At 36.4% G+C, this 69,250-nt stretch overlaps 3 protein-coding genes across 8 annotated transcripts; 1 reads left to right on the top strand and 2 right to left on the bottom strand.

Moving 5' to 3' along the window:
• Nucleotides 1-20,090: 20,090 nt before the first annotated feature.
• Nucleotides 20,091-26,098, bottom strand: LOC130746320 (uncharacterized). 6 transcript variants are annotated; one of them, XM_057598904.1, is made up of 6 exons: nt 25,593-26,098; nt 25,066-25,303; nt 23,119-24,978; nt 22,962-23,016; nt 20,878-22,017; nt 20,093-20,800 (listed from the first exon to the last, which is right to left on the bottom strand). In XM_057598904.1, exons 1-3 carry the CDS (start codon nt 25,879-25,881, stop codon nt 24,342-24,344), a joined length of 1,164 nt encoding a protein of 387 aa, XP_057454887.1. In that variant the 5' UTR covers nt 25,882-26,098; the 3' UTR covers nt 20,093-20,800; nt 20,878-22,017; nt 22,962-23,016; nt 23,119-24,341. The 6 variants fall into 6 exon arrangements, with proteins under 6 accessions (XP_057454885.1, XP_057454886.1, XP_057454884.1 ...); XM_057598902.1 differs by having other exon boundaries at nt 20,091-20,800; nt 20,878-21,052; nt 21,775-23,016; nt 25,066-26,098; XM_057598903.1 differs by having other exon boundaries at nt 20,091-20,800; nt 20,878-20,970; nt 21,775-23,016; nt 25,066-26,098.
• An 11,852-nt stretch (nt 26,099-37,950) lies between these two features.
• On the top strand, nt 37,951-39,699 carry LOC130746316 (homeobox-leucine zipper protein ATHB-12-like). The gene is made up of 2 exons (XM_057598897.1): nt 37,951-38,536; nt 38,653-39,699. Exons 1-2 carry the CDS (start codon nt 38,159-38,161, stop codon nt 39,013-39,015), a joined length of 741 nt encoding a protein of 246 aa, XP_057454880.1. The 5' UTR covers nt 37,951-38,158; the 3' UTR covers nt 39,016-39,699.
• A 15,813-nt stretch (nt 39,700-55,512) lies between these two features.
• Nucleotides 55,513-64,986, bottom strand: LOC130744809 (uncharacterized). Its single transcript, XM_057596962.1, has 5 exons — nt 64,944-64,986; nt 63,450-64,084; nt 62,693-63,053; nt 55,809-55,950; nt 55,513-55,621 (listed from the first exon to the last, which is right to left on the bottom strand). The coding sequence occupies exons 1-5, from the start codon at nt 64,984-64,986 to the stop codon at nt 55,513-55,515; spliced, it is 1,290 nt and encodes a 429-aa protein (XP_057452945.1).
• Between the last annotated feature and the right edge of the window lie 4,264 nt (nt 64,987-69,250).

Below are 69,250 nucleotides of genomic sequence, written 5' to 3'. Positions count from 1 at the left end.
CTGTCTGTAGTACCCACAGGATTTTGCAAGTAATCGACAATTGGCTTTCTCCAATCATTAGGTGCCATATTGTCAATGACCAGGATGTTGAGGTCAGAGGGGTTTAGTTTTTCTTTGACCTCGATAAGCTCTTTTAACCTACATTTATCGACCATATATCCTGACGCGATTTGTGCCAATTCATTGGCCTCTGATTGTCTACCCTGGAAACATGACCTAGCCTAGCTTCGTCGAATTTGGCCAACAAATTACTAGCTTTCGTGTAGTACCTAGCTAGATTTTCACTGACACACTTGTATTCCTTGGTAAGTTGCTTTAATTACCAACTCAGAGTCCCCTTTTACGACAACATTCTTTGCCCCAAGGGCTATCAGGATCTCGAGGCCTGATGTTAATGCCTCGTACTCAGCCTCATTGTTTGAGCAGTTACTCTTAATCCTAAACTTGAATTTCGTGGGGATGCCCCTTGGGGATACTATGAACATCCCGATTCCGCTGCCATTCTTATGGCTGGAACCGTCGAAAAATAGCTTCCAAGGTTGGATGCCTACGTAAGTTACGATTTCTCGAGGCAAAGTATGATCTGCCAGGAAGTCAGCAATTGCTTGTCCCTTAACTGCCTTTAGTGGGGCATAAGTTAGTGAATACTCGGTTAGGGCTAAAGCCCATTTACCAATTCGACTATGCAAGATAGGTTTGGATAACATGTGCTTTATTATATCATAATGAGAAAAAACCATTACATCGATTGGCTTTATATAATATTTCAGCTTTACACAAGAGAAGTACAAGCATAAGCACAATTTCTCGATCATGGTGTATCGAGTTTCTGCATCATTTAACACCCTACTTAAGTAAAATATGGCTCTTTCCTTGCTATCTTCATCTTCTTGAGCCAACATGCTTCCAATGGTTCCATCCGTGGCAGAGATGTACAGCTTCATTGGCTTTCCTCTTATAGTGGTGCCATTACAGGTGGGCTGGACAAGTACACTTTGAGTTCATCGAACGCTTTTTGGTGCTCTGCTTCCCAGCGGAACGCATCTTCCTTTTTAAGTCGAAGAAGTGGGGAAAATGACTTGGTCTTCTCGCTGAGGTTGACAATGAATCTCCTTAGGAAGTTAATCTTTCCCAATAATGATTGCAGTTGTTTCTTGCTAGTTGGTGGACTAGTGTCGAGAATGGCTTTAGCTTTGTTCTTGTTGATCTCGATGCCCTTTTTATGCACCACAAAACCCAAAAAATCACCTGCAATAACACCAAAGGCACATTTAAGGGGATTCATCTTCAAGCCATATTTTCTCATCCTCTCAAAGGATTTCCTTAGATGCAACAAATGGTCATCCCTTGATGGGGATTTCACCACAATGTCATCGATGTAAACCTGCATGAAAGTTTCGATAAAATCATGAAAAATGGTATTCATTACCCTTTGGTAGGTTGCGCCAGCGTTTTTCAACCCAAATGGCATAACCACCCACTCGTATGTCCCCAAGGCACCAGGACATCGAAAAGCTGTTTTCGACACGTCCTCTTCTGCTATGAAGATTTGGTTGTAGCCTGAGTAACCATCCAACAAGCTTAAGTATTCATGACCAGCAGCTGAATCCACCATCATCTCAGCAATAGGCATGTGATACTCGTCTTTTGGAGTGGCAGCGTTAAGATCTCGGAAATCGATGCAAACTCTCATCTTTCCATTCTTCTTGATCACTGGAACCACGTTGGCTAACCAGTCCACATATCGAGCTGTTCTGATAAATTTACACCTGAGGAGTCTTTCGATTTCTTCCTTGATTTTCACCAACAAATCTGGATGGAACCTCCTGGGCAATTGCTTGACTGGTTTCTTGTCTTCTTTGATGGGTAACTTCAGTTCCACCAATTCTCGACTGAGGCCAGGCATTTCATCGTAATCCCAAGCGAAACAGTCTTTGAATTCCTTGAGTAATTTCACCATCCTGTCCTTTAGCTCCGGGTCAATAAGAGCACTGATGTATGTTGGCCTTCTTTCTAAGCCATCTCCCAGGTCCACTTCTTCCAGAGGGTCTTGTGCTTCCATTTTCTTGGAAATGTCGACCATTGGCTTTTCGAAACCTAATGGACCGTCATCATAGATGCAATCCAGTCTCAAATCGCGAAGGTCCTCGAATTCGCATTCATCGACACTCTGCTCGTTTTTTCTTATGCACGTGTTATCCTTATTTGCTGTTGCCTCCTCTTGAGGTGTCATTTCGACAGGCAAGATTGAGGCATTGGCTTCGTCAGTAGCCATTTCTTTGGCTATTCTTGCGGCCTCTAAGGCCGTCCTTATTCTGTTCTCGGCTGCGTAAGCCGAAATTCGAGCTAGGCTCGAATTAATCATCTTTAATCTCATTTTGCCACTCAGTTGTGGCATCCTTTTCTTCATCGCTGTGCCATCCACTCATGGCATCAGGTTTGTATGCTTCATTAAGGTTTAAACCCCTGATGGGATCCAACGTCACCGAATACTCCGAGTACGGGTTGAAATATTGAGAGGCCACTGTGTCTAGAGGAGCAATTGTGGCTAAACTTTTCTCGAAATTCTTTTTGCTGACGTAACCTGTCTCCGCTAAGTAGTAGCTCTGATCTGCTTGCACGTTCTCGACGACCCCACCTGATTTCCAAATGGAAATTCGTTGGTGCAGGGTTGAGGGCACTGCCCCCACACCGTGGATCCATTCTCTCCCCAATAGCAGGTTGTAGTTGGCTTTTGAGGGTACCACGATGAACAACGTGGAACGGGCCACCGTTCCTACGGTTATGTTCAACATAATTGCTCCTAAAGAAGAACCTGTCTTCCCTTCGTAGTCGGAAAGGACCATGTCGTGAGGGATTAGGTCTGCTTCAGTTTTGCCCAACTTCTTGAGCATAAACTTAGGCATTAAATTGATTGTGGCCCCTCCGTCGGCAAGAACTTTATTGACTCCTTTTTCGTCGACTTTGGCCCAAACGAATAACGGCTTCAAGTGGCTTTTCATCTGCTCCGTTGGCCTCTGGAAAATAGCTCTTTCGTCCTCGACGGATCCTTTTTGCATCACGTAGTAGCATAAGGGGTTGTCATCTGGCTCTTCCTCGTCGTAGTAGTCTTCTTCATTCTCGGTGACCTCTGAGATTCGGTCGAATTCAGCAGGTAAGATAGACACTATGCAGATGATGTTAAGATCTTCCCCATCGTTGTCGTCGAAATCGTCGAGCATGTCTTCGTCCTCATCCTCGACAGCATCCTTCCCTTTTTCCTTGGCTGGATTTGGTGGCACGGTCGCTCCTTGTTTGATGGCGTGGTCAAGTTGATTAATGATTGACGCCACACTAGGTTCGTTGCGCGGGTTGTCTTCGGGCTTTATGTCCCATAATGAACGGAACTTGCCACCCCTTTCCCTTTCCGCTTTCCTCTTCCTCAGGAAACGTCTGAACTGAGTTCTGGTCATTTGTTCAGGAGCATAATAGTTCCCGGAGCCATAGGAGTAGTTCCGCGACACACGGGAATTGTTGATGTAAGAAGACCCCTGGCCCAAGTCGATTTTCTGCCACTTGGGGTATGGTTTTGGCCTTGGAGGTGCTGGCTTGAACCATTGATTTTTTGGTAACCCAGCATCAGGGACATAAGTCTTGTCCTTGCTTCTTAACTTTTGGCCTTTATGGCCATCGAGTTCTTGATCTCTTTCAAACCACTCCTCGTGGGGATATTTCAACCTTCTAGACACAGGCATTTTGCTCTGGTAATGCCTCATCATCTCAGAATCTTGATAGGCTTTGGCTGCTGACTTGTCGAAAACGGCACTACATCGAGGACAAAGCATGACTTCTTTCTCGCCATCTTTGCTTCGTGACAAAAACTCAACAAGAGTTTCTCCTGCCTTGGGGTAAACCTCCTCTAGGCTCACTTCTTTTGCGACCTCTGGTTCTTCGACAGCCATGTTTTCCTCCTTTGCCTCCTCGAGTGTCAGGCCCAGATTTAGCTTCTCAGAAATGTCGACCATGCCAATGTAGAAAGGTTCCACGTAGTTGGCTTCAGCTACTTGCAGTGGGTCGGAGTCAATCTTCATTTGGCTTTTATCTTTCTCGTCATACTTGAACCTTCCCGAATCCAATGCCCCCTGCACAAGATCCCTGAAACGAACACACTGTGAGGTCCAATGACCAAAAAAGTTGTGATATTTGCAATATTTCTTCCCTTTCCTTTGTTCAGGAGAAGGAAGTTTTTGGTCTTTAGGGACCACAAGCAAACCATCAGACACAAGTATATCATAAATTGCATCACACTTGGCCACATCAAAAGTATAAGTTTTCACAGCAGGAATCGTGTTCTTGGGGTTTTCCTCCCCAAGTTTGTTTTCACGTGGCTTCAATGCTTTACAAACATAAGGATCCCCTGGCTGAAGTTCAGCCAGATTGACATCATTTAAGTCGACGTCTGCAGGGACTTCTCGATAAACACATGGACTTTGACATACTGGATCCGCATCTATGTACGCCACCTTCTCCTTCTTTGGCCACTTAGTAGTCTTGGCCCTTTCCTCAGACTTTTCGGCCTTTAGCAATTCGATGTGCCTCACTCTATCTGCGAGTAAAGACATATCTCGAATATACTGAGTGTCGATTTTCTTTCTAATGGAATACTCTAGACCACCAGCGGCTAAGACAACTAGCTCGTGTTCGGGGACATGGGTGAAACATCGAGATTTAAGCATCCTAAACCTGTTGAGGTAATCATCAATTGACTCTGCTGGCTTTCTTTTGACACTAGCCAAATCTTTCAAACTCACCTTGCACTCTCCCCTAAAGAACTGCTCATGGAAAATCCTTTCCAATTGGGCCCATGTATGGACTGACCTAGGAGCGAGGGTGGTGAACCAGGTAAATGCATTCTTAGTTAGAGAACTTGGGAAGTACTTCATTTTTAAATTTTCATTGATGGCTAAGTCCCCTGCTTCGATTTGGTACCTAGCTATGTGTTCTACAGTGGACTCTCCTGAATCCCCCGAGAACTTAGTGAATTTGGGGACCTTCCAGCCTCGAGGAAGTTCTGATTCGAGAACCTCCTCTGTAAAGGCCGACACAAAATGAGGTCTATTCGCGAAACCTACGTTGAAGCCATGTTGGTTCAACAATTGTTCTACTACGGCAGCAACATTTTGTTGCCCCCCAGCATTCTGGTGTCGAATTCTTTCTAACACATCATCAGCATGTTCTTCCCTGTTCACCATGTACACATTTTGCAACGGTGGCTGCACTGCCTCGTTCCCCCTAAATAAAGGGTTTGCCCCCATATCTTGGTGTTGTGGCACTTGATAGCGCACAGGGGCGGGGTTAGGCAATGGGATTTGGTTAATCCCTGGTGCTGGTTGGATTTCGACTGGTGCCCCCAGGGCTGTCGCCAAACGATCCATCTGACGTGCCAAATGCTGATTATTGGCATTATTATTTTGGAGCACTGGATTAAGTAGTTCACCTATCTGTCGAGATAACATGTTAACCATTTCATGGTTACTATCATCTACTTGCTGCCTAATGGCTTGAAGTGAACCAGTATTCATACCTGTAGATAAATAAATTTGTGAACTAGATCCAGGGATAGGAGGGCTAACTCGACTCCCCAAATTTAGCATTGTTCCATTTGCCCCAAAAGGGGGTATGCTGAATGGAGGAACATTTTCAGGGAACGTCGAATACGTGCCTTGTATGCCTTGCATCATAGACGTAGGCATACCATAAGGCATGTTTTCCCTCGTAACCGTTGGAACAATTTGTGCCTGTACAGATGTAGATACAGGCATTTCTGCAACTGCAGAAATTGCTACATTCTGGGTTGGCATAGTGGTGCCATGCCCCATTCCAGTATACACTTCTTCATTATTGTTACCGCTACTTCCCCCGGGGCTACTCTGATTACCCACGTTAGACCCTTGAGGGGAGGTTCTTCCTCGATTACTTGCCATACTCACAGTCTTACCACTTCTCAGGTGCATATAAAACGTAAATCACAACCAGGGCAAGTAACAAATACCAAGTAGCATGCAGCAAACAAAACACACAAAACGCTTCTGTAAAACTTAGTTTTCACAAAAACTGTCCCACTGGGCGTGCCAATTTGTTTACGTGGATTTTTGGTAAACAAATATCCTCTTAGTTCGACTAAAGGAAGTTTAGATTCAGGGTCCTTTTGAGAAAACGCTTTGCCAAAGTATTGTGTGTGTGTGTGTGTTTTTCGACAAAAACGAATTGGTTTAGACAGAACTGAATTTCATTAAACACGGGTCAATTACAAAGGAGTCACATACATAAAATAACACAAAAACTAACAAGAGATGTGAATCTCGACAAGAAAATGCATAAAGGAACTGGGAATTAAATAAGCTTAAACACGAGAAAACTAAAGCGTTGGTTCTGCAACATACTCCTCCATCATCACGTTGTGCTCCTTGAGTCTCATTGATGTGGACATTTGGAGCTTTTGGTGAATTTTCAGAGTTTGAGTTGGGAACCCTTTTTTCTGCTGCTGCTTCTTCTATTTATAGTGTTGTTCCTGCCCACGTTCTTGGCGGTTTTTCTTGGATGCATGATGGCTTCGTGGGTTTTGAATTTTGGCGCCATGTCCCACGTTTAGCCGGTGGTCTTCGCGCACGTGACTCTATTGCCACGTGGATGGTTTTGAGTCGTGGGCAACCGTTGCTATTCGTGGCATCGTGGGTATATGCACGTGCTTGTAGTTGCTTGTTACTCGGTAACTGCCTCTTCCATTAAGATGATCGAGATTTCTTCATCTGCTGAGTTTGTTGAGATATAGCTCTCACTAACTTGACTTTGAGGGACACCGTGTGCTGAGTTGCCGATTTCGCCATAACCCTTTCTGTCTAGATCCTACCTCCATGGTGTCGAGAGTCGTAGTACTCGTAATTTTTAGCTTAACAAATAGCATTCGGAATATTTATAAAAATGAAATTACAATTTTTAATTTGAAGTTTCTTACATTTGAAAAATTTAAGAGCTAGAGAATATGAGTTTGTGTGGGAAAGTATAGGGATCAATCAATGCATGATGCAATTTATTTTGCTGAAAACTCTGAAACTGCCTTTAAAAAAATACTCTCTCAAACTGAATATCGATTTGGGTGACAACGTTTTAAATAAAGTCCAAAACAGAAATAGAGGAGGCAAATTAAATGAATCAGTGATCTTCAACAAGTTGTGGGCTGCCAAAGCTCCCTCGAATGCGTTAGCTTTAGCAAATAAAGCACTAATAGATAGAGTCCAATCCAAGACAAAGTCTTGCTCAAAGTTATGCTCTTCCTAGCAGTGCCTCGATTGTATGTGGGCTTTGCGAGGAAGCTCCAGAGACAGTTAGTCATCTATTTCTAACTTGTCAAACTTCATGGAAATTATGGTCAAGCATTTGTGACTGGCTGGGCTCTCTTTGTGTGATCTCGTCCAATGCGGAGGAGTCATTTGATTTAGAACATGTGTTGGAGGATATAAAGTGGGGAAAGTATTGAATCTGATATGGATAGCAATTGTGGGGGTAATTTGGCAATTAAGGAATGGTGTTGTGTTCACACTTCACAGTTGTAGATCTTATTCAATACAAAGTTTGGTTGTAGCTCAAGGTGAAAGAGAACCAGTTCTCAGCTTCGATCTGTGAATGGATTACAAACCCGTTAACATGTGTGGGTGGCCCATTGTCGTTCAGGTAGTATGTTTGCTGACTCATGTGCCTGCCCATTGTTTGTTGTCGATGATTATCTCTGGTGGTTCTTTAGTGTGAAGGTTAGGTGGGCGCTGCCCTGTTAATTTATGACTTATATATAGGTAGGCACTTGCTTTTGTAGTCCCAATCTTTGGCTTAGCCGCCAAGTGGATATGATTTCTATTGTCTATTTCCATTGTATTACGAGTTGGGGCACTCCTTGTGCTCCCGTTAATACAATCTTTGACTTATAAAAAAACAAGTCTAACCGCATTGAAGCTATATGGGACTTTAGTGACAACGATCTCATAAAAAAAGACCAAAAGATCCCTCCATGTCGCGTTGTTCGAAGAGTTTCTTCTCTTCTCTCATAGTATACAAATAGGGTCTTATGTCTGGCTTTGTACTAAAAGCCATTAACATCGTATTTTGGTCAAGCAAAATTTCAGTATATTTGCAGCACTCGCTGGATAATTTCATTTTTTAACCTCGAGTCTATTTTTTTTATTGTTAAGCTAAACTCCTCTTCCCCCACGAGCTTTGCTATTTCACTATTACTTTAAGGACTCCTTCTTCCTTGAGATTGTGGAAAACATTTTACCCGAGCCCCATAGGGGGCAACTATATTCACGTCGTGAACCCTAAGATGTGGTAGAGCACACACAACTCAAACTCATATCTACAAGAATACAAGTAAACATGTGATCTACATTTCATACATTGCCTTTATAGAACAATACGTTAATTAGTACACAACAACTGATCACATATGCTTCACCTCAATCGTGAACTTTGTTTTTCCGGTGTCGTTAGGACACAATCGAAATTTAAGGTTGATGGCATGATCCCTTCAAATTCAGTCGAGTGTTCCCTAATTGCTCTCGGCTGGACCCTTATATAAAATGGGCTAATTTGCGACTTCATATGAGGCCATATATCTAAGCTGTTAGTTGGACACAGGTCAACCACTGATAAAAAAACAAATTCAGAGCAATCTTTTCAAGAAATAGGTAGTAAAATTTCATTTTCCTTTTAGGCTAATATATAGAGGCGATCAGAAAAGTCAAAATCAATATATATTAGAAAAGAAGAACTTCCATAGTGACGTGTCAGCACCAGATTAATTTTTAGTGACGTGTCAGCACTAGATTAATTCTCATAAAAATTATTCCACGTGTCAATTTGTTAGAGGATATAATTTTCAATTGATATATGTTTTAATTTTATATTTTCTAACCTAATTAATTGATATTATTTTAGAAGATATAATTTTCAAGTGATATATATTTTAATTTTATATATTCTAAAATAATTGATTGATATTATTTTAAAAGATAAGATTTGGTCTTTTAATTTATTTCAAATTTATTTTTAGAATATATTGATTAATTTTTATTGAATTTTCGAATTTTTAATTAATGCAGGATTTTATGAGTTTTTATTGTGATTTTCTAAATTTTGATAGTTTTTATCTATCCTTATTTATTGTTTATTTTTAATTTTAATTTCATGAAATATTTTATTTTATTTTTGAGTTACTTTTAGAGTATAAATGAATTTTTATGGTATTTTTATTGAATTTTCATATTTTTATTTAATTCAGGATTTTATGAGTTTGTTATTGTGATTTGCTAGATTTTGGTAGTTTTTATCTATCTTTATTTAGTACCTTTTTAAAGTTTAGATTTGATTAGGATTTAGGTTGTTTATTTCTTGATTTTATCTTAATTTATCTTATTATTTATTTAATGTTAATTCTAAGAAAATGGAGTTGATTTGGTGCTGAGGGTACACAAAGCTACCATGGACACGCAGAGATCTGATAGCTGCTATTTTTACCTCTGCCACATGTCGCGATCAGGACAGAGGTATGTCGTAATATGATGTTACGTGAAGAAGAGTTTATCATGTTGTGATTGATGGTTTGTGCCATTTCAGTTCATCATTTGTTCGTAATTCAATCCTGGATTCTTAAATTTCACATATTTTGTGTGTTTTGATCCAAAAGTTTACAAATTTTTGCATAGACCCTTTGACGAATCATTGTTGAAGACGTAATGTTTTGATTCTGATGTAATGTTTTTTCTATTGTTCTTCTTCTGCTTTTGTATTTTTTAAACCAGATTTTAGTATAGTTTGTAGAAATCCATACGTGTGAAACCATTCTAAACCAGATTTTGGTATAATTTATATAAATTTACGAAACTTAGGATAGCCTGAATTTATATTCATTCTCAAAGTTTGCCCGTTTTTATTCTTCATGTTTGAGCTGTGTGTTTAAGCATATTATTTGCACTGTATGTGAATGATGCACAACTTACTATTTTTTTTTAATTATGCACATGTCAGGCAAATTGATGAAAGCATATGTAGAGCTTACATTTAATCTTCATGAGTATGTTTAGCTCATTCTTAAGGTTGGTTCATGTTTTCCTCAAACTCATTAGTTTTGCATATACTAATGTTTTAGTATGTCAATTGAGTGACTTATCTTACTTTGCTCTATATATTTCCTTAAGTTCAATTTAAATTGATTGTTAGTATAAGTTTATTGGTGAAGTAACCACAATTATTTTGGGTGGGAGAATTATTTTGTTTTTTTCACATATATAGATAATTTGTTGGGGTGCGCACATATGGGGCAATACACAATTTTTTGTTTCTCTTGACTGAAATGTGCCTTTGATTTTTTGTTTCACAAGGGTTCCACCCCAAGATTCACAAATACACTAAATACAATTCTTTCACCACAGTCCTTTCAAATGGGTGAAGGAGTGTATTTTATTCTTCAAGACTTCATTTTGGGTTTCTGTTTCAATCTTCTTCATGAATTGATTTTGTTCTTCAACTAATTGTAAGATGTCATATGCTTCAAGGATTCCTGCTTTTCTCTTCTTAATCAAAAGCAAAAAGATTGAGGAAAAGAAAATCTTCTAGGGTGTAGAATATTTACTAATTGGAAAAAAAAATAACACATGTCATTCTCAGATTAATTCTCATAAAAAAAAATACATTTTAAAATTTTAGACTTGATTAGGATTTATATTGTATATTTCTTGATTTTATCTTGATTTATTTTTAGAGTAAAAAAAATATATTTTTAAATTTGATTAGGATTTAGGTGGTTTATTTCTTGATTTTATCTTAATTTATTTATTATTTATTTTTAGAGTATTAATTAATATATTCCAAACTTTTTTTAAAAAAGAGTGAGTTTGAAACCTATAGCTTAAGTTAATTTTTTAATATATTCCTAAATAATAATAATAATAATAATAATAATAATAATAATAATAATAATAATAATAATAATAATAATAATAATGATAACATATGTGTGCAGATATGGGCCGGTTGGGTACTATAGTGCCCATACCCGCACCCATACCCACTATTTTTTGCAGGTAATTATCTATATTCAACCTCATACCCATTTAGCGGTTTTTTACCATACCCATAGTGGGTATTTTTTGCGGGTACCCTATGATTTTGAGACCCATTGTCATCCATAGATTTAGATTTTGGCAAAGATGGATAGCTTCCTGTAATGACATTGAATTGTCTAAAGGCGGGGAGCTTCGAGTTGCTACCCACGTGAGTATGGAGACGAGTACATGTAATTTTTAAAAACGCGGGTATGGAGATTGTACTATATTACCTACCCATTGTCATCCCTACTTAGTTGGAATAAACACAATAATGTTATACTTTATGATATATCTTACACAATCCTGATTTGTGCTACTATCACATTAATTTTTTTTTAAGATTAATATGTTGATAATTCCTTATATCTATGATTTGTGTTATCGTCTTCATATTTACGAAGAATGTGAAACGAGTTCCTCTTGGTCTCAATCGAGCTTAGAAGAGAAGTCTTTATCTCCACTTTACTCATCAATTCTGACTTTTCTATTTCATTCGTTGTTTAATATATTTTTAATAATCAAAGTATTAATTAATGTATCAAATACAATAGACATATTTCCCGTGCAACGCGCGGGTAAAAAACACTAGTTTAATTTAAATTGATAAAACAAAACCATTGACATGAAATTGCTTTTATTAGTAAAGATATGTATAAGTGTAAGGAGTTAGGTGTTGCAATCTCTATTAGCTTGTTCGATGATTCTCAAGCAAAGTCAACACAAAAAAAAAGTCCTTTTCTAAGTCAAGTGGTTCATAAACTGATAAAAGTTCTGGGACGCTTGTTTCAATCTTCATTACTTCATTTTGGCTTGCTCGTCTAATTTACGTGTTTCTGCAGGTACTTCCTACCTACTTTATTTCCCCTTATTTTCCTCGATTAAAAGTTGTGTAAAACACAGGTTTTCGAAAGATTAACTATCTATTGGTCAATCTCAATAGGCACACAGCATTTAAACACGGTACCCTTGATGATACTCTGCTACTAAATCAATTCAATTGAAAGAAACATTGTGAACGTTGAAAAAAATCGCTTTCAATATTTTTAATTCACTTTTTTTGTATCTGATTTGCGTTCTGTTTTTAATATTTTCCAAATTTTGTTGTTGCTTGCTAAATACTTCCCACTACTATATTATTATCGCCCTTATAATTATTCATGCTGATTCATCTTGCGAAGACACCACGTGTTTCATAGGCTAGTAGACAAGGATCCTGGTGATAATTGAAAATGCTATATATTTAGTCATAGGGCCGCCAGGCTTCTATAACTAAAGTCAATGCAAATCATATGTGAATGATTTGTTTATGTAAAAAAGAAAAACGTTAGTTAACCTAACCTCTTTATTCAATTAAAGTATAATTCGTATCCTTTTCTGATACTTATTGCTAAGATAACGTGAATAGAAAGAAACTAAAAATAGATAATAATGACACTGAAAATTATTATATCTGTACCCACTAATTTTATATTTATAGTTTTTTTCTCACAACATATGTATATTGGTAATTTGGAGGCATTAAAATTCAAATTACATATAGTTAACTTATACATGCAAATAGATATCGACAAAACAAAAATCTCATATGATTCACCCTAAATCCAAATTAGTTAGTGAAATCACCATAGCATCTAATTTATACAAAGTAGGCTAGGAAAACGCTTAATAGTACCCCCCACACCCCACCCACCCCACCACTCCACAAGATAGACAACAAGCAAGAAACCAAAAGCATTGTCCACTCCATATATACATAAGATTCTTAAAATTTATTAAGTCAGAGTAAATTTAACTTCAGCAAGAATATAATTTATGCAAAAGGTTACTAAAAGTTGTGAACACATAAATATAATCTATCTTTTTGTAGAAAAATAGTCAAGTATAAAAATCAATGCTTTGTTTTCGTTGCTTTTACAATGAAGAGGAAATCACTTTACATTTTAGTGTGGCATACTATTAAATAAAGAAGGAGGTTAAAAATAGGCTATTAGAGAAGTTTTATATTACTAATGTGGTGGTAACTCTAACTTAAATGAGAGAATGTTAAGAACTCAAGTGTGAGTAGGAGCATCATGTTGGTTAAATATGAGTAAGATAAAAACTTTATAAGAGATGTGACTCATGAATCCGATGCCTTAAAATTTTAGGTTAAGGCGTGGTGTCGGATTCTTTTGGTGTCTTGTATCCTTGGCCCATTGGCTTCTCTATCTCCCCATCAAGTCGTATCAGATTCGATGGTTGGTATAACCACGGTGAGACTCCTTGTATCGAAATTCTTACTAGCGGTGTGACTAGATGGCGTTTCCCGTTGATGTGGTGAAGCGAACGACGGTGCAAGTGTGAATAGCTTTCGCGGAGGGGGAGCATAGTAATGAACAAAATGTTAGAATATAATATAAAATCATTTATTTGACCCTTACCCAACAACTTAACCTTTTAGGATAATGGTTGTTTGACATGATATCAGGGCCTTTATGACCAAGCAGCCCAAAGTTCGACCCATGCCGCCCCAATCCTTCTAAGTTTAATTTCAGCACATGGTAGATGAGCATGTGCACTGCCCACACTTCAAGCCCAAAGGGCTCTTGCGTGAGGGGGCGTGTTAGAATATAATATAAAATCATTCATTAGACCCTTACCCAAAAGCTTAAGGTGTTGGGTATGTAAGACTCAAATTAATGGTTTTATATTATATCCTTTTGGGATAGCTGTTTGCTTTACACAAAAAATAATGTTTATATAGTTTAACAATAAAATTTGGACATATAGAGTTTGATATGAGTTGTAACTGAAGCATTTAACCCTAGTGAAACTATTGTGAATAACTTCAGAGATTATGTCTACACCTGAGCATCCCTCAAGGTTTAGGGTTCTGTTTCTACTAGACTAATTGCTATGCCAAATGTAGTCTATCCTTTTCTTTTATCCTAACTAATCAATACGTCTTTCATTTGAATTCTCTCTCCTTTCCACAAAGATTGTTGTTTAAGGTTGTGACACAAAGAGTAAGATGAAGATTATTGATAATATAATGTTACTAAAGCACCCTTATTCAATTGGTTTTTTTGAAAGAAAAAAAAAAGAATATTATTGAAAGAGAGAAGGAAACCCCTAAAAAAAGGGCCAAGCTATACAAACCCTTATTCAATTGTAATAGTTCCATGTACAACTATTAAATTTATACTTAGATAGAGAAGAATGTAGTTGATAGAGATCACTTGTGGTTGGTTGATATGAAATGTGATAAGTGAGAGAAAAATTATTAAATGAAGGTATAAATTGAAAAAAAAAAAACTAGCAAAAAATGGGCCTTTATGAACATGGTACAATTAAATTATACTTAGATAGAGAAGAACAATATGCAATTGAAAGCGCATGCCTAAAACAATAATATTTCTAGAACAGAGGGAGTATAAATCTTCTGACTCGATCAAGCGCGATCAGTGGAACTCGAGGCCCGAGCTGATTGTGCTTGGCCTACCATACTTAGTGTCGGGCGTATCGAGTGCCAGCTGGAGGTTAAATCCGAATCACCTCAACTAGGACTGTTTATGGTTCGGTTCTTTGCTTGAACCGAACCGAACCTGAACCAAAATTTTGTTTCGAGAGAACCGAACCGATATAGTATGGTTCAAACCGAACCGAACCGGTTTCAAATTTCGGTTAACCAATTCGGTAAAACATGCATATTTATAGATGGTTCGAACCGAACCGATATACTATGGTTCGAACCGAACCGAACCTGAACTGGTAGTTGATATTTTGGTTCGGTTACCGAACCGATTTTTCAATTTAGGTTCGAGTTCGGTTTGGTTCTTAAAGGTTCGGTTCTTGAACGGTTCGGTTTTCGGTTCGGTTCTTGGTTAGCTTCGGTTCTCAGAGAACCATGAACTGTCCTAACCTCAACCATCTCATCGCTGACCCTGGACACTAATTACAAAGGGCTAGGAATAAGACTCCAGGTTTAATCCATGTTTACTATATAGGAACCCTTGACCGTTGGATCTCTAGAGACAACAGGAACCTCAGAAGGATCCCACGGTGTGAGAACACCCAAAACCTAGGCACTCATGACTTCACCTAGAGCCACCCTAGCCCCTCTGACAGGTATATAAGGCTCCCTCGCTAAGAGCCTCCCCAAGGTATTCATCATTCTGACACTCAGTGACGGATTCAGAAATTTAATGTGGTGAGGGCAATATATACATGTAAATTCGTAAAAAAAAATTAACATATACTATTAAAAAAGTTATGGATTTTTTTACCAAAGCGGACACAAGTGAAAGCATTTTTCACCAAAGAGGTAATCAAAAACCAGACTTTTACTACTCAAGTGAGGGCATTTAACAATGTGAGACACAAGTGAGGGCATTATTTACCAAATAAACCATAAAAAATCACATACATTTTCTACTCAAATTTTTTTCTAATGATTTTTTCAAAAGCCAAGTGAGGGCATATGCCCTCATGCACTCCAACGTGCATCCGTCCCTGCTGACACTTAAAGTTTTCTCAACTATCTTCCCTGAATTAACTTAGATATCAGAATGTTTTCGCAGGGACACCACCCGAGCTCAACTAAGGTGCTCGAGCTCAAAATCCCTCCGTTCATCCCGTCCAAGGTGTCGCACCCCCCTCTCTCCATAGCTCAGCGTTCCATCGTTTCCTTCTCCTTCCACCCCTCCCCAGATGTTTTGGTCGTTCCCCTAATCTAGTGGAAGCAACCAATACCTGGTCATAAATTATCAAATATAAAATGTGAAACTTGATTATCTCAAGATGGAAAACTTTAAACAGTTTAAAGACATGAAGAATCCACGGCTGAAGCGTCCAAACATAAAACTGTTGCAGAACATGAAAAATTGAACTGGAAGAAAACTAGAGTCCAATTGAACTTTAGATGAAAATGATGCGATAATGTACTATATAGGAGATAAAGAATTGGAATTGTTTGTTTGGTTGCATTAGAATGAAAAACCATTCCCATGTTTGTTTTGTTTTATCCCTAACGGGAGAGGGAGCCCCCGTAATACGTGCTGCCACGCTGGCTTTACCCTTGAGTTGAGTGTTATGGTACATACACATCAGACTGATCAGAGTGACAAACGGAGAGGACGATACTGGCTCCAGATTTCAACGCTTTTTTATTTACTGCCTTGCCTTGAATATTGTGTTGTTGATTCAGAGATTCACACAGCAACGAAAGCGAAAGTGGGAAAGAAACAACACGTAAATGTCATTTCCCTTGCACCTTCAACCCAGCCTGGCCTCTTTTTTCCAATCATATTGTTTTTCTATTGCATGTCATACTTAATTTCAAGGACGTACACCCCCATTTTTATTTCATGTCCCCTTTCCCCCTAATAAATCATTTTAATTTCTCCTTAAAATCCAATTTTTGGTCGTAAAAACTAAACTCAATCAGGTATAACACAATTGGTAGGTAGATGATTAAACTATTTAAGCATTGAGAGTTGAGAATTCAATCCTGGTATATGGTTGACTTAGTGCCTGTTTAATTTGTAGAACAAATGTGAAAGTGCTTTCACCCAACTGATGTACATAACCTCTTTTACGTTTGAGATTTGAGAATGTGTGATTTCGAATTTCAATGCCCAAACGGACCATCAAACAAAAAATCAAACACAATTTTATTTAAGTATACGACTGATAAATAGTTGACCTATTAAAAAATACAACTCGTAAATAGTTGAACTATTTAACCATCTATTTCATAATTCAATCATTAGATAGTATGTATAGAGAAAAATTTGTTAAGAGACGTCTACACACTTAATATAATTTTATATTCTCGAAAAAATAGTCCCAAATCAATATATAATATCTTGGTAAAAAATAACAGACCTCGGAATACATTCATTCTCACCCACATGGTTTGTTTGGTTGTTCACGTGCCTGGTAGGGTTTGTGTTTGTTGTAATTATTGATTAAAAAATTAAAAACACAATTGATGAAGAGGTAGAGGAGTGGTTGTAAAGCAAGAAATTAAAAAGATGATCTAGCAAACTTTTTGAAGGAGCTTTTTGTGGCGCGCAAGTCAATTTTATGTCTTGGAGTGAGTGGGAGGGACTAAGAAGAGACAGGAGTCACTGTATTCAAAAATTCTAACAGTCTGCCAACTAAAAACAAACGTACAAAGCTAAAAGCTTCAAAGCAAACCTTGCTTACGCGGGTTCTGACCAGTGGCATTGCTGTCAGATACAATTAGTACTAAATAAAAAGATTATTCATTATAAAAAATATTTAGATACTTAAGTGTAAGTTCTTTTTCATGTACCAAAAATTCATTTTCATATGGATTGAATATTTTAATTTTCATATACAAATTGTTTTTAAAAATAGTTTTTGAAACATGTTTTTAAAAGAAAAAAATTAAAACTGTTTGAACTTTGAAGTTTAAACAAATATGTTTTTTTATACATTGAAAAATAGACAAGAAAACCCAAAAGAACTAAGGAACAACTAACACATCCTTCAACGGGGTAAATTATAACACTCTGGTTCAGGATGATAAACAACTCGCACACCAGGAAATGCCGATCACAATCTGTATTTGGTAAGCCAATCCGCAGCAGTGTTAGACGATATGTTTTTTAAGCTGAATTATTTTTGAAAATTAAAAATAGAAACAGAAAACATAACTAACATGTTTTGAGATTTCAGTTTTAAAAAATAAAAAATTTATATTTTGAAATCAAATTTGAAATTTTTTTCTATCAAACGATTTATTTTCTAGGTTTTAAAAACTAAAAACTATTGTACGACACCTAATGAAATAGACATTTTTTGGTACATCGGAGAGATAAATTGCACCCGACAAGAATCGAACCCTAAACCTCCCACCCAACCCATATGTCCCCCAGCTCCTACTATTTGAGGTATCCTACGGGACTAATGAAATAGACCTTATGAATTCTTTGAGTGATCTACAAACATGGGAAATAAATTAAATTATAAGATAAAAGTAAATACTTAAAAAAGAAAAGAAAAAAGTAAATGAGTTTGTTTGAAAGAAGGATATATTTAGGAGAGAGAGACAGAGAAAATATTAGTGTCACACACTTATAGGAACTTTTACTTTTCAATTTTTTTAAAGGTAAATAGACTTTATTTTGATGAAATAAGCTTGAGAGCACATCCTCTTAAGCAGTGGCGGAGGGAGAACTTTGGGTTGGGTGGGGCCAATTTGAGCCAACATGATTATACTATTTGAAAATACAAAGAAAATGATGTTAATTAGCAATTTTATAAAACCATTTCAAAGAAATTATAAATAATGGGGGGGGGACCATGGCAGTGTCAGGCCTCCCCCTGCCTCCGCCACTGCTCTTAAGGTTGGATTCTAGTACCCCTTGTGCTTGAGTTAAATACAAATTTGCTAATAAAAAAAGAGAAAAAGTTTGATGCACCGACGGTGTAAAGTTTTTTTACACCGTCAACCAATCAGATTTTAAGAATGTGAGAAAATCTCTCTTTTTATTTAATTTCTTTAATTGACATGTCACATCCTTGAAATCTGATTGGTTGACGGTGTAAAAAAACTTTACACCGTCAGTGCATCAAAATTAAACTCATAAAAAAAATGGAAAACACATCTATTTACATTGGCACGTAGCAAAAGCTCAACCATAAGATGAGAGCACATATAAAAATTAAATCATACGTTCGAATTTTAGGAAAAATATTTATTGGGACACATTAGGCACATGTAACTGTTTCAACTTTCATTTATTTAGAGACATCCGTCAAATAAAAAAAAAGTATAATCACTCCAAAAATCTCAACACAACGCAAAATTAATCACACTCCAAACTAAAGTTCTTTGGCAACAGCCATACTTTGTTTTAGGAAACCAATTTTGGATACCCTTTAGGAGAAAATTATCTGAAGCATCACCTAATTCACATACATAAAAAAGCACCCATACATCTGCTCATAATGTGAAAAAAAAGTCCATGACCAATGTGAAAAATGAAACCTATACAACAAATTTTTCTCAATCCAAACACATTGACACAACATCAATGACCAAACCAAAAGAAAATACCTCCCACCAAACGGTTTAAACTGCAGACCAAAATTTTCTCAATCCAAACACATTGACACAACACCAAATATCTTTCTGCTAATCCCTCTCCACAAGAAATTAGAATTAGGCCCAGCATCAAAAGCCTAATCCACACTGTTCTCCCTTATTGGGCCTTGAAATTTCAATCTGGCTATCCTTAATTAGTTAATTTGCCTGGCCCCTTCGTGCACGAGAGCCTACACAAGCCTAACTTTCGTTTTGACAAAAAAAAAAGCCTAACTTTCGTCAACACTCTTTGCTCAAAAAAAATAAAGTCTAACTTTCGTCCAAGAAAAAAAACCTACTTTCTCTAGTATACCCTCTTCAATATTTTCTTTAAAAATTTAGCCTCAAGTAACCTGCAAGAAAAACTGTCCAGAATAGAACAAATTTGACCAATCAATTGAGAGCAAGGGTGAGAGTCAACGCAACCTGAACCAAGAAGTTTGATGCTACAAGAAGAGTCTGATTCAATGACAACTCTCTGGAATCTCGTGTAACGCAAGAGTTTTTAACCCCAACAAAATTCCCCAGTACTCATTGCTACTAACTTACTTGCCGCCACCTTGGTTGAATCCAACTACTATAAAATTGTTCTTCCATACAATGAAAATCCACCGCTTCAAAGTTGACAAATGTATGGTAGCTTTTTGTATCTAAGGAATAAAATACAATATTTCCATCATAAAATTTTGGAAAATATATTTTATTTTCCATTTAAAAAATGTTGCCTTCTGCAGAAAATGATTGATCACCAACAAAAAGCATATGATTTTCAAGACTTTCAACTCTAATCCATGTCATTTCAGACTCATTCAACTTGAAAACTTGAACCCAATTTCCAAAAGCACATTCAAATACCGATAAAAGACTATCATTACATTCTACAATAAAGCACTTGTAGTAGTCGGTGCATGGAGCATCAGGCTTCTCACATTCTTTCCAAAATATGTCTTCTTCTCCTACTACTTCAAGAATTCCCAATTTTCCATTTTCGCTAAGATAATAGAATGCTCCATTATGGAAACAAGGGCTTATATTTTTTAGATAAAATTCACTGTCACCAAATTCAGTTTCTTTCCACGTTTCCTGCCCAAGGCAAGTGGTGTGTACTATTATTTCAGAACAAGCTTCGAGTTCAACTATTACACATTCAGAAGAGGTTGGGGAATGTGAAACTCCTACAGACGATGTATTCCTTAAGTGTGCTGGTTCAGGCAGGGGCGTAGCCAGGAATTTCATTAGGGGGGACTAGGATGTAAAGGAATATAATTTGTATGAAAATTTCAATTCTTATCAAATAAAAAATTTGCCAAAAAAAACACATAGGTATTTTGGTGTGAACAAAAAATTAGTTTAAGTGCAAGACATATTTAATAAAAGCATAAGAAATATAAGATTAGTTTGGGTGAAAAAGATACTAATCGGCTCATAAGTATTTTAGTAAGAACAAAAAATCATGATCAACAAAAAGATTATCTTGTAGATAATTGAAGAGAAGAACCACAAAATATCTCTTCCGCACCAAAAAATTATCAGCACAAAAGTGCCTCTACCTTGTAGATAAAGATGAAACCTGCAAAGTATAAACAATTTATTAAGATACATTCATAGTTTAATATCGTCAAACATATAGTAAGATCAAACATATACCTTCACACTTAAAGGCTGAAGTTGTGCTCGTCGTTGTTTCATAGAGTAAAAACCATCAATTATCATATCGCTGGTATATTTTTCGGCAATTTCCTTTTCAATATAAACAACCATGTAATCAGTGAGAAAATATCTTCCATCTTGTTGCACAACCTTGTTTTTATAACTTTCATAGCTGAAAAAACACGTTCAGTGGTTGTTGTTGATACAGGAAGAGTCAAAACAAGTCGCAGCAATCTATCAAGTAAAGGATAGACAATTGATTTTTCACTCTCAACTAACTTTTGACACAATTCACCAATAGTGGACAAATTCTGAAAGTTGACATTTTTTATCACATCAAATTCATAATGTTGCAATTCATATACTAACTGAATCTTTTCTTGGCCAGAAAAATCCGAAGGATAGATTTCTCAACAAGACTGCAGATATGCTCAGCATTAAATAACTTGAATGAATCCTAAGGATCTAAAGCTGTGCTCAATTTAAGAAGTTCAGTTGCTTGCTCATTGAACCTGCTATTCAATACTTTCAACTGATAATCGATGACAACATTAAATACATCAATACGGTAATGGTGCTCTATTGTCACTTTATCCTTTTGACGACGAGATCGAATTATGTCAGAGAAAGAAGAGCTCATGTCTGGAACTTTAATAGATTGACTATCACAAAAAGATCTAACATTTCGTAGAAGAGCATCCCAACCAAAATCCCTTAACTGCTGAATTAATGATTTTGTGGTAGAAACCAAACAAATAGCATTCAAGATGTCTTGAGTCTTTTTTTGTAAAGCTTGAAAAAGTTTGTCACATATTCCCATAAGTTCTTTCATCAAGTGTAAAATGAAAACAAATTCAAATGACATCAATGATTTGAAAGCATAAGTGGCATCACCTCGTTGAGAATAAGTAGATCATTCAATGGCCAAGTCTTCAAGAACTGTAGTTGTTGCATTATACAATCGTAAAAGCTGGGTTATTGAATTTAAGTGAGAACTCCATCTAGTGTCACCGGGTCTTTGTAGTGTGCCAATTTGATTTGCCCCCCTTCGTGTTTCAATCTCATCATTTGCAACTAAATGTGAAATTTCATTTGCATAAGCAGCATGCAACTCATCATTGCGTTTACAAGAAGAACCTACAACATTGACAATCATATTTAAGTTTTGATAAAAAGCATGAACATCAACTACTTCTTTAGCCGAAGCAACGAGAGCAAGTTGTAACTGATGAGCAAAACAATGTACATAATATGCATAAGGACATTCTTTAAGGATCAAAGCTTGTAAACCATTTCACTCTCCACGCATATTACTAGCCCCATCATATCCTTGACCCCGTTCGCTTTTAATGTTGAGATTATGGTGAGATAATATAGAACAAATTCCTTCCTTAAGAGTATGTGAAGTAGTATCTCTCACATGTATCATATCCAAGAAACGCTCCTTAACATATCCATTCTTGTCAACAAATCTAATGACAATAGCCATTTTCTCCCTCTTAGATTCATCACGAGCTTCATCAACAAGTAAACAAAATTTTGCATCACCAATCTCTTTACGAATGTCACTTTGCACCTTCCTTGCAAAAACATGTAAGATTTCTTTTTGAATAGTGGGTGATGTGTACTTTGCATTTTGAGGGGCATTTTCCAAGACAACCTCATCTACTTCTCTATTATAAGAAGCCAAAAGTTTTATCATCTCTACAAAATTTCCCCGATTTTTAGATCTCACACTTTCATCATGCCCTCTAAAAGCACAAGCTTGAAATGTTAGCCATTTAACGGCATCTGCCGAAGCTTTAAGACGCAACCGATTACATGAAATTTGTTGTGAAGTTTGCTTTGATAGAACTTTATCAATATGACAATATTGACTTTTGAAATCTTCACAACATTTAAGAGCAACATTATGAGATGAATTAGGACCGTCTCCTACATGAGTTAAAAAAGAACAATCTTTTCCACTATTCACTTTTCTCCAATTTCTAAATCCTTTTGAAGTGAAAGGACTTGACTTTTTAGAAAATAAATAGCAAGGAAAACAATAACAAGCATCCATTTCGGGCGAGTACTCTAACCAAGTAAAAGTTTCAAACCAACGAGCTTGAAATCGACGATGTTGATCTTGAAAAACTGTAAGAGAGAATAATAATATTTAATTACTAAAAATAGAAATACTAATAGATGTTCATATGATATTAATAAAAAGAAAAATAGATAATGTAGAGTACATACCAGAAAACGGATATTCATCCATCAAAAATTGATACGGCCCGAACTTTATATATGCTCTTCTAATTTCATCTTGTTGATTAACAGGATAATCCAAAATTCTTGGACGCTTTCTAGGATCACGAATCAAAGCATCAATATTGATTCTTTCTTGTTCAATTCTCAAAGCTTTTGAAGGAGATGGTTGGACAAGTTGCTCTACGGTTGATTGTGTTGGTTGCCCAACTTCAACGATATTTGAAACATTAGTATCTATTGAAGTTGGTGAAACAAGTGAAGGTTGTGCTTCTTCATCATCTCTCTCTTTTCTCTTAAAGTAAAAGTCAATCATTTTCTTCTTCTTCATTTTTCAAGCTAATAAAATAAACAATTTGAGTAAAACAATAAAGTTTAAATAAAACAATAGAATGTGCAAATAAAAAATGAATTATATAGTAAAGTTATCACTAGTGGAACAAAATTGATTATAATAACACAATACATGACTTTGATTATAACTTCGAAGTTCTTTCTATATTTAATCCTTTTCTTAACATTAAAATAAACAATTAACACTAACAAATTCATCAAAAAACAACAAATTAAAGCAATAACATAACAAGAAGGAAGCAACGAAAGCAAAAACTCTTTATTGAAGGCTAAATCTCAAAGGAGACTTTTTACAAACACTTGGTGTGCATATATTTTATCACTTTTTTTCAAGCAAAACACAAGCACCACAAATCCAATCTCATATAATCAGACCAATTAAGCAACAAAAAAGAGAATTAAACCAATAAATTTGAGTTTGAACACATGAAAATTTGAATATCCATAGAAAGTGTCAAAGTGATATATGAAAAAGTATTAGCAAGAAAGAAAGTAGATTATAGAGAGGTTCTAAATGTTATACCAGCAAAATCTCTTGTTCTTTCTCTTTGCTTTATTTGAGTTGTTTCTTCAATGTCATAAATTCAATGAGACAATGAAGTTTTATTCTCCTTGCCTTTGGCCTTTTCCCTTGTTTCTTTCCTTTATCTGTTCTTCCTGTTTGGATGTTTACTTACCACGCTTCTATTTCTTTTTTAGATGGTAGTGTCTTTGTTTTAAATTATATACTAGTGAGTGAGACCCACATACATGTTATTAATAGAAAAAAATAGAAGAAGAAGTGCTCAGGTAGTCACGTGCAGCGGTGCAGTAAATGGATATATAAGAAAACAAAAGGTGTCATGTTGCCTTGCCTCTCACTCACGTGTTGTGTCCCATGGGGGGTGACTAAATTCAGCCTCAAATTTTTTTTTCCTTAGAAATGATTGGAAGCCAGGGGTGACTAAGCACAGGGAAGTCACCCCTGTGCTTCCGCCACTGGGTTCAGGTCCACATGCAAGTTGTGTCACTTCTCTTGTAAAGGGATTGAAGAACATGTTAGACATTCTATTTACTGTTAGTAATAGCCAACCTTCCTTTAAGTAGCAAATTTTACAACCTCCTTGCATATCCTCGGGTAAGTTAATGCTATATTTATACTTGATACCATGCTTGGGATGCACAAAAGTTAAGACATTTTCTTTTTCAACGAAAACAAGTAATGGAGAAAGTGAAAGATCATCAAAAAATGACATTAAAGAGTGAGAGTGTGACCTCCATTGAAGTGGTAGTACTCTTGAACGGAAGAAACCGCTAGTAGCTCGAAAATGCAAATAATCAAGTACATTAAGTTTCGTAGCAACCTCTTGACTCATTTCAGGAAGAAGTGCTTCTAAAGGAAATGCACAGCAGTTGGTAGTTATATCCACTATCCTTTTTGAATGAATTTCAGCACTACTATTCCCCACTCTAGTTAGTCGTTTTTCTTTTTTTTCTTGGAGTGAAAAAGTCATGCTACACAACATGTATAGAATATAGTTACACCAAGTTAATTCAAGTTAACTTTTGAAATATAATAAAATCAATTATAAGACTTCATACCTTAGATCTGACCTAAACCAGAGTGATCGGCACACCTCTGTTGGTAAATTAGAGAAAGCATGACAAATTATAAGTCTATTGTCTTCAACGCTGTATATGTAGACAAATTTACTGTTCTCTAAGGTTAAATAGATACGTCCTCCTTCAGCTTCAGGATTGATTGCTTGACAAACAAAAGGTAAGTCATTCGCCGATAAAAAGAACACTTTGTCCTTCATGCTTTTTACCCTTTCCCACCCTATTTGAGAAAAATATTCTAATTGGTGAACAACAACAGAAAGAATCACATGTCTTTCAGAAGTAATTTGAATATGAAATAGTTCGTTGTTAAATTGTAACAACCGGCTTCTACACGTGACGGTAATTAGAGGAGGAGGGCAAGAAAACATGTGTAGAGTTTATTTCAATGTCGCAGGATTCAAGCTTCTCTATTACCACTAGAAGACTTGTAGTGTGTTGCCATGTAAAGCATACTTCTGCATACAAGCGACTATTACAGTAAACGGGGTTAAAAAGATAGGTTTTACCCAATTGACGACCCTCCATATCCACAGTCGAAGCTCTCGCAAGATCCTCACCATAGTCCACTTCCGTCCAGTGCTTATCTCCAAGACAACAGTAGAATAATATACTCGGCTCACTTAGATCGTAGCTTTTATGTGGGAATAAAAGTATGGAGCAAACTTGATCCGTTGAGGTTGGAGAACACGAAAATATGCAGTTACGAATACCAAATTTGTGTTTTAAGGGTGGGAGGTTGATTTTCTCAAGGTTAGTTGGATTCCAAAGAAACAGTTTGGTATCATCTTTTATCATAAACCAACCATATTGTACCGTCAATATACATTCCTTGCTCGTAATGTACAACTCTGGAATACTTCTTGAATAGGTTTATCATGATAATATCGACATGTTGCAAGAAATTGGAAACAACACTGACAAAATTGAATGAGGAGTGGAGGAGAAAATGACCTACCATGTGGAGCAGAGCAAGGCAGCAAACAACTCCTGAACAAAGAAGATGAACTAAGAACACACTCAATTTTAGAATGAGAGGTGCTATACAACACGAAATTAAGTAGGATTAAACTTCGGGATACAATTTTTAATATTTTAAATCACTAGATAAAAATATGTTAAAAATTTAATTAGATTGTGTTACTTTTATAAACAAGATGGAATTAGATTTTTATTTAAAAATAAGAAGAGATGCCTTCCTCTTATAACCAAAAAAGAAAGAAAGAGATCTTTAACATACAGAGATAATAAATTTTTTTTTTTTTTTTTTTTGATACATCGGAAAATTGATAATTTTTTTTCTACGTTAAAGATGATATCTTTAAAAATTGGATTTTGTTATTTTTAAAATTAAGATGAGATCTTTAAAATGATAGGGTATGATAAAAATAATTATCTCTCCTTTCTAAATATTAGTATTAAAAATTAAATAGTGTAATCTTTTATATGATAAAAAATAAAAATATCCTATCAAATATATAAATTAAACAGGATTTTTTTGTGTGGTTACATACAAAACAGGAATAAACTTTGGGATACAATTTATAATATATATAGAACCGCTACATAAAAATATGGTAAGAATCTAGTTGGATTAATGTGTTACTCTTTTTTTTTTTTGATAGGTGGATTGTGTTACTTTTAAAACAAGATGGAATCAGATTTTTATTTAAGATGAGATATATAACAAAGATGATATTTTTTTTTAACAATGATGATATCTCTTTAAAATAAATGGGATTTTGGCATTTTTAAGATCAAGATGAGATCTTTAGAAAAATAATGTATAATAAAAAAGAAAAACTAAAAAGCTATGGCCTATATCCTTAAGGTCTACTATTAAAGATTAAAAAACAAGTACATACATATAAATATTATAAAAGAATGACTTAATTACATTTTTAGTTTCTCCATTGTAGCTAATGTGTAATTTGAGTCGCTGAAATTTTTGTATAGCAAATTTAGTCCCTCAATTTTTTAAGTTGTTATAATTAAGTCTCTCAATCACTTTCTACTTAAAAGTTAAACTTCTCAAATTCTTATTTTATAAATTTTTTTTTTTACATTGAAAAGATAAATTGCTTCCTCCAGGGATTGATCCCTGGACCTCCCCACTCCAACCCATATGTCCCTTAACTCTTGGCACTTGAGTTATTTATTTTTAAAAGTTAAAACTCTGTATATTTAGGTGTCTCTATTTGAGAACTTCATTTTGGATGACCTTTGATTTAAGAAAAAATTAGTTGAGGGTAAAACTAAATTTAAGGGGAAGTAATTTATATTTGAAGACTCTTTATGGGAATAGAGATTTATATGTAAAATTGTTCTCTCTCAATTCGCCAAGCAACAATGCAAAAACTAGTAAATATTTCTTCTCGTCAAGCAATGTCTACTGCCGAAATCATTTTCAAGAAAAATTGACTAAACACATTTATGATGAAAATGATTCTAATATATGTTGGTTTGGATTTGACATACCTCAACCTAAACAAGCTTAGTATTATCTGATTGCTTACTTTCTCATATTCATTAAAGCCCTTGGTTACTTGTGGTGTTAGAGTACTGGTATAAATGTAATGGGCCTTGTCTATTGCTTCCAAGTACCAACCACTATTATCTGCAGAGAAAATCCTTAACATTCAATCAGTGGCAAGATTACCTCAGTTCATCCATGTTACTGATGTTAGCTAGAAATTAAAAAATCTGGTTCCAGATAAGCTCTTTATATATATGGTTTTCCCTTCCACTGCCCCCAAAATTTAGCATTATGCAATGTGCTTTTATTGTGGATTTTGTTTTTTAAATTGATGCATTGACTAATAATATAATTTTTTCGAGAAACCTCTTTTTTTGCAATTAACTCATACTTAATTAAAACATATAAAAAGGTTAAATAAGGTCATTTTTCTGAGGTGTTTTCTTAATTGACTGTTCCAAATTTAACTTGCACAAGAACTATTGAGATGTATATGGTTCAGCATTGTTGACAGCAAGTTCTTAGCTGTCTTATAATTTTCTTTAGTGGCTTTCTGTTTTATCTGCTTGGTTCATGGAGTTATACTATCTCAACATTTTTTCTCAACAAAATCTCTAAAAATTTGTGTTAGATAATACCTCAAAAGCTATTTTAGAAGTGATGATTAACTATCGCCATGGTCAGTCCAAATAACCACATGACCAATAATTACTAAATACAGGTTTGATCGCTATGCAATATTACTAAGAATTGCTCTGCAGATTACTCTTAAATACAAGTCATATTAGTTGATGATTCGGGGTTTATTCTATATTTTTCGAGTCCTTCTTGTCTTTTTATTTTTATTTTTGAGTCATTTATTAAGTTTTAAGCAAGTTGAGTCCCTTTTAGTGTATCTTTGCATTTGCATTAGATTAGGAGTTTTTTTAGTTTATTGATTTGATCTTTTTATTAGTTTTGGTTAGAGTTAATTCCTTGGGTCTGTTTTGAGTTAAAATCTGAAGAGATCATGAGTCTTGATTATATTTTGGAAATTTTATTTCATGAATTGAATGGATGGCTGCATAATTATTCTGATTAAATGAGTGTTTCCATGAGTTACATTGGGGGATTGATTGTTTGTTGAGATTCTTTGCAGGTTTCAGGTGCTTTTTATGGTCAATGATGATAATTGAAGGCTAAGTTAAGAGCCATGATGTTAGGAAAAGAGAGAATTACAAAATTGAAGGAGAATCATATGAGCCACGCATGTGTGCCATGGATGCCATGCATGCACATGCGTGGCAATACTGTACGAAGAAAAGAAGAAAAATCTGAAGCCCACGCATGTGCTCCACTAGGCTATGCACATGCGTGCTGAACCTAACATAACCCACGCATGTGCGCCACTAGGCCACACACTTGCATGGTGAACCTGCTCTGATGGCATCAATTTGGCGTTTTGGCCACCCATGTGCGTGTAGGAGGTCACGCACATGCATGGATTGTCGTTGGAAACTCTATAAATAGAGATTTTGTCATTTCTTATAGGAGATATGGGGGAAGGAACTTAGAACCATTTTCTACACCTAATCAGGAGGTTCTCTAGAGCTTAAAGGCTTGCTTGGTGAAGAGGAAGGTTGAGCCCTTAGAGGTGGGTGCTTGAGCATCATGGAGGAAGGTGACAGCTCCTCCGGAAGGCCATGTCTCCAATCTACCTTGGGCTTCATCTTTCCTCTTTTTCCTTCTATGTAGGTTGTTTTTGTTTCTGTGATGTTTTTTTTATAAGTCAATGAATTGAATAACTAGGAGTATAAGGGGTACTCCAACCGATGGTACAAACAAAGAGAAAACCCAGCCAACAAACAAGCTGCAATTAGTCTTACAAGAGAAAAGCCATCAAAGGGGCTAACAGTAAAGGAAAAAGACTAGTTACTGTCAAAAATTGAGTAGCATCTAAATTGCTAAAACAGACCAGCTCAATGTCTCTTTGATAGCACAACAACCCTACAAAATCAAATTACTCTTCTTTCTCATATCCACTATAAAATAGTCACCAATTTCGATGTTGCTGTTTTTGTGATGTAATTTGATTCACTCTTGTTCAATATACTTCTATACAATTATTATCATGGAGTTTATTTGTTTGGAGTTCCTTTCCATGCTTAATGCTTCTTTTGGTTGATTGGTGTTATAAGAGCTTCAATGATTCATAAACATATTGGAAGATTGATATGGATTGTTGTATGCTTAGTTCATAGAAAGGGGAGAGACATTTATATCTTAGGTTTGTTAATTCTCTTTGTGTTTCATGTATCAATTTCCCCTTCAATGATTTCTATGGCTTACATGACAATTAGAAAGTTGGTGTGAGTTAAGTAAATGAGAGGAACCACCTTTTGCATTAGTTATCCGAGGAAATGTTTGTATTTGGGTAGGGTTGAAGTTTTCTTGTGACAATGAGAGACATTAACCTTTAGGTAATAATATCATGAGTTGAGAATGAGGTCTGAACCGAGTGACAATTGGGATACTCACCGCTAAGATAGGATTATCAAGCTAGGAGATAAAATGATCTTATGAGTGACAGTCTTAGATTTCATCCACCTGAACATGAACTTCTTGGGATAGGAACAAAGCTTTAGGTATGTCTCATCGAGTAGGTTTAGATTATAATGCTCATTTTGTGATTACTAGAACTTACGGAATTAACGCTAGGATTTCAACGGGTAGGTTTACCTAGCTAAGATATTAGTAGGTGAATAGCTCTTATAGACATCTTGAATGTAAAATCCATCTTGTAAGAGTATAATGGTTGAGAACAAGTTGTGGATCAAGTGAAATCACTTCCTAGGTATGCTTTCTTCTTTCACATCTATCATGTTATCTTTATTGTTTTTTCTCATTTAAATAATTATCATCTTTGACTGCTCATCTAATATCTAACTAGTGAGATTAGTACGTAGCAACACAATTTCTATGGAGGCTGCATAACCCGATACTATACTACGATTGAGTCTTGAAAGAGATTTAATAATAGTTAGTGGAGGAACCTTCTTTTCATCAAAATCCCTTTCATCATTGGTCATCGTGAATTAAGCATTTTAGTCCCTTTTGTACGTACATCTCTTGCCGTGAATTCTCACCGCACCACCGTACCCTCACATTTATTCACACCCTCATGCCTCACAGCGGTTTGAAGGAAGAATCTCTCTAATAAGATTTTGGAAAAACTGAAAAATATAATCAAAAATTAATAAAATTATTGATTTGAAGCCATTTGGAATTCTAATTAGTTTAGTACTTTAATTTAATTTATGCAGTTGGCACATGTTTTTCGTTTATCTTATCTACATTTCTTCCCTTTAATCAAATCATCAACCAACCCGGCCGCATGTGTGTTTCTTTTCTCTTTCACGTATAGTATTGCGCTTTCTTATGACATTGCTCTTCAATATTAGCTGGTACCGTATAGATCTGAAATAGGTAGGTAACATGTCTTCATTACACAAGTCATTTTCAACGCAGGAACTCTGTCTTTAGTGCATTAGCATTATAATTAGTACTGTCAGAGTTGCTTAATTAGAATACTCACGAAGTTTCATCTTACAATTTTCCACTTAGAAACAGTTAATTTTCTTAATTTTTTATCAATTTCCTTGAGGTTTGAAAATTACATTAAGTGAATAAGTTTTTTTTAACAAATTATTCTTCATACACATTATTCAGAGATCAAACTCTCAACTAAATATTTAAAAAGTGAAGTTATTCATTAACTGTATTTGATCTTTTTGTTTTTTATATATAATTGCCTTTTGATATACAGCCAAACGTTAAATACTAATACAATAATAATTACAATTACATCAAGTAAACCTCCTGATTCATGTATCAATTCGCTAAAGTCTTTTTCTCATAGTCGACACAATTAACATCCCTTCCTTGCAATGATAAATCTGATCCCAATAGTGTACCAGACACACCTCCAAATTTCACAAAATTTTGGCCACGTATTATACATGCTCGTGACTAATGATTTTACCTTGTCCTGTTGTCCAAATATACAGGAACTAGACAGAGACTTGGAAATGTAAAAGCAATAGGAGAAGAATAAAATGACATCAAGACATTCTCCTTATTTGAACAATTAGGCTAGTATTAGACAATGTTCGTTTTCAATGATATAAAAAATGTCATTACTTCATTGGAAGCACCTCTCAATGATAATCCATATATCCTAAACCAACCAATATGTCTATTCCAAGTGTCTTAGGTTCTTATGCATATCACATGAGATGGGGGAAATTAAAAGAAATTAGTTAAGGGAAAGGGAATCAGGGATCTAGAAGCTACTAATCCAATGTACGTTTAATCAATTCATGCATACATCAACTATTCAAATTAGTCATCTCTATTCCATGTGACCACCTACAATACGAAAATAGTGATATATATTATTATATATTTGAATAGGTGAAGTGTTAATTTTTAGTTAACAGGTTAATTATATGGAGCCAGATCACCACCCCGAGAGGCCAAATCCCCCAAAAGCTTGATTTCTAGATTTTCAAAAAGCAATGCCATTACCAGTCATCATGCTAATCTCAACTGAAAAAAGTTGGGATATAATCTATCTGCAGATTAAAAATAAACTATAATTTACATGGAGATAAATGATTCAGAAATGATGCTAACAAATATGAAAATGATATACACTCGATGGTTTTTAACCGTCATTAATATCTTTGACGGTTAAAAATTATAATTACGATGTACATTTTTTTTTATAAATAATTAGATGTATATTGATTGCATATCTATCTATTTGGGGGAAGTCGACCAAGACTACCCAAAAAGGGGTAGGGAGTGAGAAGAATGGAGAGAGCTTGGATGATGCCTTGAACTGGAACAATGAGGTGAGAGATCCGAACGTCAAAACCAAGCCTGGAAAGGAGTCCTGCAAAGGCACTCCCATGCATAAGTTAGTGTTTGAAGTAGGGTTGAGAAATCTCTAATTGTAGAACTAGAAAAACCTACCGTGGCTCCGGTTGAGGAGCCTTTTATACTTGGCTTATTAAGGAGTTGGGGTAGCTTCAGGCAAGGTCATGAATGCCTTGGCCCTAGGAGGTTTTCCCACCGTCAGATCTCTCTGAGGTCTCCCTGCTGTCCTCAGAAATCCAAGGGCCTGAATCAGTGGCCAGATCTCGAGCCTCGTTCCTAACCTTTTGTGCTGGGGCATAATGTCAGTGATGGGATGGCTTTGACCCGCAACCTATCCCCAAGTGTTAATAACCATGTATAATGTAATCGACCCTCTTGTGTCCGGGTTAGCTTGGTCGTCTCGTTGCGCTAGTCGGTGAGTGGGCTATTCGGGGGAGTGTGGTCGTCTATTTCGTCCCCCAAAATAGTCTGCGTCTGGCCAAGCTTGACTGTCGCGTTTTGACGGTCAGGTGAGTGGGTTGTCCGGGCTGGGAAGGAGTCGTTTATTCCGACTCTCAGAACAACAGACTCCCAATTTTGCTCCACTAGGAAAGTGGAGCTTGAATTAAGGAGGTGTCTGTCCGTGTTCTCGCCGGTTCCCAAAACACCACCGTACTGTATCGGAATTGTGAGAATAATTTAGTTTAATAAACAAGTATTGTAAAATTGTTTAGGCAACAAATTACGTGTCGAGAAAACCAAAGAGAGAAAAAGGATAAAGACACGTGTACGGCAGAAATCTTGTCTCGTACGAATCAGAGTCTCAACACACTACGATAATGGATGGAACAGTGACACGTGCCATGAAGATTTTAACCTTTGCTTTGAACGTACAACCCCCGCTGGTGTTGCCACGAAGTCAGAAGAAAACTAAAAACTCCAAAGAAAAAGACGACGTAACGGGTTACTATGTTTTTTCATGGTGCATGTGGCTTGATCTTATTGGTTAATGCTTGACTAGTGAAAATTCGTGTCCCTTGGGAACCGATTTGATTGGACAGGAAATGTTTTAATTATATTAAAAATATTGAGAACTTTGAATAATGATAATTGATAATGAGATGAATGGGAATTTTTATTTTATTTTTTTTATTTTGTCAAAAGGAAAATATTCGAAATGAAGAATGAAAGATGGGCACGATGTGTTGTTACTGTAGGTGACACTGACCTAACCTAACCCTATCGTTCTCATGGGCCAATGTGTTGGCTTCAACTAGCGGCTTATGAGGTTCACGGCTTCAGCTGTTTGTGGAATTTGGATTCTTCCTAGAGTTGGGGAAAAATTGCAGTTACATCTCTCACCATCCATTTTATTTTAACTTACATTTTGATGTATATTTAACATCCTTATCCTAAGCTCTAGGGTCCTGATCTCAATTGTGTAAGTTCACTTTGGTCAACTTGGATCATCTAGGATGTGTTTTATATTACTATTAAGATAAATATGATGAGATGAATAACATCAATCACCCCAGCACAGTATAAGCCAAGTGCTTTTTTGTTGTTGATGTTGGCGCTTTAGTTTGTTTTCTTAAATTTAATTTTTTTTTGGAATTTCTTTCTCTAGTTGGTATTCTTCGTGGATTCTTCACCAGTGATACTTATGAAGACACTTTAAATCACCCTAGGTAAACTTGGGTTAAATCACCCCTTGATGAATTGTTTCAATAATATTGTAACATGTGTTTTTATAAATTCCAACTCATTTAGTTATTCTTTTCAAATAATTTATTTACAAAATCAACCAATCAATTATGATAATATCATAAAAACTCCTCCCCCTCCCCCCAAAAAAAAAGATAACCCTAAATTATAATCCCTTGGTTCTTCTTCGTCTTCTTCATGGCTTTTAAGTACTGTAACTCGGTTTCTCAAAAAAAAAAAGGTACTGCAACTCTAATCCTCTAACATTTATTGTTAGAGTTCAAGGTGCCCACTAGGGTGGACCATTTTATTTTTGGTCCACCGGTGCACCAGGGATAAATTTGACTTTGCACAAAGGGTAATTTAGACTTTATTCTTTTTTCTCCCTCTTCCTCCCACTTTCTTCACCCTCCTTACACAGGCCCCTCTTTTTTTTTTTTTTGTTCAAACACAGACTCTTTTCATCAGACTTTATCCCACGAATTGATTGTTGCTTTCATGTTAAACCATGGTAAGTCAAGTAAAGTGTTTGACTATGACAAGCTTCTCCCTCTTCCTCCGCTGCTCTCCCATCCCTTCCTCTCTTCTCACTTGGGTTCCATCAAAACCACCATGGCTGTCGTTGGGAGAAAACTCAAAAATGAGACCCAGAAAATCAAAAGCTAGCACAAATCTATCACCCTCTTCTCTTCAAAAGTTAAAATCAAAAGTGCCAAAAATCAAAAGATCACAGATCTGTCTTCCATCCTTTCTTCTGATTCTTTTTCTTCTTCCATCTTCTCTTTGCTAGCACAGATCAATGCATGTCATGTCTCTATTTTTTATGGGTTTTAACTAAAAAAGATTCAATCTTTCTTCTCCCTTGTTGTTGTTTCTGGGTTTTTGAGTTTCGTCTTTCTTATTCAATGCATTGCCTTTGTTTTTCAACCAAGAATGTTCATTTTTTCTTCTCTGGTTTCTATTTCTGGGTTTTGTAATAGGAAGACGGAAGTGTTGCAAATTAAAGAGGGTATGGAGGTGAAGGTGGGAAGGTAGAGGGTGCTGGAGACAGAAACGCCGGCGAGGTTGAAGGTAGTGATACGGCCGGCGAGGTTGAAGATCATACGGCCGGCGATGGAGCAAGAAACGTCGGAGCTAGGAGAAGGATGTGCCAGAGCTGGGAGAAGAAGAACCAGTAAGATGAGGAGAGTTCTAGGGTTGTCAATTTATGTTTTTGCCCTTTTGCTATCCAACAAATCCTAACCATCTAATAAAAGAATATTTCAAGATTCTCAGATCTAACGGTGTTTAATCATGGTGCACCGGTGGACCAAAAAAAAACTGGTCCGCCCTAGTGGGCACCAGAGTTCAATTGTTAATTTGTTATCAATGTTGACATGTTGTCAAGTATGAACCTGCAATGAGATCCTTGGTTGAATACAGGGTCGCCTAATTATAAGCAGATGATCGATAAAAACATGATTTTATACCCACCTTCAATAAAAAGAAAAAAAAATTATGAACATAGCATCATCCAATTACACGCATATGGCAAAAACATGATTCATACTGCAAAGATGCCAAGGAGAATAGCGAACAAAGAAGACCCAAGTGTAGACGAAGGGGTTACAATTTAGAGGTTTTCTGTTTTTGGAAAAGGATTTCAATGTTATTATCCTAATTGATTGGTTCACTGTGCAAATACATTATTTAATAAAATGAATACTATAAAAATAAAAAGTAAAAATAACAATTAAATGAGTTGGAATTTTTAAAACACATGTTACAATATTATTTGAACAACTAAGTTTGGGTGATTTAACCCAATTTTTATCATGAGTTATTTAGACAACCTCGGGTTATGATTATGTTTGTACTTGAATTTATTTTGCGTCCCTTTATGTAGGCGAAGATTGGACCGTAACTGGTCCAGTCATCGTTGTCCAGTTTCCAAGGCGCAACATGGTTCGTGGCTAGCTAGCGGTTGGTTCTTCTGTGCCGAACGTCCTTCCTACAGGTAGATAAAGATTTGTGCTCTACAATAGTTCTTCCTTGTCCTCGAGCACCATGTTTTTCATTGGGCAACAGGTCAGTTTCCCTAAAATATTTGAGCTGGCAACACATTGAGGGAAGTTACTAGGAATCTTTTTGTGATCTCACAGAGGGTGTTGATGTTGGGTTTTGCACAAGTGCTCGTTCACATATACATAATTGTGTCTCAGCCACATGGCTGTAGGTCGATTGTCAGAGTCTCGACCTCAACCACATGGCTATAAGTCGACTGACTGAGTTATGTCTCGGCCTCAACCACTTTGTGTGATGCAGAAGTGGACACTGGAACACAATTAATAATGGTTAGTGGTTGCCAGTGTCTAAACTTACTCTAAATTATGGCTATATTTGATAACACATACCCAATACGTTAATTGAAAATTGAAAAAATTAAAGAGTTGAAAATTTATAAGCTAAGTGAAACTGAAAGCTAAAAACTAATTGAATGAAACAAACAAATTCAACAAAACTAATTGTTTAATAAGCTCACGAGTACCAAAAGCATAAGTTAGTGAAGGCAAATTCAACACATGAATCATGTTTTGCTCTGCTGAAGCTGCCAGTAAAGTAATTAATAAAACTTGACAAAATGAACCACAATTTCTTAATGTAAAATACTATTTCTGCATCATCTCTTTATATATCATGTACAAAGTACAAACTACTAATTGCCTGATATACAGTGAACAAAGCTGGTACCAATAACATTAATAAATTGATAAATATCCTCCCACTAGGTGTTAAACCTAGGGTTGCACATGGGTCGGGTTCGATGTATTTTCAGGCTAATCAGGACCCGAACCGATCATAATTATTTGGGTTAGGTTGGGTTGAATTTTGTGAATTTTCACCTACGAACTCGAACCAACCCAATCCGACAATCTTCGGGTTGGTTTGGATGGATTGATTGGATCTTTATATTAAGATAAAAATAAATCTGAAATATTGAAAAATATTAAAAAACAAGTACTTCAAGTCTCTAACATGCGATTACATCATTAGTTAATAACTACCGTCTACACACATCTATACAACAACACATAACTAAATAAGTACTTCAAGTTTTTAAATATGACAAGTAATTACAAACAACTTAGTTTTCAAGTCTCCTAAAAATCACTCAAATAATAGGATCTAAGTCTCCATAAATTACATACCCTATTAGTAGGTTAGGTAAAAATTAAAATTATTAAAAATATATATTAAATAATATATTATTATTACATGATTGAATTTCGGGTTGGGTTAGATGGATTATTATGAAATCTGATATCCGATCCAAAGATGATTGGATTCTAATAAAATTCATCCGGTGGACCCGTTAGCCCAATCCAACCTGCATTTTTACCATTGGATCGGATTGGGTTGGATGGATTTATTGGGTTGACCCGGCCTATGTGCACCCCTAGTTAAAATAGCACAAACTAAAGTTTAGTGAAGAACGTGATTCATGTAACTACAGAGCTTATCATGACAAAACCCTCAAGTTCAAAGGATGATGACAGTGATAATGACCAAATGAATATCAAATGTTGCATTCTCACCTATATAATCATTATAATTGTGATTAAGTAATTGAAATAATCAAGATCATGATGAGATCACACAGTAAGATAGTGTGTAAATTACAATTGAACCATGAAGCAAGCCACACAAGCCAAGCCAACAAACATGGCTCAATTGGCAATGTTTATCTCAAAAGCTAACCAAAAAAAGTTGAATAGGTAATATTCACAAGGCACAGGTGGAAGAACAATGTATGTTAACAGGACCAATGAGTTTTGGATATAAAGCCAGCAATTGGGAACTTCATTCTGACCACCATCATAGGAAACTCCAATAAGCTAAGGCCAATTGATACATGCATATCACAAAGGCACACACTTCCAAAACAACAAATCCTCTGTCACCAACAACTTCACCTATAAATACCCCCTTTAAGTCTCACTGTGAATCCCTCACAAGATGTTGAACACTATGGAATATACTTACTCAGCTGAAGAAACTGCAGATGCTGAAACTTACACCACTAGCAGCTCAACTCAACCAGTTTCCATGAGAAAGAAGAGAAACAAAAACGCAAGAAGGTTCAGTGATGAACAGATCAAATCATTGGAGTCTATGTTTGAGTCAGAGTCAAGGCTTGAACCTAGAAAGAAGTTGCAATTGGCAAGAGAGCTTGGATTGCAGCCAAGACAGGTTGCAATTTGGTTTCAGAACAAGAGAGCTAGGTGGAAATCAAAGCAACTTGAGCGAGAATACAGCATGCTTAGCTCCAATTACAACAATTTGGCTTCCAAGTATGAAGCACTAAAGAAGGAGAAGCAAACATTACTAATACAGGTAAACAATCACATAGTACTTACAATTTACAATACAAATTTGTTGTTAAGATCATAGTTTAGCATACAGTTATGTATTAGAAGATTGTTTCTTATTGTAATTTTGATATTCAACAGTTGCAGAAGCTGAGTGATTTAATGAAAACGCCATTAGAGAAAAGTGAGAGTTCTACACAAGGTAAAGCAGCAAACAGCATGGACAGTGAATCAGAAAATGGAGCAACCATCAAATGTGAGCCTGAAGTGAAGCCAAGCCTATCAATGGAAAGATCAGAACATGTACTTGGTGTTCTTTCAGATGATGACACCAGCACTAAGGTGGAGTACATTGGCCTGGAAGATGATGAACATGGCCTTCTGAATTTTGCTGATCAAGCAGATGGCTCATTGACATCACCAGAAGATTGGGGCGGTTTTGGCTCCAATGATTTCTTAGGCCACTCAAGCAGTGATTATCAATGGTGGGACTTCTGGTCCTAAAATGAAACATAACATTCAAAATTGCTTCGAATTTGGATTTCCTACAGTTGAGTTCCCCCTAAATTCATAACGGTTAGAGCTCCATAGCCGTTTGACCATAATCGGACGACTCATATTTAAAGAAATCAGTAGTACATCTAATGTCGGAGTTTTAAATCTATCCATATAATGTTAATCGGACGACTATTGAGTATTGAGCCCTGACTGAAGTGAATTTAGGAAAATTCAACTGCAGCGAATGTAAGCATTATATGATGTTACAACCATTCTCTTGTTGAAGAAGGTGGCAGGGTAAGATGAAGGGAAATAGGAGAGGGGACATTTATTTTCTGTACACACTCATTAGTTTGTAGGAAATGAGTTTACTTGTTCTTGTCTCTTCAAAAGGAGTTCCATCTCTAGGCTTCAGGTGATGACCAAAACTCTGCTAATGAATTGCAATGTGCTACTGCATTGAGTTCAGATGAAACCAAAAGTCCAAAACTGCAGAATTGCATCACCAAAAGGAGATAGGATACTAGAGAAATAAGGATGCCAAGGAGGCAAGAAATTGTAAACTAAAATCTAAAATAAACGGTGAGCATGAAAGAGATCAAGAATCCTTCACAATTGGCATGTGATTAACCTATCAGAGCTATACACACCCATTGGAAATACAAATAATCCATAGTTGGTAAATGGTAATCAATTAGTTTAGTAATTACTTTTTAAGAATTTGCTTCTTTAATGCACATAATGCTTTGTTTGGAAATATGAAAATTCACACCTCATATGATCCTAGAAAGTTGCAAATGCTCATTAACCAGGATTATATACATATACATCAGTAAACAAACTTGATTTTTTGAAAACATCATGAAGCACAATATTAGATAATACTAGCTAAAGAAAAATATCTTATAGCAAAGGTGTATGTATGGCTGTACCACAAATTCCATAAATTTCTGTGGAAGGCCAAATTATTCGAACACTTAGTTTGCCTGTCCAGTTTGGTGCTCCAAAATCTTAATTGATGTCTCTTGGTTTTAAAGAGTTCCTAGTCTCATGTACAATAATCTCTTGGCTCTTAAATATAGCACTTGCCTCATTCATAAAATTGGCAGTGCTAAGAGTTTATTGACAAACAACCTCTTCAAAATTGGATTTTACACCACATTGCCCATAAACTTATCTTTCTTATTGACGGACACTGTTGACAAATTTGACAATGGAGTATTTTGGTATTGCTCTGGGGGATGCACTTGTCGATTTTGCCTCCCTTAACCTCCGCAAGAGAAATTTGGATGGTTTCTTCAAGTAAGATAGTAGTTGTTGGACTAGATTATTTTGTGGTTTCTTCATCCATTTTTTCCTCCTCCACAAGTGGTTTTGGAACTGGCTCTGGCACAGATACTTGCTCTTGTTGAGCACAGGCTGCAGCTGCCTTCTCCCTTCGTCTCCTTCTCTTTTAGTTTGCTCGATTCCACATTGTTGTCCTACTGTCTCCATATTAAATAACAAAGTACTAGGAGCAATTGTACCTCACATAACCCATTAGAAAAAAAGGATGAAAACGAAAGTCACAAAATCAATAGTAAAAATAAAAATGGTAGCTCTCAATCAATAGATTGAATAATTCGAAAACCATGAATTCAATTCAAATGGAGCAAACATAATTAAGTATCGTTCTTACTCCTAAGAAAACGGCAACCCTAATCGATCTTCTCACAAATTCGCTTATAAAAAAAAATCCTCACCCAAATTCCTAATTCCTACTAATTCTCCAATTGAACTAGAATTAGTGTGATGCTCAGAGGCCTTTTGAACATTCAACATAGAGTGAAGACACAATGAAAGAAGAAAACTCATATACTAGAGCAAAATATTATGAATATAGTAGTGACCAGCTCCATTATTCATCCCCTAGTACAAGAAACATCCTTTACTTTTTATAAATATTCTAAACACGTTATAGAAATATGAGGAAAGGAAGTTTAATTTTGTGGTTCTCTCTATGAAGAGTAGAAATAGCATGAAATCAACAGAAGTTAATAAGCAAAGCCTTGAGTATTGTTAGTGAAATTTGTCTTTGTACTTGTCGACATCGAAGAGAATAAGACTTTTTCTCTCCACATGGTTGGCTGCGTTTATAAATGGTTTTAAAGGTTCAACATACCACGTGACGCTGGACTATTAAAAGAGAGAATAAATGTTGTATGATCCAAGTTTTTTTAAATTCCTGTTCTGGTAAATTTATGGAAGCCTGTAGTTTGTACCTTGTTTAGTTTATCTGAAGTGAAGTGTGATATCAGTTGGCTGATGTTGAGAACTTATGGAAAGTCGTTCTGTTATCTTCTTATGCAGCACTTTATTTATATATGATGTTTTAACTCTTGCCTGTCTCAACATTTTTAGCAAGCACAGAGATCCTCAAGAGAATACTTCTAGAAGTTAGTTTTGGTATCCTCACCTAATTATCATTTAGAGTGCGAGTTTTGCACAACGGTAAAGTTACTCTCATGACCTTTATGGTCACAGATTCGTTCAAGTCCCGTGCTTTTGACCCGCGTCGTGTATAACAGAAGCTTTATAGCATCATGTTTGCTGTTAGATTCACAAAGTGAGTCGGCCGCTCCCAAGATTTGACTTAAAATTTTTACTGTTTAGGTTTCTTGTTTATAGTTAAACTTTTTTTTGGTACATTTGTTTACAGTTAAACTAATACTCTTAATAATTTCCTTTCACCCTGAGTTAATTTGCTTTTCTCTATAATCCTGTGTTTGCCTTGTAGAAGAAGAAATAATCACCAGCCTATCATTTATAGTAATTTAGTAGTATGTGTTGTATCAAAATATTGTAGCTGCTTAATCAAAAAAAATATTGTAGACTGTATCCTGTTTTTAGTCGACATACCAAGTAGTAAGTGTGTAGACAAAAAATAAATATCAGCCCTGGACTGCGTGGGCTGTCCCAACCAAACAAGGTGGTAGCCCGAGTAGGCCCAAACAGAGCTTGGACCGAAAAAGAGTAGGCCAGACTGGGCCTGCTGCTGTGTTTGGATGGGGTAATTTAACTATATTAATGTTACTTTTATCAAACTTACTTAACTATATTAAAGTTATATTTATCGTAACTCTCGGTGATTGGAAGAAAGTAAAAAAAAAAACATATATATATATATATATATATATATTAATGCTACTTTTATCAAACTTACTTAACTATATTAAAGTTATATTTATCGTAACTCGGTGATTGGAAGTAGTGACGGAACTAGAAATTTTAGGAAGCCTAGGCAAATTTTATGATTAAGTCCCTAAACTATATATATATATATATATATATATATATATATATATATATTAATGTTACTTTTATCAAACTTACTTAACTATATTAAAGTTATATTTATCGTAACTCGGTGATTAGAAGTAGTGACGAAACTAGAAATTTTAGGAAGCCTAGGCAAATTTTATGATTAAGTCCCTAAACTTTGTCTTTCCTTATAAATTTGTCTTTTCTCTATTTTTTTTGGATCAAAAAAAACCTACCTAGTCCAAAGAAATTTTCATTTTTTTTTCTTTGAGCCAGGGCATTGGACCTACCAAGCCCTGTGGTAGGTCCGCCCATGATTGGAAGAAAGTAAATATATATATATAATGGTCCGCCCCGTCGTTCATAAGTATGCTGACCATTAGGTAAATAATTAGTCTCACAGCTACTGGCTTTGAGATAACTTCGCCAAGACAAAAAAAAAAAAGTTACTTTTATTACTTTCAAAATCAACTTACTTTAAAAACTTAATTTTATTAAACTTTATACTAGTAATATTTAATAGATGATGCAATGAGAATTGTGCTAAGTGTATAAAAAACCAACTTAGCATCATTTAACAAATCATAACTCAAACTTGTTGATATCTGAAGTGCTTTAATTAGTATAGCATGAGTTTATAGAAATATTAATTTAGAGTTAATTTTTTTAAAATTATAAAGGAATAATTATTAACTCTCTAAATTATACTATATTTTTAGATATTCTTATGAAATGTAACAAAAAATAAAGATATTATTATGAAAAGTGTAAGTTGATTTATGTTTTATTACACGAATAAAAATTACTTTTAATTTCCTCTCCTATCTATAAATTTTTTTTTTCTAAAAGCTAATCAAAATAGCTTTTTTTTTTGCTTTTCTTGTCTTTAGTTTCGTAATCAAAATAGCTTATTCAAATAACTTGTTTTCAATTTTTTTAGATAAAAAAATATTTTAAAAAGCAGAGATAAACAAAAGGTTAGAAAAATAACTTTTTAACCAAAAAGTGACTTTTTAAAAGGAAAAATCTGAATCAAACACACTAAGAGTGGTTTAACAATGATACAATTAGATGGATTTATATATCCTACCCTCGTTTAGTGTATCATTCTTTGTTTAACCAATAAAATTTTGTCATTTCAATTAAAACAACCACAAATATGACTATTATAATTTTACATGAGTCGCATTTAAATGACATGCAATAATTTTATTAGTAGACACGAAAGACAACACCAATCCGGAACGAAGCATGCATTATGATTCTAAATAATAGAACATTGTTTACGACATATTAGTAACAATATTTTATACTTTATCCAACTATAAAAAATATATATAAATATGTGTTCGTGTATGGGGCGGTTAGGTATCATACTCACTTTTTTTTACGTGTTTTATTCATGTCCAATTTCACACCCATATAGTGAGTTTTTACCCTACTCGTAACTAGTATTTTTTCGAGTACCTTGTGGGTCAAATTGCAATCCCTAGGCTAGTCAATCTCTACTTTATTGAGTGATTGAAATATTAAACACGTTTACCTCGTCAAAAATAACTTTTACTTGGTTAATTTTTCTGGTCCATTGCTTTTTCGAATTAATTACTATTATCCTAGGAATCGAATCATTGTTCGTATGAATGGCCCAATTCATATTTAAAGGGATTGGGCTAATATTTTTACTTTTGCCTTTTGAATTGAATTTGGAAGAGCATGGGCTTATGATTCGGCCTACCTACGCAGGGCAATTATACCTACGCTAGGTTATTGTAGCCACCCATTCAATGGGCCTATTAAAATTGATCTTCGTGGACGGTATTGATCTCTCTTTTTTCTGAAATGGTATGATTTTTCATCAAATATTGCGTTCCTTATCGTCAAATATTGGATAGATACTTATAATAAAATATCGAAGAAAAGTATATTAAATAAAAATTAAATATGTTTCATATCTTAAAGTATATATATAAATATTTAATACTTTTCCATACAGTAATTGAAAGGATTATTTATATCAAAATAAATAATAATTGAAAGGATTTTTTTTTCACTGTTCAATTTTTTTTTTTTAATTTTTTCAGTGTTAATTAGGCAAAGTGAATCACCATTTTGGTCCCTAAGAAAGTAGACGCTGGTCATATTAGTCCCTAGAGATCATTAATGGTTAAAAAAATCCCTGTAAGTGTTGACGTCGGTCATAGTAGTCCCTATCTACGTTTGATAGTTAGTCACTGGATCGGAAAGTGCCAATGTGTCACGTTATGTGTCACGTATGTTTCAATTTAGTCCCCGACGTTATCAATTTAGTCCCTAGTTAATTAAATTTAATTAAAATAATGAGTTAAAAAAACAAAAAAATAGAAAATCCAAACTAAATTTAATTAAAATTATGAATTACAAAAAATAAAAAATTAACAAGATCATTATCTTCTTACAACAGATCATTATCTTCTTGCTCATCATCGGGAATTGAGTTTGGTGCCCCACCCCTTAGGCTTTGCACCCCACTTTATTAAATACGGAATTTAAAGTTCCGTATCAATACGGAAAATAAAATTCCGTATCTGTTTTAGTATATAATGAGTGGTTGAAAATGTGACACGCATGCTTAAATACAGTACGGAATTTTAAGTTCCGTATTCAATAGAGAGAATACGGAATTTTAAATTCCGTATTTGATAAAGTGGGGTGCCAAGCCCCATAGGTGGGGTGCCAAACCCAACTCCCCTCATCATCTTCATCTCAACAACAACAACACCACAACAACTCTCACCCCCACTTAAAAAAAAAACACCAAATTAATTAACATTAAAAACAATAGAAAACAATGGTTTTGGTTCTAAGCCAAAGTATGGATGCTGCAATTTCGCCCTCCACTGTTTGATCTATCACAGATATGCGTAAACAATAGCCAAAAAAACCCTGAAACCACAACTCTTCCTCCTCTCCCTGCTCATACTCCTACTTCCCCCACATTTCATCCCCATCCAGCTCCTTCGTTCTCCCTGTCTAGCATCGATTTGAACCCAAAACCCCCTGAAACACCAGAATCGATTCAAAAATCCCAGAAACGACAACATTGATTTGAAAACCCAAAAACACTAATTTAAAAGGTGGCGATGACGCTGAACGGAGGGAGGCCCAGAACGGTGAACGGTGGTCGAAGGTTCTAGATCGAGCAAAGAGGATGTGAAATGTGGTCGAAGGTTCCAGATCTGATTGTAGTTCCCATGGACTTAGGTGGCGATGGCTGCTTTTTCAGATGATGGGGGTGTTTGAGAGTGGGAGAGGATGAGGGATTTTTACAAAGGGGGTGGTGGTGAGGAGAGGTGAAAGAGAAGGAGAAGGAATTTCTTTCCACATGATGAGGCATTTTCAATTTTCTGGGTCAAGAGATTCAAGTGCGAACAAGTTGGTGTTCTCACTTAATTTTCACAAATTTGGAGTAAATTTAGGTCTTAATTTAATGTGGTGTTAAGTTTCCAGTTATATTAGGTTAATGATTTTGATGATAGTGAAATTTGTCATAGTAAAAATGATGATTGTGACGGTGAAGTATGTGATGATGAAGATGATAACATGATAGTAAACAATGATAGTTTAATGTTAATTGATTTGAGATTTTTTTTTAAGTGGGGGGTGGGGGTTGTTGTGGGTGGTGTTGTTGAAAGGAAGATGGCGTTGAAGATGATGAGGAAGAAGAATGATCTGATCTTTTGTAATTAAGTTTTTTATCAGATTTTTTTAATTATTTGGTTTTTATTTTATTTTTTTAATTCATAATTTTAATTAGGATTTTTTTAACTATAATTAAATTTAATTATCTGTTAGGGACTAAATTGATAATGTCGGGGACCAAATTGAAACCCACGTGGCACATAACTTGACACATGGACATTTTCCGTCCCAGGGACTAACGGTCGAATATAGATAGGTACTACTATGACCGACGTCAACACACTTAGGAATTTTTTAAACCATTTCTGAGTTCAAGGGACTACTATGACCGACACTTACTTTCTCAAGGACCAAATTGGCGATTCACTCTAATTAGGCATCTCATCGCCAATAACTGTGAGATCAATTTCTCGCAGCACATTAAATGATAGGACACTGAGCAATAAGTTTTTCCACATATTTATAAAGAGACGAAACCAGAAAAATAAGATTACTTGGGTGAAATAATTGGGAATAAAGTAATTAAACCAACAATGGTTAACTAGAGGAGACCGTATAAAAATTTTAAGAGCACAAATAACGTATAAATACTATTTTATTTAAAAAAAAAAAACTATTGAGAGCAATTACCCCATTATAAGTATACCTGGGTCCATACCTGCATGTATATATGCATGTGCTAAAGCCCAAACATGTACACGACACAGAAACTAACCCTACTACTATCGACCACACAAAAAACCCTAGTAAGTACGAAGTACGAACATAATTAAGTAGCAAAAACAATCAGAAAGAAAAACAAGTACATCAAATTCTATAATTTGATTTGACCAAAAAAAAAATTTCTATTATTTGCTAACTTTAAACAAGTTCATTTCAATATATGTAGCATTATCCATGAGATATGTATATCTAATCGAAAAGATTTTAATAATATGTGTATTATTATCCGCCATATTGCATTTTTCATCACCGACATCATAAATTACAAAAAAAAGAGAAGAAAAGTCAAATTCCGGTGATGTATGAGAAAAATTTATAAACAAGGAGAATATATATTTATGAAGTTTTATAATTAAGATATATACAAGCCTTTAAATCCAAATTAATCAACTTAATCCATAAAGTGTTAGTCTAGTAATAAGTAAGTTCACCTCTATAAGGATGTGAGTATAAAGTTTGATTCTCAAAAAAATATTTTTTGGAAAAACATGCAACTGATTCCTGAACAGAAATGACGATGATATCCTTCAAAAGAAAAAAAATTGATATAATCAAGTTAAGGTTTTTAATTGATTTTTGATTCATAGTTGACTATAGACGTGTTTGGCAATACCAAATGCTGTCTACCCAAAATGAAACTAGATTGTATCCGGAGGAGAGACAAGTTGAGAGATTACATTTACATTTTGTTCAAACTCTAGATGGGACAGATTTATATTTAATTTGAATTATAGGTCCCTCGATGGCTCCATTCACTTAATTTGGTCTAAAAAAACTATGTTTAAATAATTTCCATGTTATTTCCATGCCTTCCACCCTCTTGTTAATTACTTTTGCTGAACAATTCCAACTTCAATTTCAATGGAACACAATCAGTCAACCTTAATAAAAGAGAAGATAATGTTTCATACGCATGCAGAACATTTTTGGTGGATGATAGTTGCAACTAGCGAAGGTAATCATCAAGAAATTAATTGCACATAGAAGGACCATTTTACTTTTTATTATTGCTCAAAAGGAAGTTAGTGTTTATAAGTTTCTGATCAAAAGTTAGTCGCAATGTTATTATCTGTCTGAATTAAGTAATTTAATTGAGAGACTCTCTGCTTTTTATTTTCTAGTTTTTAATTGTTGGAAGCTTAGTTAGTTGCTTCTGCCTTATGCAACATCTATTTATCTCGCTTTTGCCTCTAGATCTCTTGGTGAACAAAAGAAGAAAGAGTAAATTACAGTACTGACTACACTATTTTTAACTTGACTCCTCTACTTTTAACTATGCTCTTATGAAATTAAATTAATTCTTTTGTAAAGTCTAGAGTGTACTTCAACTATTTAAATTTTTGTGACAGAATATCAGAATCTGCCACAAAATTCATGACCAATGAATAATAGAAAGGAAATTAATGACAAATTTTACAGAATAACATTTTTCGTCGCAAATATCATCACTAACATAAATCATTCTAAAAAGCGATAATTTTTTTTCATCTCTAAAATCATCACTAATACAGGCAAATTTTAAGAATCATTTTAAACTTAGCGATAAATTTTAGAGATGAAATAAAATTTGTCTCTAATATTGACATTCTTATGACAAAGTTCTCAATTTGTAATTGTATGAAATTTGTTACAAAAATATTCCTCTATAAAATCCTTCACTTACTTTTTAAGTTTTTTTTTTGAACTCTAACTTTTTTATTATTATTCATTTAACAATTTTAGTCAGAAATTTTGTATTAAATCATGATAATGAACCACAAACACATAGTAGACACAAAAGTAGTCAGAATGTTGACTTACTTTAATTGTATTTATATTATGGGGCTGCGAATTAATTGAGTACTTAATTAATTTCCAACTAATGAACATTTTTTTGGTACATCGGAAAGATAAATTGCGCCGCATAGGAATCGATTCCTGGACCCCCTACCCAATCTATATGTCCTCAAACTACTACCACTTGAGCTGAACATTAAACATTGCTTTATGGCCATAAAAATTATAATATAAAGAAAAGAAAAGAATGAAATATGCTTTCTTACAAATTGACTGAGTGGAAGAATGTGTGTGTGTGTTTCACAGGAAAATTGACCATTCCATTAAAGGTGAGATGACATATTTGGCTGCTTGCAACACTAAAGACCAAATCTACATGCAGATCACACTCTATCTTTGGACTTCAAATAAGATTCAAGATCCTTAATTACAGTGACTTATGGCTTTGGCCTCTTCCTTTTCCATTTCAACTTCAATGGTCTTTTCTTACCATGCATGCCACCCGCCCTTTCCTTTTCTCTACACTTTTATCACTCATACTTTATTTTCAATTTTGGTTAGGAATTTCAGTCGGTTTCATTAGACCATGTACAATGGTCTGTTGAAACTGATGTTGAATGTTGTTGAAACATGTTTAGCCCTTGCATTGGTCTGTTGAATGTTGTTGAAGTTGGGAAAATGTTGAAACCGTTCAACATTGTTGAGAAGAGCATCCGGAGCCACGTGGCAGTTCCGGATTGGAGAACGCTAGGCGCGTGCAGGACACGCGCCGACAACGCGCGTGGCGTGTCAGTGGGAGAGGAGAGAGAAGACCGAGTGGGTGAGGATGGGACGCGTGGCAGCGTCCCATTGGCCAGCCGGATTTTTTTTTTTAAAAAACTTTAAACTGAATTATCTTGTTGAAATTTTTTTTTTTTTTTTTTTTTACCAAAATTCATAACTTTTTTTTCTCTATAAATAGAGACTTGGTTTGATAGATTTGGACACAGAAAAAAAAACCAAGTTTTTCCCCATCTTTATTATCTCTCTCACCATCTTATTATCCTTCTATTAGCATTTGTTTTGAAATGGATCCCAACAATCACCATTACAACACCCAGAATTCTTCAAGCTACCCAATTTCCAACCAAAATCCCAACAACTATGAAGATCCAAATCAATTTTCTTACCCACGTCCTCAAAATCCCACCAATTATCAAGTTCCACAGCAATTCTCCAACCAACGTCCTCAAAATCCAAACTATTTTCAAGTCCCACATCAATTCTCCAACCAACATCCTCAAAATCCAAACTATTATCCAGATCCAAATCAGTATTCGAACCAGTCATCATTTGTTCCAAACTTTCATCCATCTTATGGATCTGTGAGATATCCATCTCAAACACCCCAGTCTAGTGGTTATATGCCAATGGTTCGTGCAAATTTTCCTAGTGTTGATGGACCGGAATTTCCGGAATTTTCAACACAAGTCAATCTTGGTGACGGGTCAGCTGATAATGAAGTCAATGAAGTCACTCCTAAGAGCAAAAAAACGCATGCACCCGCATGGAACACTGCACAAAATATGGTGCTAATTAGTGGGTGGATTAACTGTGGAACAAGCAGTGTTGTGGGGAAAAACCAGAAAGTTTGCAAATGCTTCGTGATGGAAGATGATTTGTATCGTACTAATTACGTTATTTGTGTGTTGTGTGCTTAGTTTGTTGTCTTGCATTTTAAGTTAAGAAAATAAAATAAATTATTGTGTGCTTCGTTTATCGTCTTCCATTTTTTAGTTAAGGAAATAAAATAAATTATTATCTATATTAAAAAAAATTAATTCGTTAAGTGTTTATTATTTAATTTAATTTAAAATAATAATTGTAATTTTATGTAAATAAAAAAAACAAAAACATAAAATTAAATAAAAATATGAAATAAAAAGTGGTGGGGTAGGGTGAGTGGTGGGGTAGGGTGTTGAGAGAGAAAACCATTGGAGTGGGTATTTGTTGAAAGTGTGTTGAATTGGAGAGAGAAGATGATGTGGAGTGTTGGGAAGATAAAAAGTGGTGTTGAATGGGAAAAACTTGTTTACACCATTGTACATGGTCTTATGGAATAAACTCAAGATACCCTGAGCTTCACCATTGACTCTTTCTTTTGATTTTTTAATTTATTCAAGTTTTACAATAAGATTCCTATCATGACGAAATCAAATTAGAACTAACATCAAGTGCTCCATGTTGTTAGGTCAAAGAAGCTCTATTAAAATATACACAACCAGGCATGTGACAGGCAAATTGCTGGAAACCTTAATATAGATATATAGGGAAGTGTTATTTCTATAAAGGGTTTGGTTGTGAAGGAGATAGGGAACAGTGAATTGTTGTGTAGACTATTGTTATATATATATATATATATATATATATATATATATATATATATATATATATATATATGTGTGTGTGGAAAGAGATCAACTAACTAACACTCGTGTATTATATTGGTAATTCTTTTTCCGAACACCCACAATTCATTCATTAGAAAAAGGGGTAACTATACATTGCGGAAAACAGAACATAGGGATACCACCCTATTACAGATTTACAGGACTGCATCTACCGTGAGTCAGTTTGTAACTGACGCACGGTGCTGCAGTTACTGTTTCTCACCTAAATTACAACAATATCCATTTTTTCTTTTCCCTTTCCTTTCTTCTCCTTTTCTCTCCACCTCTTCACTCCACTCACCTAGCAATTTCAGTCATGCCGTTGAGGAATTCAAACCCAACAATTCAAAGTTTCTATCTTTTTAACAATCACCCCATCACTGTTATTGCTCCTCAATGGCATAGCTTTGTACCTGGTTTTGTAGTGTCATGAATTTGGGGCTATGAGGTTTTGGAGAAACAAGAGAAAGAACCCCTAAAACCCCATATCAAGCACCGCCATCATCACACTAAACTCCCTTCAACAGAATCTTCGTCGTCTCCGTCGTTGGTGAAGGATTGCATGCTCTCTAGCCCCTTTGCTCTGTGTTTGTTTTTTGTCGGGTCACTAACCATGCAAGAAAGAAAGAGAAAAAGAGGGAGATACAGTGGTGGTGGAGATCCATCCATGGAAATCAACAAGCAAGAAGCGTTGCTGCAGAAAGTCGAAAATTGGAGAATAGAAATCAAAGTCGGTGATCAAAAGCACAGGTCGAAGTTGTAGATCAAAAATCAAAAATCAGAGATCCAAAATTAGAGGTCAAAGATCATAGAAGAATAGACGAGAAAGATATATGGAAGAAACTAATCAATACTCAGTTCCTTGAAGTTCATATGATTAATTTCATTAATATAAACAGTGTGATTTTATGTTTTCAATTCTATGATTTTATGTTTTTTTCTCAAAAAATCGTTTTGGTTGGCTGGACATGAAGAACAGTGTAGAACTCTTTGAAGTTCTTGAATTTGGGTTCTTGAATCTGGACATGAAGAAACCCAATTAAAATGTCCAACCTTTGGATTTAGATGGAGAGGGAGGAATTGGAACCAGCGTATGTGGTGGTGACGGTAGCCGGCGATGTAGATGAGGAACAGGAACAGTACAACCGACAACTTAATGGGGGTAGACCGGTAATGGGTGTTTTAGTAAAACCGATAAATTATTTTTTTAATGTCAATTGATCTCATCCATGAATTAAAAAAAACATTAAATCTAACGGTGGGAAATTAACTGTAGCACCGTGCGTCAGTTACAAACTGACTCACGGTATATGAAACCGATTTACAGCCTTATTTTGCCAAAGGATTAGCAAAAAGCCAAGAACATTTACCTCCCTAAAAATGTGACAAAAATTACAGCAATTGATTTCCTTTCTTATCCTATCAATGTTATTCAAAATATTGATTCCAAGGTCTATTTGAGGAATTGTTTATCCAACCAACGACAAGAGAGGAATCACTCTCTATGGTTACAATTATGAAATTAAATTTACGATAGAACATAAGGGCATCCAGTATGGATATAATTTCTGCTTCATAAGCTCATTTCATGCCCCCTGATTTTAAAAAACACCCCACGGTGCCTTCTCCTTAAAACACCACCAATGTCACTTGGACCGAATTTCTAGATGCACCATCCATATTGAATTTTAACAAATTAAATTTCTAGTGGAGGCATCATACTGCAGCGCGAGAAACTCACTTATGTAGCAGAAATTAGTTGTATAATGAGGTTGGGATGCCTCCTCATATTTATATGGATGCATCCATACTTATAACTAACCCTAAGTCGTGTAATTTCTAGGGGAGGCATCATACTGCGGCGCGGGGAAATCTTTGTAATTACAACACTTAAAGACTCATTTGAGATAATTATGTTTAATTGTTTATTAAGAAAATACGTAATGAGGTTAATTAATATATTGGATTTAAAAAGTTGATACAATATTCCACAAATACCATTAATTAATGTATTCAATAGTGTTCAAGATAATTAAAAAAAGTTGATACAGTCTTCCGCAATTACCTTTAATTAATGTATTAATTAATGCATTTGAAGTGTTCGAGTATAGGAGAATTATAAACTAGTAGAAATTTAACCCGTGTGTTGCACGGGTATGTTTTTAAGTTTTGTTGTTTCTTTTTGTTTTCTTAAAGGTTAAAAAGCCGAACATACTATTTTGTAAGAATTTAATTTTTACTTTGTTTTACTCATTTGGCGGAGTTTGTTCCCAGCACTCTCTATCCTTATTAATAAATAATCTTTTGTTGTAAAAAGTTAAAACAATTTTATGCATATAGTTTTTATGTGTGTTAAATTTATTTTCAATATTTATAAGAATTAATAGAAGTAAATACTTTAATATTTAATTTTGGGAAAACAATTTATATATCATAAATTATATTTTTTTGTTCAACCACATGTATTCTCTTTGAAGTATCATGTTCGATCTGGGTATGTTAATTAAGGTTAGGTCTCTCCAAAAATACACCTTCTTATACTCTTCTATAAATTATTAAAGCGAGCTAATTATTTTTTAATAATATTAATTTTAAATTAGTATAATTAATTATGTTTTTTTTAATTTGGAATAGTTGTGAAGTTCTACTTTTTAACAAATCATTAAAGAAAAGGAAGTATTAGTAAAATACATAATAACCCTTTAAAAAATACATAGTAGTCTAAAATCGACGCGACCCAAAAGTCTATATATTTTTACTTTTGATTATATTCTAATATTTTAAATTATCTGATTTTTAAATTTGTTAAATTTTCCAGTTTGTTCCTTTAATTTAATTTAAAAAATCATCTGGGGCCTAATTTTTAGTAATACATAATTGATAATTGATGGTAACATTAAAAAATTCCATTCTCCACATTTGTTTTTTAGGAAAATCCCAAGCCTCACGTTCTTCTCCCTCATCCTTCCCTGGAGTTGTGATAAAAGTGTAGAACCCAGCATCCCAACCTCCACGCTTCTTCTTCGGTCTTGACCTTCCCTTCCTTCGTTGACCACCACTCCCTCAACCTCGACCCCATCCACTTCGACGCTGTCACAAATCTGCTATGCGTGTATCCCACGCCGTCGTCGTTTGTGTTCGACAATCTTCCTCGTCTCAATATCCAATTGGTGAAGCCTCGAGGCATGGAGCTTCCCACCGCTGAGGGGACTAATATGAGCATCATGTTAGTCTTCGCCCTCATCAGCAACGCCTTGTTCGGCGTCAACATCTGCCAGAGGCTCCCGTCGCCGCTGCCGAACTTCAAGAGAACGCCCTTGTCTTGGATCCCACGGTCGAAGTTCCGGGAAACGCGAACACCGGCGTCATTGACCAAGAAGTCTTTATCTAGAGCCCCCAACGTCACGGTGTAAACTCCTCCATTCATGTGTATCAGGTTGAAAAATGACATACTCGTTGAAATAGTTTGTGACAGTTGCCATTCTTTTTTTGTAGGATGTTGGAGTCTAAGATATGTATGATTTGAGTGTGATTGAGTTGTTTATATACAAATATACAATAGTGATTGGTTTAGTGTAATTGCATATTTTCAAATTAATGTAGGTAGATGAATAGACTCTTTGCAATGCCAATTTTTATCAGTTTATGCAGGGTGGTTTATTGCTTTGAAATGACAGGTTATGAGTTTATGCAGAATTGATGAGACGGTGTATAAATTATAATTTAGGTTGTTACATAACCAAAAGGTGCAGAAAATTCCAGTAGTATTTTTTCTCAATTGTAGTGGATATTAGATGTGTATTATTGACCAGTAAATTTCCTTCCTTAACTCATGGAAGAAACGCACATTACATTGAGCAGTAAATTTCCTTTCTTAATATATAGAAGAAACGATTGAGTTGGCTACGTTTGATCCCTTCTTTATATCATCTTTTATTTACTTAGTTGGTTATTTAATCAGTATTCAAATTTGTGGGGGGTGCCATGTTAGTTTTAAATTACACAAAAAAAAACTGTAGTAATAAAATTGAAACCCATTGAATCTTAAGTAACTGAAAAAATAATTTCATTTTAATTAAATTTTGCTAATGTGTTTAATTCTCTTGTAGCTAATGTGTTTTATATTATTTTGTTTTTAATACTTAGCTTAAGTGAGCTTAATTTACTAATGTATATAGATATAGATATAAATAATAAGGGCTTGTTTGGTACGTCGTATTAGACATGATAATATAAACTTATACAATACATTATGGACTTATCCATTGATTGGTTCTCACATTGTATTGTATAGGTTTATCAATCAAAATGATGAATTATTTAATCTACCATATTGATGATGGATAAGGGATGATAAAAGTATGATGTATAAACTACTTGAAATATATTTAATCAACCGCCACCACCATCAGCTCCACCGCTACCACCATCGTTGATACTATATATCATCGTTACCACCATTACCACCACCACCCCCCTCCACCACTACCGCCACCACCGCGCTCCACCACTGCCACCATCGTTGATATCATCATCGTTGTTGCCACTACTACCACCACCGCCAACATCCTCCACCACCACGCCATCGCTGCCACCCTCAACCACCATTGTCGGCTTGCTGCAACCACCCTCCACCACCATCGTTGTCGCCACTACTGCTGCCCACACCACCACGGCCACCATCCTCTCTACCACCACTATTACCACTACCACAATCACCACCATCACCTTCCAATACCACCATTACCGCCACCACCACCACCAACCTCCTCCGCCAGTGCCACCACCGCTACCTACCGCCATAACCCACCACCTCTGTTGCCGCCACCACTCCCTCCACCTCCACAATCAACCACCTTTGTCGCCACCACCACTACCTACTGCCACATCCACCTCCCTTCACTGCCGCCACCACTCAGCATCACCACTGCCACCTCTGTAGCACCTCCACAACCCCACCCTCCATCACCGCCACCGCTGCAGCTACCACCACCCATCACCACTATCTTCACCACCATTCTCATTTTGATATTATCTATCATTATTCAATATTTCACAAAGCATAGGATTATACTAACTTAAACAATATGATAAATTATACAGTGTATAACCAAACATTTTATAGTATTAAAATTTTATTAAACCTTATCCTATTAGACCTAATGCAATCATGTCTTAACCAAACATGCCCTAAAAGAAACAATGAATTGAAAAAAAACATGGAAGTATATAATTAGATAACTTATAAGAAAAAACTTAAGCAAGTGCAATGACATAATAATCCAGTAATTCACCAGTCCATGGTTAGGTCCACTTCCTAATTGTGAAGCGAAAGATCAATTGGCGAGGGAGATACATTTGTTAAGAAAAATAAAAATAAAAAAATGATCAGCACATTTAAGGGATTACACAATATCCTCCATTATGAGTATACACTTCCTGTCAAGTATACAATTCCTGTCTAGCCAAACCAATCATCTACTCCGCTAATTGTTCCATTATCCATAGTGAGAGATTCATATCTTAATTGATTTGTTAACAGTCGATTTTGATATTACCCTAAAATAGCATTAACTAGTTAAAAATATCTGCATTATCCCAAGGGATACGTGTCAGCTACATTTTAAAAAACTACAAAAGTGATTGCAGAGGAGCCTGTATGTACTGTGTCTGGGAAAATATAATAACGGGGTTTAACATGACTGAAAAAACAAACATTGAAGCAACTTAGTTATGATAGGATTGTATGCGAATGGTGGTGTAATTTAAAGGTTAAAATACTTCATTTTGCATGTCGAATCAAATCTTTTGAAAGTAAACAAGAATATTATGAGCTCTAGATATTAATGCTTCAATTTTTTATGTAGCTGGTTGCACTTTTGTTATTATGCTCCATGCCTATAAGTTCTCAAATCTTTCTAAAGTTAAGATCCCCCAATATTTGCTTTTCTTGTTGGGTTTTCAAGTGGGGGAAGCGGCACGACAAACCATCTACCTTACATTTCAATTTTTAAAGAGTAATGATACGTGCATTTTTTATTTTTAATCACTAACAAAACTTTGGATACACCATTTTTGATTAATTTATTTATTTATCTTTTTTCCTCTCAAATCACATTATATATCCCATCTTTTTACTTTTCTATCTTCTCTTCCTATATTTAAGCATCTACACATAAAAAAGGGCTATGTGATTTTTTATTGATCTTTTAAAGGCTCATAAATTTGATGTGTAAAAAAATTAAAAAAATATATTTAAGTGTTAAATAAATTAATGTACCTAAAACATCAATCTGAGGGACTTAGATAAAGGTCCTAAAATAATTTAGGATCTTTAATTTATTTGACTCAATGATACACAAACTATGTTATTCGATGTGTTTAAAAGGACTAAAACACTATATTTTGTCTTTTAGTGTTCAATATGGATTATGACCATAGTGTTTTTTTTGTCTTGTAGTACTGTTCAAAATAAACACAAGATTCTCGACTTAAGCTCATGAAATATCAAGAACAGCGAATTATCTAGTGATAAATTGATCATGACTTTTTGGCTTGAACTAATTACCAAAGCCTACATTCAAACTAAACATTGGCCGGTTAATGTTCAAACTATGCAATTAAACCTTCTCTTTGAAACACATCATGAAGCTTTCCCCAAACTTCGCTTATTTTGTAATTTTAGTATAAACACAAAGAAAGTTTCCATATATGATTTTGTTTTTATCAACATATGGTTAATTAATTACATGAAATAATATTACTCGTTCGACTCCTTTAATATGAGAGACTCTCTCATTTTAGAGGAGAGAAATCCATTGATAAGATATATCTAGAGTAGAACATTGCTTTTACAAAATAATAAAAAAACTTAAATCTTTAGGAAGTAGTGATATTTCAAATTAAAAGAATCAGAACATTGAACAATATACAGCAGTAGGACCCAATTTCATATCTCCAAAATGTAGCCTCATGCCCTCATCTCACTTGTTCTTTCCATATCATGACTGATTTTAATAATGTAGGTCAAAAAGAAAGAGGCATTATATGGAAGGTGTGAGCTATCATCAACTCATTAGTGCAAGTCATAGAAACCCTGGAAAAAGCAAAGCTCATCAAAGGACCACGGCTCTCATGCATCAATTGTTTGAATATATTCTTTGTTTTGTTCAAAGATCCAATTCTCTGATTTAAAAATTGTGTGTGTGTGGAGATTAAAGATGGAAGACAAGTACTCTCCAAACCCTCGAAAACCGGTCATAATTGAGCGTGTGGCATCGCGAATCCAGATTACACAAATGTGATGTTTAGTTGTTAATTTAAATCCATGTGGGTATAGGTCCCTTCCAACACACTACACAAGCCTACTAAACTATGATTAACATCAACATTCGAAGATTAAGGTTCAAATTCATATGAAGTTTCCTCTTCACTCTTTTCATGTATCCTTGTAACTAGGGATTGGTTGTGTTACCATTTATAAATGGACACCGACAAAATTAAGCAAAAAGTATAGTCTGTCTACCTTAATTAATTCGCATAAGAGCATGCATGCATTGATGGATCAATAAATAAATAGAAAATAAATATCTCATTTTTTCCCTAGTTCTCCACATTTCACTAATTTGATACTCCCTTCGTTCCATAAAGTTTGTTGTTTTGCACCATTTTTCAATATCCCAAAATATTTTTTATTTAGAAAACCAATGCATTTTTTGCTAATTTTTTCCACCTCTACCCTCATTTAATACATTTTCTCTCACTTATCACCTTTCATATTAACCAACCACAACTCTTCTCTATTAATTACATTCTTCTCTATCTAAGTATAATTTAATAGTTGCACATCATACTAGTAAAATTAAATAAGGGCAATCTATTCAAATTATGCTATCAATAATTGTTTTCTTATTCTTTGTGCCACAACCTTAAACTACAAACTTTTTTTTTGGTGCATCAGAAAATTAATAAGACAACTAAAAACTACAAACTTTCTGGAACGGATGGAGTATATTCAAAGTTTGGACTGGGTGAGACCCCAAGGTCCCTCGCCCAGGAGACCCGACCTTGGGCGTGGGACACGCCATGACCTTGGGCCTCCCTTCCCGAGGCCCAATTGGCCCATTCGGACAGACTAAGGGCGCCGAAGCCCAACTCCACCTCTATAAATAGGAGGGGAATACCAATTGTAAGGGACTCTTAGCTCATTTGAATAATAATAGCATTGAAATTCAGTTATATTTTCTCTCTCTAAGCGGTTAGAGTTTCTCTCTCTAAGCATTCTCATCACCTTCCTCATACTTTGGGTACTACCTTCCCTCTCTATGTTCCAACACGAAACATTTGGCGCTGTCTGTGGGGAACGGTAGATTTCGATTCCCGGACTACGTGGATCGTGATTCGGTTGAGTGAAGCTCGTTTCTCTGTGCGATTTCTCTCCAGATTTTCTTGATGGATCGTGATTTGGTTCCCGCGCGATTCGCAATTTGATTTCGAGAAGTTCAAGTTTCTGTGAAAATTGGTGCGATTCAGAGGCTTGTGGTTGAATTCTCGGTTCGTTAACAGAACCTGATGGACCCATCTCGCCGACGACGTGGCAAGGAACCAGAGTGAAGTTACATTTTTTCCCCGCGCACCGCGAGGTTGGATAGACATCGTCGTGCAGAAGCACGTCGAGCGTTAAGTGGCGACTTGAAGATGCAAAATGAGTGTTTACAAGAGCAGTTGAGGAGGAGGCTGCGGCTACGGCCGGAACCAAGCCTTTCTCGGCGGCAGTACGAGAGGTGACTGTACCGAGCGGCATGGCGAACCTCGTGTTGGAGGCGTACGACGGACAAACCAGTCCAAAGGATCATCTGTCTCGTTTTGATGCGAGGATGACGAAGTATGCGGTTTCCGACGCTGTGAAATGCAGGATGCTTCCATCAACGTTTCGAGGCGCGACAAAGGAATTGTTCACGAATCTGCCTTCAAGATCCATAGCTAAGTTCCGTGATTTCTCATCAAAATTCCTTGACCATTTCTCTGCAAGGACGGTCGAGGATCTGTTTGATATTCGGCAGGAGGAACGTGAAACCTTGAAACAATATGTGAAACGATACAGTGCCATATCCGCGAGGTTCGAGGAATTGCAGCCACGCGTGTGCGTGTGCGCTTTCAAAGGCGGTTTGGCCCGGGGAGAATTTTATTGCGAGCTGAGTGGGGAGCTGACATGCTCAATGGTGGAAGTCTGCGCCCGAGCGCAGGACTACATCTTAAAATAAGAAATTGAAGTGCACGAGAGGAAGGGCAAGCGAGCGGCAAAGGTGTCGCTGACAAGGGAGGTGATACAAGACAAGGAAGCAAGTCGCGAGCAGAGGTTTGGGGAAGCTGGCCGGTTCATAAGAAAGAATAAAGGACAGCTACTCCGCCCGAAAACGAGGGATAGAAAGCACTGGTGCCCTCGTCGAGAAGCGAAGGTAAGCCAGCGAATGAGGTCGCAAGGATGCTCAAACAAGGAGTTAGCAAAGTTACTTCTCGAGGCGGAAATTGAGAACATGAACAGAGTCGACGAGCGCAGAAAGGACCCCGGAAGCGAGGCGAGGAATCCGCCGAGGTGGTGTGAGTACCACAACCTAGAAGGTCATAACACCATCGACTGTTTCATGCTGAAGGGTCGAATCAGGCAGCTGTTCAGGGCGAAAAGGCCGCAAGAGGCGAAGGGGAGGGCGGAGGAACGGTTGAAGCAACGAGCACAATCGTTGGAGGTTTCGAAGTTTGCAACGACGTATCGGCGGAGGGCCGGGAGACAGTGGGGGCGACAGCATCGGTGGAGGTGTATCTAGAACCATTTGGGTGCCCACATCCAGACATAGTGATATCGACCGCGGATTTCGAGGGAATCAAGGCCCATACGGACGATCCGGTAGTGGTAATGGTAAGAATAAAAGGTTTCAATGTACAGAGGGTGCTTTTAGACCAGGGCAGCTCGGCGGATATAATCTATGAGGACGCATTCAGACAGATGGGGCTGACGGAAAAGGTTTTAAATCCATACGCGGGAAGTTTGGTAGGTTTCTCCGGGAAACAAGTTCAGGTACGTGGCTACGTAGAGTTGGATACAGTTTTCGGAGTGGGCGAGGACGCCGAGCTCTTGAGGATAAAATATCTGGTCCTATAAGTCGCGGCAGCTTATAACGTCATCATAGGGCGAGGTACCTTAAATCGCCTCCATGCAGTGATATCTACGGCCCACCTTGCGGTAAAATATCCCCTACTTTGCAGGAGGATAGGGAAACTAGCAGTAGACCAAAAGGAGGCGAGGAAGTGCCATAGCCATTGCCTCAACATGTCTGGCAGAAAAGGAGCTGGCGACGGGCACAGGTGCCACGAGATTTGGACGTCAGAAGGCGGTGAAGGCGAACAAGAACGTTTGGGAGCACAGAGTGACAGCGACGAAAGGAAGAGGAGGAATCAGGGAGAAGAATCTTGTAGGATAAGAGAAGGCAAGCTCTACGCTCAAAAAGATAATGAGTGGTATAACGAGGACTAGGACATGAACGCTACCAGTAGAGGGATACTGGCAATCGAGCCCAAACTCACCAAGGACCAAGAACAACGCTTGAGTGAACTCGTAAAAGATAACGTTGACCTCTTCAATTGAGGGAAAAGAGGAACTGTTTGTGGGGAGCCGCCTGCATTTGCTCGGCCCCCTCGGAAGACAGGAAATGGAGAAACTCATCGCCAAACCAGGAATGAAGGAAAGAAAAGAGCACAAGGAAAGGGTAACAAGAGGGAGGCCGAGCGACTAAGGGATGTGGGCGAAAGACCAACGAAGTCAGCTCGACCCGCCAATCACGAAGAAGAACGGGGACAGATCCCTCGCCACGGCGGGAAAGGCAAAGAGGGCGAGGAAGGCAGGACGCTGGGAGTTATACTTTGATTGAGAAGGAGACCCAAAAAGCAAGGACCAAAATAAAGATGCACTCTTTTTCTCCGACACGGGAGTTTTTTAACGAGGCATCCCTTGATGTGAAATTTAAACAAATCAAATACAAAAGGATATTCTTAGCAATACTCCTAACTATCGAACTGAGACGGCAGCCTGGTGGGAAAAATTCACTGAAGGTGGCGATCCCAACACGACCTTGATGTCTGGGGATCGCTCCGGAAAGTCCGGCGCTGACCGTAGCCCCTGCAGGCGACGTGTGCGGATGAGCTTCCCGCCGCCACCCGTTGACGGTGTGCGCGAATAAGCTCTTTATTCAAAGAACCTCCCCGAAATATGGGCGAGTCAAGTCTTCCCGAAACGCGGGAAGCATTTTTAACTAGGTCAAAAGTCTCGGGTAAACTCATATGGCCATTGGGCCCCGAGCAACTGTAAGTCCCCACCTAATGAGGCTGGAGGGGCCGCACCTGCTCTTACGAAAAATATTGGTGCGAACAAAAGCCTCGGTAAAATATCGAGCGAAAGTCCTAGTTACACGTAGCACACTCTCGAAAAATTACTCAAGCAAAACTGGGAGGCTAGCACTGAAAACACGTGCTAAACGACGATGAACAAAAGGCGAAGATAAATAGCGGGCCGCCCGCCCCGCCCGCTTAACTATCCTTCGCTCATTTAATTATTCATTTACTCCTTCATTTATCTGTTTATATTGGGGCGATTAACTAACTCGATTATTTGTTTGCTCGTATGTTCATAATAGTGCACGTCAAAACAATTCGGGAAACAAAACTTTTATTCAAATACTTGACTTAATACATTTAAAAGGGGGGGTCTCTCCTCATTTTCCTACATTCTTTGCGCTGCTCTGTCCTCTCAAACTCCAACCGGTATTGCACGTACTCTAAGTTGCAGAGTTTCCGGCTCAGCTCCTGCTTCTCAGGACCTTCTTCCACCGTCTCCAGAGTTGTTATCACCGTTTCTTTCTCCTCTAGCAGATCCAGCTCCCGCCGGCAGAGCTCTTGAATTTCCTCCACGAAGCAGAGAAAATCTCGGAGGATAGCATCCATCTCAGGACTCAGATACATTCCCAACAGTTTGTTGGTCAGGTCGTAGACGTTGGGATCTTCCGGATGCCTGACGTTGATGAAGAGGTCTTCATCAAAAGCTTTCTTCCTGAGCTCTCCCAAACAGGCAATGTAGGATGCCATTTCCTTGATGTTTTAGAAAGCAGATGAGATGTGAAGATTGTGCGTTTTGGTTCTTATTTATAAGCCCGGTTCAGTCTCCAGAAGTTATTGATGGAGCAGTTTCTTGAGGAGTTTTTTCTTAGAAAAGGAGCGACTTGCAATAAAGGCTTGAGCGTTCGTGGCCGGTGGTCAACGCTGAACCGTTGGAACGTGGGGAAGAAGCACTTGGGCAGACGTTTGAAATTCCCTAAGAGGAACGTCCTGCATTGTTTATCTCCCGGCGGGACGCGTACAATTAAGACTCATAGCAAAAGCAGTAAAAACTTGGGGTAACTTGGGGTCCTCATTCGGAAAAAAAAAAAGAAAAACAAGGGAGACCCTTGGTACAAAGATAACAAAGATAATATAAGGACTCCTAACATTTTGAGTTGGCTCTACGTATTCTTCCGTCAGGAAATGCTCGGCGACGAAGCCTGGAGGATCGTCGAGCCCGACCAATCCTGTGGGTGTAACCCTCTTAAATGCTCCCATCTGGCTGAGATCAATTAGAGGATGAAGATGTTCGACTTGGGATTTGGCAAGGAAGAAGCCTCGGTCGCGTTCAGAAGCGGCAGCAACAGCAGCCTCTGACCTTAATCTTTCTTCTAAGGCCTTCGCGTCAAGACGGGCTTGAGTCTTCGCTGTGGATAGAAGATCATCTTTCTTCGCCAGGTCAGATCGAAGGTTTTCAAGGTCGGCCTCCGTCAAAGCTATTTGGTCTGCTTTCGCGCTCGATTCTAGCTGCGCCTCCTGCAGCAGCTCTGCAAGAGTTTTCTCCAATTCAGAAATCCTCCTGTCACGGAGCTCTAAGCTAACTTCAGCACGAGCGGACTGCTCGGCTAGTTCTTTGGAAAAGGAGTTTTCCTTGGCGGTCAGTTGAGCGGCGAGCACTTCGCGATCCTCAGCAAGTTGAGAATTGAGAGCGCGGAGGCGCGCCACTTCGGATCGTAATTCGTCAGCATCCTGGGCGGAGCGCCTATAGCAGTGGAACGCGTGGAGCACTCCCGCCACAGCCCCTTCGAGACATTATCCAAACCACGCTGCTTAACAACTTCATCCATTCGCGCCATTTGGGCTGATGTCAAAGTTAGAGAACACGGGAATCCCCGACTCACAGACCCTAAGGAGAGGGTGGAAGTATGAACATGTGGAGGAGGGGCGTTGGCGGAAGACGTCAGGTTTGTACCAAGAGGCGACGAGATAACTATTGGACGGGAAAGTGAGCCGTCGACAAGACCGTGTTGGGCTGGAATGGTCCCTGAAGGCTCGCCGGAGTTCAACCTTTTTGGGGAAGGGCGAGGATCCTCCTCGCCAAGGGGCCGTTTCCCGCCCGCCTGGATTCTCAACAGAGACGCCTTGTCGCCTTTCAAATTTATTTGAGGGGGAAAGAAGACGTTATTTTTCTTCTCAAATGCCGCCAGAAGCTCCTAATCGGCAAAAGGCTTTATTTATCAGGCCATGTTGGCCATCGTTTTTTACTTCTAGATTTTAAGTTTTAGTCGGCATCCTTAGGGTTCTCGCCTTGTTTCTTGCTTAAAGACACACTTAGCTCTCATGCTTCGAGCTCGGTGTCTTGTGGACTTATGGACTGGGCGAGACCCCAGGGTCCCTCGCCTAGGAGACCGGACCTTGGGCGTGGGACGCGCCATGACCTTGGGCCTCCCTTCCCGAGGCCCAACTGGCCCATTCGGACAGACTAAGGGCGCTGAAGCCCAACTCCACCTCTATAAATAGGAGGGGAATACCAATTGTAAGGGACTCTTAGCTCATTTGAATAATAATAGCATTGAAATTCAGTTATACTTTCTATCTCTAAGCGGTTAGAGTTTCTCTCTCTAAGCATTCTCATCACCTTCCTCATACTTTAGGTACTACCTTCCCTCTCTATGTTCCAATACGGAACAAAGTTCAAACCCATTTTTTCTTAAAATTCATTTCATATTAAAAAAAAAATCATTGATTACACGAAGTAGGTAAAGGTCGACACTAACTTCAATTTTAGCACTGCTTAGCATTGGCATCAAGACTCACATTAAATTTCCTGAAACTACTCCCTTTGTTCCATAAAGTTTGTTGTTTTTTATCATCTTTCAATATTTCAAAATGTTTGTTTTTTTTAGAAAACCAATCCACTTTTTGCTAATTTTTTCCAAATATATCCTCATTTAATACATTTTCTCTCACTTATCACCTTTCATATTAACCAACCACAACTCTTCTCTATTAATTACTTTCTTCTATATCTAAGTATAATTTAATAGTTGCACATCATACTAGTAAAATTAAATAAGAGCAGTCTAGTCAAATTATATACTATCAATAATTATTTTCTTACGTACTCCTTGTGCCACAACCTTAAACTACAAACTTTCTGAAACGGAGAGAGTAATTACTAGCCTCGGCCAGGCAACTAACACTATAATTTAGCTTTAGTTTAGTCTATAAAAAATTTTAAACATAATTTAACACCCTGATTTTTGTGTCCAATTGTGTTTTATTTTAGTTGGCATCACAGCTTTGCCTCTTGATTATGAGCATACAAGAAAACAAAGAAAGAAAATAAAAATAAAGTTTTGGTTTCATATCAAAGAGATCTCTTGGCTATGACATTAATAAATTTGCATCCCAAGGTTCTATTATTAAATCATATTATTACTAATTATACCTTCAAATTTTTTATATACACTTCTAGGCTATAATAATTAATAATCCTTACCACAAATGTACTACCTAGTAGCGGTGTCAAGTGTCAACAAGTGGGTTGGAGTGGGATAAGCATGAAGCATATGGAGGTTATCTAAGGGTAACTCTACGATCTACCACTTTGTTCCCGTCGAGACCTAGGAAATCTGTACCTATGGTTTTGACTAACCATTTATGTGTAAAAGAGATACTCTACTTTATCATGAATGGGGGGACCTGCCATTTATAGAGGCGCGAGGATTCTATTACAAAATGGGCCTTAAAATTGTCTAATAGGTCATGCGTCAAGCCTGACCCAAACCATGACACCTTGCTCCTTGAGGAGGACCTGCATAACAGCCTAAGACACTCATGCAAGGGGCATTAGAAGAGTGTCTAACATTAGATGCCTAATTCTTTAACCTCATATTTTGAGTGATAACAAAGTTTTTAATTATATTTTCGTGAGATACAAAAAGTTCTATAAGACTCTATTGTCTTAAACTTTCAAGAAAATATATGACTTGCTCTACTAACGTCCATATATCATAAGTCTCATCTGAAGACAATATCGTTCATTATTTTGACCAGTCAACAAAAAGCGCCCTTGAGGAAATGAGAATGGTCTGTTGAAGTCTCTTATGCTCAAAGTCCATCAAGAAATAGCTAAAAGACCTAAAGTACATCACGTGAGCTTTAAAAGACACATTGAACAAAGTGAAAATACAACGTTGTCATACATGTCACATCAAACAACTATCTACCAACTCCAACTTTCACTCAAAGAGGAAAGATCAACTGCACAAGCTTCTACCTACCTTTTGGATCAGCTTCTTGAAAAATATCTCTAACCCAAAGTATTTCAACGCGCAAAATCATTTAATACAAAGTAGTTGAATGTTTGTACCTTAGATGGTCAACTAACGGAAGATCACATATGATATAATGTCTATTAACCTAGAGGGAAACTATAAAAGGAAGAATTGCAGATCTGAAGAAGAAGAAGAACCTACTAAGTCAAATTTGAAAAAAAAATTGAAAAATGAGAAGAATTAAAAAGTCTTAAGAACTCTCTCGTCCAACAACTTCAGAGTGCTCACACTTTAAACCTTTCCTTGAAAAGGTCTTGGTATTCATAAGTGTTCAATCTTATACCCATACAAAAAGAGTAATTAGATCTTAAACTTTCTACATCCCTCTTTGTGAAGAGAATTTAAGTAGAAGAAAAACTCTTTCTTGGATTTAGGAGAAGTCATTGATGATACTTGTTTAAGGAGAAATCATTGAGAATACTTGTTGAGGAAAAGTCCTGAAAAATAATTGTGAATGAGAAATTCTAAAGAATACTTGTGAAGGAGAAGTCATTGATACTTGGCTGATATTGTGGAAAGTTTGTTGGATTTATTAATCCAGAGTTACCCTAGGATTCGATGGGCTTAACACCCCACCCCTGTCGCTTAACATCACATGCCCTTGAGGACTATATACTATAAGGAAATAAAGTCGTGCCCTCACTAGCAAAGAATTGCTTTTGGTGTAGTGGTAAGCGCTTGATCCAATAAGTGGTATCAAAGCAAGGAAATGTGTTCGAATCCCTCGGCTAACACTAGGGGAGATTGTTGGATTTATTAATCCAGCATCACCCTTAACATTTCAACCCCATGAAGACTCTATACTATAAGGAAATAAAGTTGCGCCCTCACAAACAACAATTGCTTTTGGCATAGTGGAAGCGCTTAATCCAATAAAGTCTTGGTGGATACCAAGGCCTAGACGTAGCCCACTGAATTTCTGATGAATCTCCTCTTCCTATTCATTATGTTGATGACGTTTTATATCATGCCTTCTACGCTTGATAGTTGGTATACGATGAAAACGAGTTATAATTTCTTATGGAAATAGACCTTGGCAGCTTTTGCGTCTTCTTCACCAGCCGCCCTTTTTTCTGGCAAAGTTTGGGAAGGTTGTGTGGGGTTCCTTTGCATTGCCTCACTGTAAGGAAGTGGTTTGGCGTGAATTATTGAATATCATGCATGTTCTTTCTAATCAGCGAGTTTGTGGCATTGATTTAATGATTTATATCTTTTTTGCTAGGTTGGCTCGCACGCTCTTGTTTAGTTATGAGATTGGGCGATGTTTGTTCATTTCATAGGTGAGTATGCTTGTTGGCCGTGAGTGATCGTTTGAGTCTTTCATGCTACAGTTTGTTCAATGGGTTGGTGCAGGTGTGTTGGCGTTCTTCATCTCAATGTTATGTTGTGCGTGTGAGGCCAGGAACAAGCTCATTTTCCATGTTGTCTATGTATCATGTGATCAGCTCTTGTTGCGGGTGGCTATGATAAATCTGCATCTTGTTATGTTTAATGTGAGTAATAGGTCCAAGGAGGAGCATCTTGCTCCTTGGTGTCGGCCATAGATGGACATGTGAAGGTAAATTTTGATGTCTTTGTTTTGATCACGTAAGTAGAAGGTCTTGGCATGGTTTCCCGCGATAGTTCACACAAGATTCTTGCAGTTGCGACAACCTACCCTTTCAATGTTATGGCATCATTGCTTGCGGAGACTTCGAGTTTTAGGTGGACACTATCGTTGGCGTTTGATTTATGATTCCGCTCTATGTGTTTTGAGTTGACTGCTTGCAAATGTTCCAAACTTGGAAGCGCCCCCGAGTAGCTCTTATCTTGCTTCTATCATGGAGGACAGTCACAACCTTATTTTAGCTTTTAATTCTCTTCGATATACATTTGTTTTGTATGAGTGATAATTGTGTAGCAGAATACCTAACAAATAATTATAGTTATTTTTCTAATTTTGTTTGGGTTGAAGAAGTTCAGGTCTCCTAGTAGTGCAATTTCTTTTTCGTTAACTTCTAAAGCACATGACATGAAGATCATCGAAACTTAAAGCTCTATAACGGAGGTCAATTAAACGATAAAATACTAATCAATTTCGCGGCATATACTAGTGTGTTCCATAAAATAAGCATCTCATGCAGTTTCTTCCTAGGTTTTTATGTTGGCCCGAAATCAATATTCAAGAAAATTATTCCGCTAATGTACAAACATTTAGTTCCAATACGTTGCAAACTCTATGAATAGCCAGGAATTTTCCTAATTATGCATTGAAGTTGGTAAACCATTCATGCTTCACCGGCATCACAGGAAGATTCTAAACAAATACCTTAGCTAGATTAATCAAACATTTAATCTGACAAATAAACTATGAATCTGGCATTGTCAAGTACAATTCGTCAATTCCTGTCGAGAGAAAATGATATTCAATTAGCTGGTGTAGTCAAATTTTCTACTATTGATTATCACTTACACTTACTAATAAAGGAGGATTTCCTAGAAGCTAGCTAGGTGGCTATTTGACGGTGAGGACAATGTCCGAGTATAATTTGGTTCGCTAATACTATACATACGTATAGCATTGTACGTTGGTAGATTATTTAACCAATTGATTAAAATAGGCCTTGAAGTGGACATCACAATTGCATT

Source organism: Lotus japonicus, chromosome 3 (genome assembly GCF_012489685.1).
Source record: "Lotus japonicus ecotype B-129 chromosome 3, LjGifu_v1.2".
Taxonomy (NCBI): Eukaryota; Viridiplantae; Streptophyta; class Magnoliopsida; order Fabales; family Fabaceae; genus Lotus; species Lotus japonicus.
The sequence above is the reverse complement of the archived record's forward strand: the minus strand, read 5'-3'. Positions and strand labels throughout refer to the sequence as shown.

Bases quoted from the DNA above. Each gene is read 5' to 3' on its own strand.
- LOC130746320 (XM_057598901.1), bottom strand. From the start codon at position 23,461: ATGAAGAAGAAGAAAATGATTGACTTTTACTTTAAGAGAAAAGAGAGA. The intron at 23,017-23,118 runs GTATGTACTCTA...TCTCTCTTACAG, and splicing joins GGATGAATATCCGTTTTCTG to TTTTTCAAGATCAACATCGT.
- LOC130746316 (XM_057598897.1), top strand. From the start codon at position 38,159: ATGTTGAACACTATGGAATATACTTACTCAGCTGAAGAAACTGCAGAT. The intron at 38,537-38,652 runs GTAAACAATCAC...GATATTCAACAG, and splicing joins AGCAAACATTACTAATACAG to TTGCAGAAGCTGAGTGATTT.
- LOC130744809 (XM_057596962.1), bottom strand. From the start codon at position 64,986: ATGGGTTTGAACTTTGTTCCGTATTGGAACATAGAGAGGGAAG. The intron at 63,054-63,449 runs GTTAGGAGTCCT...TAAAACATCAAG, and splicing joins ACGTAGAGCCAACTCAAAAT to GAAATGGCATCCTACATTGC. The intron at 55,951-62,692 runs GTAGGAAAATGA...GAATAATGATAG, and splicing joins GACAGAGCAGCGCAAAGAAT to ATAATATCAAAATGAGAATG.